The sequence below is a fragment of the Bidens hawaiensis genome, unplaced genomic scaffold (assembly GCF_021521415.1).
Source record: "Bidens hawaiensis isolate Kalapana, Puna unplaced genomic scaffold, B.hawaiensis_p1.1 tig00024527_1, whole genome shotgun sequence".
Lineage (NCBI taxonomy): Eukaryota > Viridiplantae > Streptophyta > Magnoliopsida > Asterales > Asteraceae > Bidens > Bidens hawaiensis.
In genome coordinates, this window is record NW_027493879.1 from 137,106 (window position 1) to 201,758 (window position 64,653).

The 64,653-nt window shown below is 34.7% G+C and overlaps 7 protein-coding genes across 7 annotated transcripts; 5 read left to right on the forward strand and 2 right to left on the reverse strand.

Annotated features, from left to right (window-relative positions):
• Window positions 1–6,503: 6,503 nt before the first annotated feature.
• LOC143569521 (protein PLASTID MOVEMENT IMPAIRED 2-like) lies at window positions 6,504–8,396 on the forward strand. Its single transcript, XM_077055406.1, has one exon. It carries the CDS (start codon window positions 7,540–7,542, stop codon window positions 8,380–8,382), a length of 843 nt encoding a protein of 280 aa, XP_076911521.1. The 5' UTR covers window positions 6,504–7,539; the 3' UTR covers window positions 8,383–8,396.
• Window positions 8,397–20,340: 11,944 nt separating this feature from the next.
• LOC143569524 (cystathionine gamma-synthase 1, chloroplastic-like) lies at window positions 20,341–25,330 on the forward strand. The gene is made up of 11 exons (XM_077055409.1): window positions 20,341–20,831; window positions 21,271–21,374; window positions 22,465–22,538; window positions 22,616–22,784; window positions 23,600–23,659; window positions 23,749–23,952; window positions 24,038–24,124; window positions 24,205–24,312; window positions 24,663–24,758; window positions 24,839–24,957; window positions 25,037–25,330. The coding sequence occupies exons 1-11, from the start codon at window positions 20,363–20,365 to the stop codon at window positions 25,158–25,160; spliced, it is 1,614 nt and encodes a 537-aa protein (XP_076911524.1). The 5' UTR covers window positions 20,341–20,362; the 3' UTR covers window positions 25,161–25,330.
• Window positions 25,331–26,841: 1,511 nt separating this feature from the next.
• Window positions 26,842–29,059, forward strand: LOC143569530 (putative lipid phosphate phosphatase 3, chloroplastic; the record flags this gene model as incomplete). Its single annotated transcript, XM_077055413.1, has 4 exons — window positions 26,842–27,004; window positions 28,008–28,196; window positions 28,332–28,391; window positions 28,500–29,059. Coding segments are annotated over 4 exons (534 nt in total), but the record flags the coding sequence as incomplete, so codon positions are not given.
• A 4,063-nt stretch (window positions 29,060–33,122) lies between these two features.
• Window positions 33,123–37,533, reverse strand: LOC143569525 (splicing factor Cactin-like). Its single transcript, XM_077055410.1, has 11 exons — window positions 37,223–37,533; window positions 37,043–37,134; window positions 35,662–35,761; window positions 35,517–35,588; window positions 35,370–35,432; window positions 35,157–35,297; window positions 34,977–35,072; window positions 34,550–34,834; window positions 34,175–34,459; window positions 33,489–33,926; window positions 33,123–33,410 (listed from the first exon to the last, which is right to left on the reverse strand). The coding sequence occupies exons 1-11, from the start codon at window positions 37,472–37,474 to the stop codon at window positions 33,291–33,293; spliced, it is 1,944 nt and encodes a 647-aa protein (XP_076911525.1). The 5' UTR covers window positions 37,475–37,533; the 3' UTR covers window positions 33,123–33,290.
• A 5,653-nt stretch (window positions 37,534–43,186) lies between these two features.
• Window positions 43,187–45,620, forward strand: LOC143569522 (uncharacterized). Its single transcript, XM_077055407.1, has 13 exons — window positions 43,187–43,273; window positions 43,427–43,509; window positions 43,595–43,652; window positions 43,731–43,790; window positions 43,867–43,996; window positions 44,089–44,318; window positions 44,410–44,502; window positions 44,586–44,657; window positions 44,743–44,775; window positions 44,841–44,981; window positions 45,066–45,122; window positions 45,208–45,300; window positions 45,409–45,620. The coding sequence occupies exons 1-13, from the start codon at window positions 43,187–43,189 to the stop codon at window positions 45,439–45,441; spliced, it is 1,170 nt and encodes a 389-aa protein (XP_076911522.1). The 3' UTR covers window positions 45,442–45,620.
• Window positions 45,621–46,869: 1,249 nt separating this feature from the next.
• LOC143569532 (uncharacterized) lies at window positions 46,870–48,216 on the forward strand. The gene is made up of 2 exons (XM_077055414.1): window positions 46,870–47,032; window positions 47,203–48,216. Exons 1-2 carry the CDS (start codon window positions 46,870–46,872, stop codon window positions 47,994–47,996), a joined length of 957 nt encoding a protein of 318 aa, XP_076911529.1. The 3' UTR covers window positions 47,997–48,216.
• Window positions 48,217–52,425: 4,209 nt separating this feature from the next.
• On the reverse strand, window positions 52,426–56,829 carry LOC143569526 (uncharacterized). The gene is made up of 8 exons (XM_077055411.1): window positions 56,501–56,829; window positions 55,831–55,964; window positions 55,673–55,730; window positions 55,054–55,188; window positions 54,359–54,961; window positions 54,129–54,272; window positions 53,387–53,521; window positions 52,426–53,159 (listed from the first exon to the last, which is right to left on the reverse strand). The coding sequence occupies exons 1-8, from the start codon at window positions 56,555–56,557 to the stop codon at window positions 52,581–52,583; spliced, it is 1,845 nt and encodes a 614-aa protein (XP_076911526.1). The 5' UTR covers window positions 56,558–56,829; the 3' UTR covers window positions 52,426–52,580.
• Window positions 56,830–64,653: the final 7,824 nt, after the last annotated feature.

The following is a 64,653-nucleotide window of genomic DNA, read 5'->3' on the forward strand; positions in this document are numbered from 1 at the left end:
AAGTGGGAATGATTTAGTAACATAAAATCTAATATTTTATACATTTGAAAATGTTCGGGATATAAATCGGGTCGGTTTACAACATAAAAACAAATACAAGATAACCCGAAATTGACGAATGTCACAACGTCGAACAACCGATCAAGATAGTTGACCACAAGGAGAAGAAACTTTGTCACAAGGTTATACCTTTAGTGAAAGTGATATGGAAGCATCGTAAAGGTTCAGATGCTACTTAGGAAGCTAAGGATGAGATGCACAAGTTTTACCCGAAATTGTTCATGTAATAGTTAGGTTTCGGGGACGAAACCTCTTTAAGGAGGGAAAACCTCTTTAAGGAGGGAAGACTTGTAACATCCTACTTTCGTTAACAACTAATAAAATAAATTTCGTTTATTTTATAGTGTGTCGTTTATCGGTTTAAATAAATAAACTAATATGAGATGGGCTTGGACTTTAAAAGATGGAATAAGAGATGGAATGGGCCTTAGGTCCATGGACATAAGGGAGTATAAATACCCCTTAAACCCTAATCCTTTCCATTTCTATCAATCTCTACACCATAGCCTACACCATCAAAAACACACACAAACACCATCCTTTATCCCGAGCAAAGGTCCAAAGGTGAAAAACCGAGCTTGTTGGTGCTAGAACGTTGTGACGAACCAAAACCACACCAAGACCAGCTCGTGTTCATAAACCGACTCGTTTAAGGTACGTTTATAATTAGAAATCGTCCATTTAGGTTCGGATTCGTTTAGGTAATCCTAGATCTGTATGAAGGTGATGAAAACAAATCAAATGAACTAATCCACAGTGCAATTCATAAACAATAGATAGGTTAATTTAACGAATTATGAGCCGCACCTATATACATCAATCGCACCATTTAAAACGCAATATTTAGATGATTGGTTGATTAGGGTTTATAGGCGAGGTGATTCCAAGTTCAATGATACCCAATTCGTGTTGTTTCATCGCGAAACGAGGGATTAATTGCAGATTTGATGAAGGTTGACCGCGTATGTTCTTGACGATTTTGACTTTGACCCTTGAGTCAAAGATCTGGATAATAACTGTTGATAGTTCGTTATGGTTAATCATTCGATACACGTTCATATCGAATGGGACACATTCGTGTGACTTAATAACGAATGAGCCCTTAATTTGTTATCTATCCATTCGTTAAATAAGATAGCGAATTAGATTATTCATTATATGCTCATTCGCTAGAAAAAGATAGCGAATCAGGTAATTTGTTATATGCTCATTCGCTATGCTAAGGTAACGAATCAGATGATGTTCAGATAATGAATCAGACTAACGAATCAAGTCATGTTCAGATAACGAATTGGGATGACGAATCCGATGATGATACGATGACGAATCAGGATAACGAATGGGGATTTATCAAAGGCCATTAATTATAACGAATGAGTTAACAGTAAATAATAATTTAAAATCCTAATGGAAATGTGTTAAGACACTTAACGAAAATAAAAATTTTCCAAGCTGACCTGGCAGCTTAACCCCAGCCAGGGGCTATGCCCCTTGGACCCCGCTAGGGGTTGCCGCCCCTAGAACCCCGCTGCAAGGGGCGCTGCCCCCGGACCCCCCGTTCGTTGAGGGTTATAATTAGACTAGAAATGCGATATGGGTAGTGATAGTTAATTGATACATGTAATTGTTATACAATTAGTCGCGCACAGCTAAGGAAAGGAATAACTATTAACGGTGAACGTAACCGAGTTCAGGTGAGTTTCTAGCCCCACTTCCTTGTTATATTTTCGGGGCTGTGTGCATACTCAATGTGAATGTTAATACACTTACCTTAAATGGTAAGTGTATGTCTTAACGATGAATGTTATAGTTATGTTTATATTATGAATGCATGCTTGACAGTACGTGAACGATTTTCGGATATTGCACGAATCGTTAAGGAAGGAATAGTGTAGTATGTATGATATGAGCATATGAATAAGGAAGTATGTATGAACAAGGTATGAAAGGCATGTATGAATGTGATAATGAAATATAAGTAAGGTTAAAGGGTGCATACCCTAATAATATATGTGAATGTTAAAGGGTTGCATACCCTAATAATATATGCGAATGTTAAAGGGTTACATACCCTAATAATATATGCGAAGGATAAAGGGTTGCATACCCTAATAATATATGCGAAGGTTAAAGGGTTGCATACCGTAATAATATATGCGAAGGTTATAGGGCGTAATGCTCTTTAAAACGTAATGTATGAATATGAAAGAAAGAAAGAAAGTATGAAGGTAAGTATTATAAACGAAACTATGAAAGTATGAAGTATGTATGAACGTATGTAGTTACGTATGTGTTGTATGTTGTATGATTAACTAGAACTCACTCAGCTTAGCTGACTTTTAGTATGCACGTAGGTTAATAGACTGGAACAATTGGCTTGAGAGAAGGACACATGGCGGATTTGAAGAAGCTGGCATCTGCAGAAAGATTTGTCATGATGTTAAATAATATGTTTTTATGTTATGATTTTAAAGACAAGTTGAATTATTGTAATGAATGTTTGAAGTTTTATTAATTCCGCGAAAGTTTTAATTAACTCTGATATTTAGTACTGTGTTTTTGAGTAAATCCAATGTCCAATGTAGGGCACCGGTAGCGGGGCCTTACAATTCTTGTATGACAAGACACACCCAGTGGTCCTAGCAGAGGTCGCACCCGATGCGCATGGGTTCGGGCGAAGTGCGATGGGTCGCAATGTGGCGTGATGGCGTACTTTTCACTTCGCATCGTCGGGAGTCGCCTTAGTATTTTTATGAAAAAATAAAAAAAAATTTAATTATCCTTCCAAGCGATTGCATCACCGCGAGCCGCCTTAGTACTTTTGTAGTAAATAATTTTTTTAATTATCCTGCCATCGCACTACGCGACGGATTTACATAAGCCTCGTCACAATACGCAATGACGTGTAACTACCCAGAAAACTTTTGCGACTGTCGCGCTACGCAACAAACCCTTAAGTAACCCATCGTGATATGCGACGTGAAAGTTACGCTAACGAGACACGTTGCCTGCCACGTGGCCTAGCTAGGGTTGACTCGACAACCCTAAAGGTCTCATCGCGCTACGCGATACCCTTATTATAAGGCCGTTGAGATACACGACCGGTTCGAAAATCAACTATAAAAGGGGAGGAAATCAAACCTTCACTTATCGTCCAAAATCACATCTCTCTCTATCTCTCTCTCATTTTCTTATACTTAGGAGTATTGATATAATATCTCCAATAGTTGTAACTAATTCGATCGAAAGAAGCTTCGTACACGAATCTAAAAGCTCTGCCTGTACAAGGTAAGGCTTTGTGCAATCGTGTAAAGTTTCTAATCTCATGATTATCGGTTTATACTAATCTTGATATGCGACATTGTTCAACCTAGGTGCTTAATACCAGGAAACTCTTTATTTGCAAACATGTTAGGTGAGACATTCGAATTCTTGTACAACTCACATTTATGTGAGGCAACTGGTTTTCCAAATATTGTCATGATGATTTTTAATACTTATTAAACTCATGACCGATAATTCAAATGATTTTCAAAGGGTTTTAATTACATTACAGTGATTAAGTCTCTGTATAATTACAAGATGCTTACTATTGGTATTGTGAGGCTTTGTATAAAAGGCTTGCCTAATAGGCTATTAAACGTTACTTATTGGACAACTGTTAGCCAATAAGTAATATGACCATAGTCACATATACGATCGATTGACAAGTACCTTTCGGTAATTTGTAAGCAGACATGTGTAAAAACATCTTAAAGTTGTAATTGTAAAATGTGTCATTTACAAATGAATGTACTCTGTGTATTTCCTGCTGATCAAATATTTTAAACATAGTTCAGGTGACTTGTTAGAGACACAGGAATGATGCATGCGGGCATTCAGCTTAAATAAGTGGTTTGCCGCCAGAATAAATAAATATGTTTTGTAAATCATGGTTTATCCCTATAAAACTTATGTTTGTATAAAAATGAGTTTTATTCCTAGTTTATGAAATAAGAATCATGGTATTTTTATAACTCTGATAATTTTCCTAACTACGCTCCTGATAAATTTTCCGATGCTAAATATTTTAATAATAAACACTGATACCAGCGCTCAATGTTCACAGTTCTCTTCCCGGGATACATGGATTAGGGGTTGTGACAATTAATAACCAAAATGATGAACTTTCAATTTTTATTCCATTAAAAAAATGTTTCTATACCTTATCCTTTTTATGAACATGTATATTTATACTAAAAATAAATGTATAACTTGAATATGAATTTGAGTCGAATCGAATTTAAAATCATAAATTCGTATCGATTCGAAATAAAGCGAATTCAAATAACTGAAAGCCGAATTCGAACCTTCAAAGTGGAATGCGAGTCAAATCAAATCTCAAGTTCCTCGAGTCTGATTTTAAATACCAAACACCTCTAATAAAATTAATGGAGCGACTCCTACTTAGAGAATCATGAAGAAAACGTAAAATGAATTACTTAACATCAACTTGAAATTCTCTATAATTCGTTTTTGTTATCCAATCTCCAGGGCCATCTCGTGGGTAAGCTAAATGAGGCAATGGCTTTAGGCCTCCAGATTTATAGGGTCTCTATCTTAAATAAAAGTTATGCATCATGAAATTTTGAAAGTAGAGTTCTTTTAAAATTATCAACTCAATGATAAGCCACAAGCTAAGGATGATTGCTTCATATCCATTATCACGGCATATCATCCATATTCTATAATTCTTGTATACTCTCTAACGATATACACATAAATTAAAGAAAATAAAAAAACCTCAACATTTTAGTTAGTTTTAGACCTTCGAGGATGTTTAGACATGTTTGTCAATCCCTTAAAACACTTACATTTTGAAAAGACACCTGGTACAAGGCTCTTTCTAATCTTCAGTACACATCTGTATTTTATAGTTAAAAACAAAAATAAAAAGGTAAAAGTATGATGGGTACTCTGAAACTAGCAACTAGGTAAGCAGTCAAGTGAGTGGGCCCCAAAAGACATAAGAAATCAGAGGCTGTCGATACTAACAATACCCACCAGTCAGGCAGTCATCAACTTAATTTACCATTCCCACCCCTAAAGCCTAAACTAAACTAAAGTAACCAAGGAAGGAACTACCTCTCAAAACAACACATTTTATTCAGGTATGTATGTATGTATGCAACATCCCAAACTCTTATATCAGTTTCTAACAATGTCTTTCATTTCATTATGGATGCTGTGCAAGATTGTACCTTTTGCCTTAGTTCCAGTACCAGTGTTTCTTGGTTAATTCTACCAGGGTTTCTTATTTCTATCAATCTTGAATATTCCAAGCAAATTTCATTTAAATTGAAGTTCAAATCTTGACTTACAACTGAAAATTCAAAACGGGTATGTTGAATTAAAAGATGAAGAATTTATAAAAATTGGCATAGATTAGTTCTTAGTTTTACAATTCATTTGACTCTTAAAAGTCAAAGGTTGACTCTAATCAGAAGAGTTTTGTGAGTATTTGTCTAGTTACTTTAGCTCAATATAATTTATATTACAGAAGTTCTAATACACATTAATTAAGTTATTAATCAGTTCGTTATGTCCAGATGATTATTATTAACTTTGACATCAATAGGCTTATCATTTCTAGATTCTACTAGACATGTAAACGAACCGAAATGAATATTGCAATAAACGTGTCTTTGTTTGCTTAGTTAAACGAACGGACATGAACATATGTCTCGTTTGTTTCATTTTTGTTTTTGTTTTCACTTGCCATTAAACCCGACCCAACTAACCTTGTTAACTCTAGTCGTTAAACCCATCAGCGTGTCTCTCACGTGAGGGCAGTTTTGTCCTTTTTTCTCACCAAATAACCCCGACCCTAATTTCCAAATCCCATTTTCATCGTCGTCGTTCTTTCTTTCGTCTTCCACAAACCCTACACGAATAAACGAGGATTATGATTCATCTCCGGTGGCTTCGATCACGACACTTTGGTAGATTAATGGGCCAAACGATTATACAACCAATTAAGGACAAAATTGCCCCTCACGCGAGGGACAGGCAGATGGGTTTAACGATCAGAGTTAGTTGGGCCAGGTTTAATTGCAAGTGAAAACAAAACTATTGGACGAAAACAGCAAATTTGAACTATTGGACTAAAACCGCATATTTGGTCAAACCACAAGGACGAAAACTGCAGATTTGGTTCGTGTACGTCCAGTGATTATTGTTAACTTTGAAATCCAAAGGCTTATCATTTCTAATTTCTACTAGACATGTAAATGAATCGTGCGCTCAGTTCGGCAGGAAGTTCATTTATTTAATAAATGAATGCACATGAACAAAAAAATTTGTTCATGTAGTTAAACGAACGAACATGAACATATGTTTCAATGACTATGTTGTAAAAGCCCTTTGGGTGCACGACTAGGCTCAAGGCTCACCCTTTGCGCCTTGAGTGCGCCTCTCGCCTTTGACAACTGTGTGCATTCGTTCATTTATGCACGAGATTGTTCATTTATTTAAATCCGTTAATGTTCATTCGTTTACATTCATTTATGTTTAATAGTGTACGTTTAATTAAGTTCGTTCGTTTACGGTTATTAAAATATTAATTAAAGTTTTGTAGACCCATTACAATTTAGTAAACTTTACTAGCATTTTTACACGTGTACTTTTGATTGTTTTAGCTCGGGTATGTTCGTTCATCCATTTTTAGCTATGTTCATTCGTTTACGTTTGTGAACCGCTCGTTTAGACTGCTAATGAACGAGTATAAATGAACACGAACACGTTAATTTTCTTAACGAACGAGAAAAACCTGGTTTATTTAATTGTTTGTGTTCAATGATTCTTTTGGTTAAAGTTAAACGAACGAATACGAACATGCTCTGTTCGTGTTTGTTCACTTCGTTTCAAGCTTATTTTCTACACTTTTTTGACCTGACTATGGATAAATTTTTTGAAGGTAAGAACATGGAAGTTTCCTTGATGAACAAAGAAGATTATCGGTATGCACAAGTGGTGCAAGAAATCCAACAAATCACACGCGAATTAAGCAAGCTAAAGCTCGATATGACACGCATTTTGAAGGAGAAAAGACACGCAGAGAACACGCTCAAAGCCTCAAGTTCTAAGAAAACCACGCTTTTAAACGCGGTTCAAAGAATCAAAAAAGAGATCCAGGAAATAGACAAAGAACACATTCTTGTTGAACTAGCACGAATCGAAGCGGTTAAGGAACATGAGTCCATTGAAGCTCAGAGGAAACAAGAAACAAATAGCTACCAAACAAAAGTCAAAGAGATTAACCAGCATCACAAGCTTTAACAAGACCTCCAACTAACGCTTTACAACGTAACTTTGTTGCAAAACGAACTCGCGCGAGCTAAAGCACCAAAAGTGGGTCCCAGTTTATTACAAGCAGTTACAACGGAACTAGAAACCGCAAAAACCGAACTAGCCAACATTAAAGGGGAAGGGTTTAACTTCATGACATCCATGGATGTAATCCGAAACGAGCTTAAACGCATTCGAGACGAAAAATCACCTTTCGAGAAAGAAGAAGCGAAACGTGACTTAATGATTGAAACTCTAAACACGAAGATATTAAAAGAACAGGCCAAATTAGAATCGATCACGGCAACCACAGAAAAAGCCAACTCGGTGGCATCAAATCTATCAGTCACAGTCGAAAACTTAAGAAGGGAAGCCGAGACAATAAAGAAACAAAAGGAACTTATTATTAAAGAAACTGAAAATATCAAGTTGGAGATTCCCAAAACCGAGACGGAAATAGAATTAACCGAAGAAAGATTAGAAGCTGTGATGGAAGAACTCAAAACCACCAAGTCAACTGAATTTACCGCGCTAGAGAATTTAAAAACTGTGATTGATTCAACTGTACGAGCTCGAGAACAGACTTCTCTAAACAGTCCAACAATAATAATAACTACTTTTGAATACGAGTACTTAACGGGAAAGGCGAGCGGTGCAGAAGAGATTGCTGATAAAAAGGTGGTTGCAGCTCAAGCATGGGTGGAAGCATTAAAAGCAAATGAAAAGGAAATAATAATGAAAATAGAAATGTCTAAAAAAGAAATAAGAGAGTTGGATGCAAAATGGGGGCAAAATGAGGAAAAAGTATTGGCCTCGCTTCGGAGGTCGATGTATAAAATTGGAAGCATGACACCCGGGAGGCGGACTAGATCACAGAAGTTATTATCTCCTGCAACACGTCACGCGATTAGATCGGCCTCTTTCGGTAAGAGAAAGGAAAAGGGGCCGCGGAATATGGCTAAGTCGTTGGATGAGAATGATGAAATGGGTGAATGAATTTGTTGGATATAAATAGTTTTTTGATGGTGAACAACATATTTTTATGTTGAATAAAGAGTTTTTTTTGTGTATGGAATATAGATTTACACTCATTTATTATACTGATACACAAGTGAAATCTTAACTTGTGTGGTCCTGTTGGGTATTGAATGTAATGTGGTGATGCGGTTTGAATATATTGCGCTGGCTGCTGTCTTTGATCAGGGACGTGTGGTATCTAACAACCCGAAAGTTGAAGGTGTCGTTGCATCTGAGCCGTAGATGAACCATTGTAGATGATACTATTTGCCTCCAATATTGTTATTACTGTATTCTGCAATATGCAATTTTATTGATTTTATGAAGTGATGTGAATCATATGATTATGCAGTAGAAAGCAACCCAACAACTTGATAATCCTTTTTATTGTTTTTAAAAATAATTTGTGAGTCCAACTTGTTGATTCATTAAGCAATATGATTATGTATCTCAGGCTCATCATATATGGGATACTGGAATCTTGTCTTCACAGGCTTCACACAAACAAGTGGTTTAACTTTGCTTACCTTTCTCCTCTTTTTGAAAGCAACATAGTGACCACATTGATTGATTGATAATTAATAATCAAATCAATATGTGGGACTCTTATCTTTGGCCACTTGCATTTTGTTATTCTAATCATTATTATTAGACTTGATTTATTCTAAAGTTTGTTTAACTAATTCGAGTATAACCAACTGGATAAGCGAATCAATCTTGTTTCATTTATACACATATGCTTAAACACACATTCATATGAACACACGTATCCGTATAAAATATATGCATACATCAACACACTTAAGAAACTCAGGTGACCAGTCATTACCATGCTAACCAATGGAATCTAATTGCATCTTGTACAAGGCAGATAACGATGTTACGGTAAGAAACCGGTATAAGAAAGATTTTAACCTGTGATATCTACTAGGCAGAATGCAGTCGCTTATCATTTCACCATCGATTGATCATTATATGTAAGGATTAGATATGTTGCTCAGACATCAAGATTTAAACAAAAAGACTTTTGGTGCGAAAGCTATGGTGGACGCGAGAACTGAAGTTTATGCAAAGCTTTCTTCATTGATATTCAGTGGTTATGATTAATAGCTATTAGATTTTTTTTTAAACAACTCGTAATATACTCTTAGATCCACTTAACGTGTCTACGGCATGATTTGAACCCTCGAACTATGAGGGAGGAAACACTTTTTACACCCCAAAATATCATTGGATATTAGTCTTGATGGTTTAACGCAACTTTAGTTTGTACTCGAATAAATGTTACGTTCTAGTCGGATTTTTTGTAAACAAACTTTATTCTCATATATGTAAACGATGCACACATTGTCCATTCGGTCCAAGCTCATTAAACCATATATGTTGGGTAACCTTGATGAAGTGCGAGTTTTAAAACTTATAAAACATAATCAGTATTAATTACGTCCGGCTTATTGTTCATTTGTATTTTATTCGCTCTTGAAATGACATGTTTAAAGCATAAACATGTTCAAGACTTAAAATTTAGTGGTTATCGAGTTCAATTTTAAGCTGAACAATTGGGTGTCTAGGAAAGTGGGTATTATCGTTTGGTGGGAAGAATTAGTAAGGCTTCCAACACGGTTCATCGCTCGAGGCAAGGAATGTTGGTATTGTATCGGTTCCTAGCCCGACGTTTGATGAATTTAAGGAAACCATGTAACACATGTTCTTGTGATGTTGCTCAATCCCTTTGGCAGACGGCCTTCATGTGGTGCAAAATTCCCTCCATTTATGCGTTCAAGTTCTGGGAAATTTTAGAATCTTATAAGGTTCCGAGGGTTTCAAATAAAGTGGCTAAGGTGGTTCATGCAATAATTCATACCGCTTTAGTGGTTTTTTTTTTTTTTTTTTTTTGGAAAGTTCACAATGCATTGTTGTTTGAAAGCAAGCCTGTCTCGGTTAATGATTTGATAGGTGATGTTAAAGCGACGGGCTATCTTTGGATTAAGAATCACACGAAGGGTAATAGCTTAACTTGGATGGATTGGAGTAGGTTCATATTAGTTAGTCTTGACTGGTAGTTTATGGTGTTGGTTTTTACTTGTTTGGCTTAGCTTCTTGCTATCCGGTAGGGCTGTTCACGAGCCGAACCGAGCGAAGGCTTGCTCGTTGCTTGTCCCGCTTACAACCGAACCGAACCGAACCGAACGGCTGAAATTTGAACCGAGCGAAAAGCGAAACGAGCCAAAATCGAATCAAACATTTTTCGATCGAACATCAAGCGATTTCGAGCATTATTTATTTCCTTTTCACTTTAAAATTTTCAATAAAAAACAAATTTGAAGATTGTAAATAATATATTTTATAAATAAATTAGTAGTTTTAGACAAACGTGTTATAGATTGTAATTTTTTATTAAAAATTAGTTTGAAGTGAGATATAATGATCATGTAAACAAACTTCTAGTATTCTAAAAACTTGAAACGAACAAATAAAGCTATAAAATTGATGGACTATGAAAAACTTTAAGGAGTAAAAATAATTGTAAGCTTATATATGTGTTTTGTCTATATATTTATATATTTGTTAATATATAATTATATATAAAATAACTTAAAAATATTCGAGCCGAACCGAACCGAGCAGACCTTTGCTCGTTTATATATTTGTTAATATATAAAAATATTACGAACCGAACCAAGCAGAGCGGCTCGTTTTCAATCGAGCGAGCATTTTCCAAGAAAGCAGCAAGTGAGTTCGAGCGACGAGCGGTTTGGACGGCCTACTATCCGGGTGTTTTTTATAAAATTTAATATAAGTTGATCGTTAAAAAAAACATTCATACAATTAATATACTATATCTAATTTATTTTTTGGGTATCCTTCGTTTGTCTCAACCATCCACGATGTAGGGTACGCATACAAGTTGTATATTTATGTCAAACACATTAAAGTTCATAAAATCATACAAACACTCATCACATCCCCACATAAATGACAAGTACAATCTAGTGATAGCCAAGAGCTTCCGACCAAACTTTACACTAGAAAGCTTGCAGTCGCATCAACCTTTATGTCAATATATTTTTCATTACTTTTTAATAAAACAGTTTTCCTTGTAAACTTTAAAATATATATTTAGCATACCTTTAATCATATATTAAAAATAAAATAATTCATATTTACATGACTTTTGTTTTTTTGAAAGGACAAAAATTTATTAAAAGCGAAAAGACGATTGCTCGCAAGGAGCAAGAAATTGTTACAGAAATGAAGAAAACAACATGACAGTAAATCAAGCTACACCCTATAATGGAAGGTTAACAAAGCTAAACTTGCATCGTTTCTCCCAATCTAGTGTTGCTCTTTTGCTCCAATGCTTTACCCACAAGAAGGAAGTAGATTTAATTTTGTTTATTACCTTGATCATTTGGAAGGGTATATATTCATTGTTTTTCAAATCATCCAACAAGTTACTACCGAGATAGCCTTAACCACCATGCATTCCTCCTTATATTTCATGATTCTACTAGTGAGATCAAACCCGTGCGTTGCGGCAACATAATTTTTTCCAGTTTCGATGCATTCGTTACAGAAAACGAAAGAGAAACCCAAAAAATATAGATTTAGTATAAGAAAAAGGATGTCAAAACATGTTCATTTTGTTGTTTTCTAATCATGCAATGCCCAACCTCACGCTACCAAACTCCCAAGTAGAGATGTTCAAAACGGTTCCGGACTAGGAATCGGAACCGGTTCCTAACCGGTTCCAATATTCAAAACCACCTTTTAAACCGGTTCCAGGCTCGAACCGGTTAGGGAACCGAACCGGTTCTCCCACCCTCGGACCCCTAACCTATCTAACCGGTTCTTACCGGTTCCTAACCCGGTTCTTGTATCGTAACCGGTCAAAAAACGGCAATTTTTGACCCCAACGGTAAAAAAACGGCCAAAAAAAACGGTTAGGAACCGGTTCCGGTTCCTACCCGCCCCCACTCAGAAATGCAAGAACCGGTCACGGATCATCGGGTTGAATCAGATAGGGTCCGGTTCCTACAAAAAACGGGTAGGAACCGGTTCGGTTCCGGTTCGGTTCCACCGGTTCGGTTCCAGGAACCGGTTTTTTTGATCATCTCTACTCCCAAGTTGTGGTGGTTACCAAATGAAAAATAAACTCAAATGTTCGGTTAATTGGTTTGTTAAATATGTTAGTTAATTATAAAAAAAGAAAAAACAATGCAAATAAATTTAAATTAAAAGTAAAAAAGAAAATACCAAAATATGAGAGTAAAATGCTTTTTTTACCTCTTTACAATTAAATTTGTTTGCGGTTTTATTCTATTAGGCAAACTTCATCCACTATCTTAAAGAGAGATTATAAATGGAGTTAGTATAAAGAGCTAAAATTGTAACCAAATCAAATGTCACGGTTTAAATCATTATAAGTTTGTATTTTTAAACCAAATGAGCAAAAATAAGTCATTTTTTTAATGTTGAATTTCTGTCATCAAAGAAACTTGAACCCAATGCCTCTTAACAGTGGCGGACCCATGATTTTTTGCCAATGGGGTCCCATATTTTCGGTGTTCAAATTTTTCGGGTCGGTCGTTGTTCAGGTCGGGTCGAGGCGAAGAACATAATAAAAAACAATATCATAATAAAACTTTCTTTTCAATCATCACTACCTGAACGGGTCAAAATGGGTCGGGTTGACACATAAACACTTTGTTTTCCCTTTCTTAAACATTTTTGAGATAGAACCTAGATCCACCCTTTCATAAGCATGTGTTGAAAACCATTAACTTAAACTAGTGAAAAATAAAACTGATATTTTAAAGTGTTTGAATGTTTCTAAAGAAAACCATGCATAAAGTTGAAAACAATGATATTTATTTTAGAGGTGTTTGAATGTTTCCAAAGTTATCATTGCAACATTAGCAATCAAATGATTGATTAACACTAAAAATTAACACAAAAAACCAAAAACTGAGCCTTGTAAGACTTGAACCCATGACCTTTCAAAGATAAAACAAGGGACTTTCCACCAGACCACATCAACATTAATAGTATGGGTTCCAAGTATTAAATCTTATGGGGTCCTAAAAAAATTTAATATACCGCTTCTAATAAATTTTTAAAAAACATTGGTGTCCCGGGACCCCGATCCACACTATGTGGGTCCGCCCCTGCCTCTTAATCTTTTGACGTTCTAAAGGTTTTGTCTTTTTCAGTGATCGTCAGTGAGATACCAACCCCATTACTCGAAAACAAGTGATATAAACCAAAATAGCAGTTTCTCTAAAAATGAAAACATACGATGTCGACATAAAATGATTAAAATCTCAAAGTTGCAGGATGCGATACAAGCAGGACCACATTGATTGGAGAAAATTTAATTTGTGGGTGTGACGCGGATCCAACTTTGATAGGTCCACAACCCCAACTTGTAATTGGTACATTTTCTTGGATCCTTTCTTCCTTAGGCATAAATATTGGCAAGATGCAAATTTAATATTTCATAAAAAATTAAAATGAATTTTATATAAATCTATATTTTATGTATTATACAAAACAGAAGTATAATTTTATTTATTATTACGACAAAAATAACTTATGTATTATGAATCAAGAGAGGAAAGGTTAACAAAAATAAGAAAATATAGGAAAATTGAATTTTAATAATTTAAATTATTATCAAGTGATCAATAAGAATTAACACTGATAATTTGATAAATAACTATTTTAACTTTCATTTTTCATACTAAAGATAGTCCAAATAGCATAATAATTAATAAAGTTATAATTGATTTGTATTTGATTTCCACTTAGTTTTCGCTTGTATGTTTCCCCATTTAGTTCATAATTATCATTGTGAGGAAAAGTCAATCAAATGATAATCAACATCGATTGTGTTATTGTGATTGTCCTTAACAATGAAAGTAAAAGTTGTGAATGCTAGTAATCAAATTGATAGTTGATATGACTTATTTATAAATGTATGTTTATTTTATGTACATACGTTTAGTTTTCATCAAATGAATGAATAAATTTTAGATGAAAATCTATTATGATAGCTAACATGACTTATTAAATTCCATGAGACATATCTAATATCTAATGGCTATATAAACTTTAAGAAAAGCAAAACCTTTTTTTAATCATCCAATAATACAAAATGTTATGTCAGAGGACACTCACTCATCACTTAGTACCCCCCACCATCCCATGCCGACCCTTAGGATTTACCAATATTATTATTTAAGCAAAAGACATATTTTTATTGGATTTTTGGTGGATAAGGATGCTTATTGTTATCATAATATAATACAACGATATAGCCCGTGAAATATACGGATGGTTAAAAAAATACAAAAAAACATTTTTAATTTAATAATATACGTAATAGCAGGTCTTATGGATTCATAAGATATAAATAATAATAAATAAAATTTTATAATTCATAAATATCTAAAAACCTCAGCTGATAAAACATTTAAAGTTATATCTGTAACTTTGTAGTAATTTTATAAATGGTAATAGTATTAGTTGACATCCTAGTCGGATACTCTGGTTAAATAAAATGTGGAATAATAGTTTAGTTTTAATAGTATAAATAGATGTATAAATGATAAAAGAGTTAACTACAGAAGTAGTCCTTTTATTTTATAAAAAATAACTATACATGTACTAATGTTTAAAATTAATAATTTAGGGTTTTGTGCTTTATATCAACATTGGGTGCTAAGGCTATCGACTATTAGTATTAACGAACTACCTCGTCAGGTGTCAAAAACGTGACGAGCGTTAATATTAATGGACCATCTAAACATAGTGTGCATCAATTTATTACAGAACTGATAGCACCCGAACTTCGATAATGGAATCCGCATATTTTCACTACTAGTACTGGGTCAGTTCCATACTACAACGTAACTTTATACCTCATAACTTCATTTTATGTTTTATGCAACAGATAGAAGTATAAAAAATAACCTTGTTCATTGTAAATAGGTAGATTCGTTTTTTGAATAAAATAGATCCCAATAAAAGTTAATTTATTTGAATGAAGAGCAAGTGTAGGCAAAATCCCCGTAAGAGAAGTGTTAGAAAGGTGGATGTGAAGATGGCGGACAAGAAGTTCGTTAACTATGGTATTCATTAAGAAGCGACATGTCAACTTCTTGGATCGTGTAGCTTTGCAGAAGTGCAAGATATGCTAAATCTGCTCCCCATGATGACGAAATTAAGGGAAAATAAGTTTTCTTGAAGAACTTTATACAATGTATTGTTTTAGCAATAATTTGGTTCATTTAGAAAATAAGTAACAAGAATTAAATAACGTTTTTAGTAGTACACAAAAGGTCCCTTGTGATAGCAAGGCGAACACTTTTGTAACACGCTAGACGATTCCCACCTTGTTCATGGACATGAATTCTTGGTATTGGAACGATAGTTTGAGAGATTCAGGCATTCCTAAATGCCCATGCTTAAGTTGTGAATGAGACCAGAAACATGAATGCCAATATGGGTAGCTGCAAGCCAAGAGGTAAGGGTTTTAAAATTTGCATGTCATGAAACAATGAGTCTTCGTTTATTACTTATCAATCTTGTGAGTTGTGACAGGAGATGTTTAGGATATGTGAAGTAAACAACAAATTACACTTTATCAACATTTTTAGCAATTTGTAGTTACTTGCGTACCGTATTCTGATTATAGCATGGGATGATCATATGAGTATTTTATCTCGTAAGTATGTCTTATTTAATGTTATGCTTGAACGTCAAATAGACTAACTAATTATGAAGTTACACATATCATTGAGCTACGTGAAAGTCAGACGTAAAAATTTGTTTTGCCAAAGTTATGTGGGGTAGGATGTTATAAAAAATATCAACGCCAATTCTGTGCAGTTTGGAATAGCGGGGTAAATCTCATCAAGGACAGTGAGTCTCCAAGGGTGTCAGAGGGACTATCTAGGCAAATTCCACAATCAAAGTGGGATGTCTGGGCAAACCTTATCGAGGAAAATGAGTCCAAAGTGGGATTGGGGGGGGGGGGGGGGGTGTTAACAACCTGGGCAAATCTCACATCCGTCGTGATAGAAGAGATTCTTGGTTCATAAAGAATGCATTGTCTCTTGAATCATTAAATTGGTTCAAAGTTCAAAATGACTACGGGATGAAAGGATAACTCCATAGTTAAGCGTGTTTATGATGAGAGTAGTATAAAAATAAGTCACTTGCGTGACCATGCTCTTATAGGTGAAGTTAAACATGACACTACTAAAAGACATCAAAGGACAATAAGTTTTGTTTCAAGCTAGCAAACAAAAATAACATTTAAAAATATTATTTTATAACTTCTAAATCTTAATTAATTATCATAATTTTCTTTCTTGATATAACAAAGCGCTTATTCTATGATAAAAAAATAAGAAGTCTATGAAAATTTTATTTAAAATAAAATCGTCATACGTTTAGAACTTCATAATTCCTTTGTATCTTACAAATGAATTTGTTGAAATAGGGTGGAATTTAAAAGATGCCATTCAAGAATGCCCGTAACCTATTAAACATAACTGAATCTCATTCATACCTCATGACTTATGAATAATATATATATTTTTTCATGTTTGATAAAAGGTAGTTAAACAAACTCGACTGCTTTTTGTAACCAACCGACTCATTGACTCGCTCTTAGGCAGGGACGGACCTAGTGAGTAACTAGGGGTAGCCTCCGCCTCCGCTACCCCTCAACTTTTCATCAGTAGTGCAAATTTTTTTTTTGTCGGTTTTCATATTTCGCTGCATATGGAAAAATATAATGTTACCCCTATTTGTTTAAAGTCCACCCAAAGTTTAAAACCATACCAAATTAAAGCCAAAACCAAATAAAATCATTGTTCATTGTTCCTCTGGTCGAAACTCCACGCTGCAACTGAGTAGCTGACGGTTAATGTTCCCTCGATCCCTCTTCAACGATTTGACTTCTACTTGTTCAATTTATGTATTCTTCTACTTTTACCTAAAGTTGTACTCCCTCCGTCCCATTATAAGTGTCCTAGTTTGATTTTTCAAGTCTTTCTTTTTAACTTTGACCGACAATATTTTTGTTTGTGTTATATAATACTTGATGTAAAATATATGAATGGATTGAGTTTTAAATGTATTTTACATTGATATAATTTTCATCAAGTATTATATGACACGAACAAAAATATTTATGGTCAAGGTTGCAAAAGAAAGACTTGAAAAGTCAAACTACGACACTTATAATGGGACGGAGGAAGTAATTGTTAATTTGTTTATATGTATTAGGAAAATTGGATTTAAATAATCCCACCTTTAATGGGTTGGCCAATAATAATCCCACCTCCGGTATTTCCCGCTGGCAGTCCCACCTTTTCAATGTTTTTTGTTTTATAAACCAGCGTTAAAAAAACTTAACGGGGTTAAGTTTTTGCTGATGTGGCTGGTGAGTTGGCAGTGTCATAATCCTACATGGCTTTTCCCTTTTAATCATAAAATGCAATTACAATATTAATCCTACAAAAACGGGCCGCAGGGGGTTCGAACCTGCGCCTCCAGCCCCGCAGTCAACACCCACATGCATAAGCCAACTGATCTGAGTGATCCTTTGATAAAAATCCAGAAACAGAACCTATATAACCAGACATTCGCAACCCATAAAGTATTATGAACCCTAGATCATCAATCGGCCAGGTCGTTATGTGATTGGCCGATTGAAATTAGGGCTACTAAAGAGTGAATGACGACGAACACAAAGGTATAATTAGTTACCTATAAAGATGATTGGAAGAGGGTTAATTTGATCCCGGCAGTGACAACGGAAGGGGCTCAAGAACACGCATCAAAACATCAATGATAATATAATTCATTATAGGGTAACTGTAGGCGATGTATGTGAGGTTCTTTCTGAAAGTTTAATTGAATTATTATGAACAATATAAAGTATATTGATTAAAAGGTTACGTCAGTTCGTTCAAACGAGTAATACGAATCAATAATTGATCTCATTCCATGTTTATGGTGTCGGTGGGCTCGTTATGGTATGCATAAGGATATGCAAGATTCAATTTCTAAGTTTAGGACGAGAATTATAGTGCAAGCTAGTGATTTGGGTATCCGGGTTCGCTAATCGGGTCGCGGGTTTGGGTCAGATCCAAATTAATAAATCTGGATAATAGGATTTAATATAATAAAATATAGTAATTGCATTTTAAACCAAAGGGAAAAGCCATGTAGGATTATGACACTGCCAACTCACCAGCCACATCAGCAAAAACTTAACCCCGTTAAGTTTTTTTAACGCTGGTTTATAAAACAAAAAACATTGAAAATGTGGGACTGCCAGCGGGAAATACAGGAGGTGGGATTATTATTGGCCAATCCATTAAAGGTGGGAATATTTAAATCCAATTTTCCTATATATTATTAATTTGGAATTGTTTATGGGCAATTGAATATTTGAATGACTGATTATGGTTTATTGGATACTAGCTTTAGAAACTCGTGTATTACACGGGATAAATTAATGTATATATTACAATGAATAAATTAATACAAATAAAAAAAGATAATTAAGTCTCTTTATATTATGTAAAAAATGTATTACAAATATAGTCGTTTTATATAATCATATATATATATATATATATATATATTTGAATTTTAAATCGAGAATGAGTTGTTTTACAATCGGTATATAATAATGAAGCAATGCCATTGAAAGTAACATTTAAAATAATGAGGCCTTTCGATGTGAAATATGTAGCTAAAGTCTTTCACAAAAATTTTTACATTCCATACCCGACCACAGAAAAAAAAACACTAGATTTTTCTTTTTGAACGACTTTCATGTTGTCCTTATAAACACACTCTTGTTTAACTATCACAATAGCCTTATAATATATATAAAAAATAGAAAATTTGTCTATGATTTTTAAGACTGAATATTTATAATTTTTTTTTAATTATTATAGTTCTCTTCAACATGAAGATGTCTCAAATATTGAATGCTAATGTACTTTTTAAACATACACTCTTTTATATATACATTTCAATTTTAAAGAAACTATATTTATGACATGTAATTATTATATTAATGTTTTTTTATATTAAGTATATTTAGAATATAATTTATGGCATTAATAATTCAATCAATGAAAATTGACCAATTAATACGATATGTTGAATTTATAATCAATACTATATTCAGAACCTGTTTTTTTTTTCTTTTCCATCAATAGAAGAGAAGTGATTTTGACGGGAATTTGATAGTGAGAATTAACCTCAGAATGTCATGTGTCCAGAATTATTTTCTTTTATTAGTATATGTAGATTTAGATAATGTAAATTGGAAATTATAATTAAGGATTATGTCTAAATTGAAATTGATTATGAATTTAGGGTTTATGTGTAAATTTGAATTGATTATGGGTTTATGGTTTAAATTTTGTTTTTCTAAAATTAGAAAACTTGGAAGATGAAACGACAAAGTCATATCAGCAATCTTTTTAAAGGAAAATTTTTAGAAAATGATGATATCGATCCAACATCAAGTTCAAACAAAAAAAAATAGTTTGGTTATCGTATGAAATACAACAATTTTTTGGTTTATATTAGAGTCGTTTAATTTCAAACTCGACATCAAACTAAGTCAAGCTGTCTCGTTTATATTTGATCTCAAGCTCAAATCTGCAGTGGCTCGACTTAACTCGACTCGTTTAATAGAAAATGAATGTTGATAAAAAAATAAAAAGAGAGAAAAGTTACTTGCCTCTTGACCCAATAGCAATAATGGTCCTTTCGGCGTCGATCCATGGAATCTTTCATTATTAGTATTATTGCCTATATAAACAACCACCCCACCTCCTAAATATAATTCATTTCATTTCATTTCAGATCATCATCCCTGAGATTTGATTCCAAATTCATTGCAGCAGTTTAACCTAACATGGCCATGTCCAGCTTTACACCTAGGGTTTCTCTTCCTTTCGAATGCCGTTCAGATTCCGGCATCTCCGGCGCCATTCCCCGCCCTGATGACGCGCGCTTCACCCGCAAACTCAACACCGCTTCCTCCGTCAAACAGCCGTTCGGCGTGTCCTCTCTGATCCTCAGGTTCCCGCCGAATTTCGTCCGACAGCTCAGCAATAAGGCCAGAAGGAACTGCAGCAACATCGGTGTTGCTCAGATTGTCGCCGCCTCATGGTCCAACAACCAGCCGCCTTTTGCGGCGGCGGCGGCTAAGGCCGCCGTCTCCGTCCCGATCACTGCGGGTGAAGACGTTGTTGTGGATAACAATAATAATAATAATAATAATATTATTATTAATGATGATAAGGATTTAGGTAATGATAGCAAATTTGTACAGTTTGAGGCTTCTTTTTTGAACGGTGATGGTAGCGTTGCAATTCATGCCGGTATGTATTCTTCTTTATTTCAAAGCTTAGATCTGTTTATTTTTGTGTATTTATATCGGTGTATTTATATCGGATCAGATTGTGATGGGATATTGGTGATTTTAATATCATGCAGAATTTATATATATAGCAGTTTAATACTAACAGTTATGTATACTTTCCTACCATTAACAAATTAATCTTTTGCAACTTACAAAACGCTAACAATTGTAGCAGGTAGGAATTAATTAAGACTTAAAACAATGACATTAAACACTAACAATTGACAATTAAGACTTAAAAAACTGATATTGGGAAAATACCCGATATTTTGACCGATATTCTGCCAGAGGTCCGATAACCGCTATAGCACCGATATCGACTGCATAGTATGTGATCTGCTAATTCAATTGCAATTTGTGTTTATGATACTGAATAAAACATGATCTGATATTGTTAGGTGAAAGATTGGGTAGGGGCATTGTTACTGATGCAATAACTACACCTGTGGTTAATACATCTGCATATTTTTTCAAGAAGACTATTGACCTCATTGATTTCAAGGTATACACCATATTTATTTATTTTTTAATAATATGTATAATTCTCATTTCAAGATTTTTACTTGTCAAGCTTCAATTTTTATGTTGTATGCTAATTTTGTGAGTGAGTTTTGGTTAAGCTGGATTAAAATAACCTTATTGTTCTTGAAATCTGAATTTGATTTTATGCATTTGATTATTCATGTCACAATACTTATATTATTTTAGGAGTTCTTTTTCCCAAGAAGGTGTAATTACAACAAAATATTCTCCATTTTGGTGTACTTTGAAAAGTATTTACCTAAATGGTGTAGTTTAAGATATTTATTAATATTTTTCATCAATCCGTGTCTCCCTTTGTTAATGAACAATCCACTGTTTTCATGGCGGCATCCATGGATTTTGGTTATTTCTCACTTTCACAGAAAGTCCATCAACAAATGGTTGATTGACAATCATCCATGGTTGATAATCTAAATTCTGATAGCATTTCTGGTACCTTAGAATGCTTTGATTTGGGTTTAAACGCTGGTCACTCATATATTCTTAATTCTTAAGTTTTGGAATTAGTTTATTTATAGTAAATTAATAATTGTTAGGTTTTAAAAAGTTAGCAGAAATTTTAGAATTGGAAATAAAGTATAATAGCTGAAGATGAAAGGGACCGATGAAGTTAGCAAAAATTTGAGAATAAGAATAGATGAGTGAGCGGCGTTTAAACCCACAAAGCATTATCCAGTGCTGGAAATGCTATCTGAGTTGAAGTTATCAACCATGGACGACTGTGAATCAACCATTTGTTGCTGGCCTTGTGGTGAGAGTGAGAACTTAACCAGTTATTCAAAGATGCTGACGTGAGAACAGTAAAAAAAGATGTGTGTTTTTTTTGGTTAACCTTTCAGGTAATTAATAGGGGATTGTTCATTAACTAAGGGAGACATTGACTGATGAAAAATATTAATAAAGTATATAAATATCTTAAACCACACCATTTTTGTAAATACTTTTCAAAGTACACTAAAATGGTAAATTTTTTTGTAACTTCACCTTTCTTGGAAAAAAAACTCATTAGTTTAGTAAGTTAATGTTTTGACTCATTGATCTTTGACCAGGAAAAACGTAGCATCAGCTTTGAGTATGGGCGATATGGGAATCCTACTACTGAGGTTTTGGAGAACAAGATAAGGTATTATTATCATCATTCCATTGATCAAATTATATGCTATTGAGCAAAAAGTATAACCATGATTTGTGAAAAAACAGTCAGCTTGAGGGAGCTGAGTCAACCTTGATACTGGCTTCTGGAATGTGTGCAAGCACTGTTATGATGCTAGCCCTAGTTCCTGCTGGTGGCCACATTGTCACTACCACTGATTGTTACAGAAAAACCAGGATTTTCATTGAGACGTTTCTTCCTAAGATGGGGATCACGGTATGACACGTGATCCATGTTTTTTCTTAGACAAATTACAGAAAACGTTCTTTACATTTATATAAAGTTGCACTTTTTCATTCGTCATCTTCAGTTACCTTTTTAAAATGACAATTCTACCCTTACCTTTTAAAAAACCAAAGCTGTAATTTTTATCATTGTTTTCATTTTTTTTATCTTTTTCTTTCTTTTACATAAATGAATAGAACATTTATGAGAATTACAGATTTGGTCCTTTAAGGGTAGGGGAAAATTTGTCATTTTCAAAAAGTAACTAAAGTTTTAACAACAGTAAGACCATCCGTAGCGGGCGCCATGCCCACCCCATAGTGCCCCCATAAAGCCCTGCACACCGCACCCTGGGGCTGCATGGCTCTTTTTTGGGCATGGGCGCTTCCCACAAAGCGTCGGATGGGGGAAGAATGGCAATGATGATTGGTGGTTGCTTTATTTGTTTTTTTTAAATAAAAAATAATAATGAAATAATAATAAAATAATGAGGTAATGACTGGAAGGGGCTCCATCCACTACACCACTTTGTTGTAAAACGCTCCTATGGTGATGTGGCGCCACCTGATGCAAAACGCCCCCATAGGGGCTCCATCCACTACACATGGTCTAAGTGTCAATGACGTACTTTGTCACACAAGGTTAACATAACTGATGTTCAGCGTGATATTTATGATAACAGAAGAAACCTGCAATTTAATATAAACGTAAAGGACGTTTTTTGTAATTGTCTTTTTCTTTTTATAATACATGTCTATACTATAGCTGTAAATTGTTGAGTGGAACTCTTTTTGCTTGAAATACAGGCTTCGGTTATTGACCCTGCAGACATTGCTGGACTTGAACATGCACTCAATAACCACAAAGTTAGCATTAATACAACTTTGATTCAATCTTTGTTTCTTCTGTGTTTAATTAAAAAAGCGTTAATGTATAATATGGTTTAATATTTTAGGTTAGTCTTTTCTTCACTGAGTCACCAACGAACCCGTTTCTAAGATGTGTTGACATCGAGTTAGTTTCAAAGATGTGCCATGCTAAAGGAGCTGTGGTTTGCATTGATGGAACATTTGCTACACCTTTAAACCAGAAGGCTCTTGCACTCGGTGCTGACATCATTCTACACTCTGCAACTAAATATCTCGGTGGTCACAATGATGTAAGTGTTTGTCTTTTAACTAATCAAATTTTCACTAGCATCAAGAAGACAATATTAATCTAGCATTTGCTTTTTGGTTTTTTAGGTGCTTGCTGGCTGCATTAGTGGTTCTACTGAAATAGTATCACAAGTTCGTAACGTGCATCATGTGTTAGGCGGCACTCTTAATCCTGTAAGTATCATGCTTATCTGGTTTTTTGTTACTAATAACATCTTGTTTAATGTTATTAAGGTTGTTTTTTTTAATGTCAGAATGCGGCGTATCTAATCATTCGAGGCATGAAAACGCTGAAGCTACGTGTACAGCAGCAGAATTCTACTGCGCAGAGGATGGCCGAACTTTTAGAGGCACATCCTAAGGTACTTAAGTTGCAATTCAAAAAATGATCAATTTACCCTTGCTCTTCTAAAACTTTGATGTTTCATATTCACCCATGTTTACCCTTAAAAGTTTTATATATTTACTTAGCAGTGTTCTTCTCAAAATATGAGATAAATAAGTCACAAGTTACAAAATAAGACGTTTCAGAGGCTTTTTGTGTATTAGTAATACATTTTAAGAAAACTTTGATACATTCAGTCAGTTTGACTTTAACCCGATATTTGATTACCTAATTTATCGGTTAGAGTTAAAGCACGAATCAAGTTATTTATAAATAAACGGATGTAACATGATCTAATGGTGAGAATTATTTTTGATAATTTTACAGGTGAGACGTGTCTATTATCCAGGCTTAAAAAGTCACCCCGAGCATGAACTTGCAAAGAAACAGATGACTGGTTTTGGTGGTGTTGTCAGTTTTGAGGTCAACTCTAGTCTTTACTGCTTTCTTTTTAACCTTGCTACTTTCTGAAGTTAGTTAACCGTTTTTTGTGTTAATTATAGGTTGACGGTGACTTAGAGACCACCATTAAGTTTGTTGATTCTCTAAAGATTCCATATATTGCACCTTCTTTTGGTGGCTGCGAAAGCATTGTGGACCAGCCAGCCATTATGTCTTACTGGTCAGTTTTTTGGCTCTTTGCATATTCTATTGAATTTGTGTAACTGTATGTTTAGTTTGGATATTGTTCTTGTGAACAGGGATCTTAGCCAGTCAGAGAGGGCTAAATACGGGATATTGGATAATCTGGTTCGCTTCAGCTTCGGTGTGGAAGACTATGAGGATCTGGAAGCTGATGTTCTTCAGGCTTTGGAGAAGATATGATTCACCTGCGTGTTTTTTCTTGTTTTATTGTTTGGTGTTAAATTTGGTTTATTGAATCATGATCATGATTGTTTGTAGTTTAACACTTCTTAGTGATCCTGCTACCATTCTGTTTTTGGCATTGGAATAAGTTATTTAAAGCAATTCAAAAGCAAGATTCTACTCGTTTGTCACTTTTATTTTGCGATTTCGATTCGTTCCATACATGTTCACTACACTGAAAGTTGCATTTTGAAAACCATCAAAGTCTGACCGTTCTTTAGGATAAAAGTGTCTTTACGAAAACAACAAAATGGTATTGAGATTTTGAGTTTCTTCATCCGCAATTGTGAAACCTGTTAACTCGTCATTCCTAAGAAAAGCTTTAAGAATGTATGGAGTAAAACAAGATAACAAATTTGGTTTACTTTTTTTTTTAAACGACCGATTATATTAATGGTACAAAAAGGCTTACCAAGAAACTAAACTTAAAACAACAATTACACCTGTTACATATACATAACACAATCATTACCCAAACGGAAATGAACACCAACTATTCCAATCAATCTCCGCTAGCTTCCCTTTATGCCTCACCCAAAGAAAGCTCGAACTCTCGATGTCTTCCTTGATTCTGTTAATGGTTACCTTTTAATTGTCAAATAGTACTTCCTTCCTTGTCTTTCAAAGACATCAACATATTATGATGATCACCGATTGAATAACTTTACTTTTGACCTTATCATATCCAGAGGTGGAGTATGAAAAAAAAATCACGAATCGCGACCCCATACACCGGGGGATACCACAGCAACTAGGCAACTACTAACATATTGCCATATCACCGAGGCAACATAGCATATCAATTAGAATGTGATCCGCCTATTCCTTTTCACTTTCGCATAACGGACCCAAATTTATTTCATCTACAACCTTCCTTATGTAAAGTGCATCCTATGTATCAATTCTCCTTATTTCCGCTTTCCAATCGAAGATGTTAACTTTTAGGACCCAACTATTCCAATCCTAGAAAAATTCCGAATACATCTTCTCTTGTTTTACTCCAGCATTTACGTGCATGACCTAGTGGAAAAGAGCCAATCAGAGTCTGAAACCCAAGTCCAATTAACTTAGGGCGTGTTTGTTTTGCTGGAATAGAATGAATTTTGGATAGAATTGGAATTGATTTCCATTTATTAAGGTGTTTGTTTCATTGGAATTGGAATTCAATTCCTTCCAATTCCTTTAAATAAAGGAATTCCAAATCCTTCCAAATGTGGAGAAATTCAAGTAAATTCGTTGGAATCTTCGATCGGTCGACTAACATGGCCGTGTTCGCATTTGGGTTGACGCTCTGGGTTGGTTCGACGCTTTTTCTTTGGTTTAACACTACGGGTCAGTTTGGTTCAACGCTCCGCGTCAAAGTGCGTTCGGCTCGATGATCTGGATCAGTTCGGTTCGATGCCCCGGTTTGGTTCACGTTCGGTTCAATTGTTGACCCGAATTCAACCCGTGCCGTTGACGCGAACACGGCCCAACGCGTTACTGACCATCGACTCGAACGTGATCCGGATCACCGACCCAAACGCAACCCAGAACGTCGAACCGGAAAGCCTTCCAGAGCGTCGCCTGAATGTGACATAGAGCGTCGCCTGAATGTGTCATCATCCCCTTCCAGAGCGTCGCCTGAATGTTGCTTTAAATTGCTGTTTTGTTTCGTTTCTTTGAAATACTTGAATGTTTTTTTTTACTAGGATCATGTTGTTTTCTTCAGGTTTATGATCAAGTGGGAAATGTTATATGTCATGGTGATAGCAAGGTTGTAAGTGAAGGCCATAAAAGTTTCCCGAGTGGGCATGCTTCATGTGAGTAACACATTCTATGTGATTCTTTATTTCTGTCAAAATGCTTATGGTATAATTAGAAGTGGTAACATGGGCGGGTCGGTTAACTAGCCAAATGCGGTTGCTTTTTTGTTTTGATCAAAACGGGTCAAGTTTGGTTGAGCTATACCATTTTATCTAAATTTATGTTCTTTTTCTTTGAATGATTAATAAGTTTGTCAACTATGATTAAAAGTCATATTATTTAAAAAAGTACTAATTACTATAAGGTTTATGCATTAGATACAAACTAAATGGGTCGAAACTGTCACCTTTGTTACAAATTAAACATGACCGGAATTTAATCACTAAACAGGTCAAGTTGGGTTGACCCGTAAAACTTTTATCCAAATTTTAGTTCTTTTTTAAGTAATTATTTAACAGGTCAAATATGATTAAAGGTTATATTATTTTATAAAAGCTTTAGTTTTTTTTAATAAAATTATATATGAGGTTTTACGCATTAAATATACACTAAACGGGTCAAAATTGTCATTCTAGTATTATATACTTCAAGATTCATATATCAGCCAAATCAAGAAAAATAGTCAACAATTAAGTTACTAAAGAGATCATTAGAAGTAAAATGGGCGAGTTGGGTAAAGGGGTCAAATACAGTTGCTTTTATTTTCTAGTCAATCGGGTCAAGTTGGATTGACCCATACCACTTTTATCCAAATTTCATTTTTTTTCTTTGAATAATTAGCATGTTAAATACAATAAAAATGTTATTTTATTTAAAATACTCTAATTTATTACTGTAATAAAGTTTTTTGTATTTTTAAAAGTACTATAATTTTCGAATAAAGTTATTAAAAGAATACTCTAGTTCTTTTGAATAAAATTGAAGTTGTATGCATTAAATATACAGTTATACGTCAAATTTGTCGTCTGTTTTACCGACTAAACATAATCCAAATCGACCATTTACATAACTAAATGGGTCTAAACTGTCAATTTACTAATTTTTGTGAATTTATTGCAGGGTCTTTCTCAGGCCTTGGATTCTTGTCCCTCTATCTATCAGGAAAAGTAAGAGTGTTTGAACGTAAAGGCCATGTGGCAAAGCTATGCATAGTCTTTTTGCCTCTACTGGTTGCATCACTTGTTGGCATTTCTCGTGTAGACGACTATTGGCACCATTGGCAAGATGTATTTGCAGGAGGTCTAATAGGTAAATTCACACTCGTTTGGAGAACTTTTTTCTTAACTCTGCTAATCGATTGAGACCTCTGTGAGAGGGGGGGGGGGGGTCAGGCATTTAGTACATCGTTTGGAGAACTTAGCATTTGCGTATTATTCTTTGTAGGTATGACCGTGGCCACATTTTGCTATTTGCAATTTTTCGCACCGCCCTATCATGCCAAAGGTATACCTTAATCGCAACTCATTGAATGTTCAAATTATTATTATTATTATTATTATTTTACACATTTTTGTTACAAGTTTTATGTATGCAATTTTAATACATGTGAAGGTTGGGGACCGTACGCATTTTTTCGGGCTCTAGAAGATTCCGTTGCCCAAACCGACGTGGTCGAGTCTTCATCTAACAATTCTCGTTTGACAATCGATGATCCAGAATCTGTTAATTGGTAGTTATATCTGTATTTAGAACGTTAGGTTGTTTGGTCATTGTTGCTAACAATATTTGTTTGGTTTGAAAAGATATATAGTACAAACTTGCAACATGCAAGCATATGGTTAGTTTTTATGTTACTAGAGTAAAGAGCAAGGGTATAACTGTCATTTAGCATCAAACCGCCATTCTCCCCTTTTATATTAGAGTTCAATCTTCATCCCCAACATTAACAAAGTCTAAAACATAAAATGTGAAGAACACCAATAAAAACAAAAGTGAAAAAGGTTGTTACATAACAGTATAGCACGTTAGCTGGGTGTTATGACTGTTATCGTTCCTTGTAAGGTAGGATTCAGTCTACGTGCTCAATAAAAGGAAACGAGTTAATTTTTCTTAAATCATTCAGATATGAATTAGATACAACAAGACATGAAACCCCACATTTAACTCATAGTTGAATGCTTCAAGAGAAGTTACCTTATTTCCTTTCCCGGAGCGCTTATGAGCATCGATAACATGCTAGCTCATCGATAACATCCAGCTAGCATGTTTTATGGCAGTTTTTTTTTTTTTGTTCTTTCATTTTTTATTGGTAGTCTTCATTTTTATGTTTTTGTTGGGGACGGAGATTGAACCCAGATATAAAAGAGAGTGAGGGCTTGGTGTTAAATGACGACTATACCCTTGTTTACTCTATTCACACAAAAAAAAAATGCTTGCAAGTTGCAAATTTTGTATTATATGAAAACTGCACAGATATTCCAGAATTGCATTTATGAAAATTGCATCAATTATGTATAATAATTATTACAAAGTTCAGTGAGTTCCGGTGACCTTACCTTCGGCCGGTGACTAAACCCTAATCTATACAAAGAAACACTAGACCCGTTTAAGATGGAACATAACTTTGAAGTTGTGATTAGTGCTCTTGATATAGATTATGGTTTAGTCATCGGTTTCATTGGTTGGTTTGTTCTGAGTTATGAGTTTTATGATTAGTGTTCTTATAGATTAGGATTTATTCCGCAAAATCCTTTCCATGATCTTATTTGTGGGGTGTGCATATAATATCTTTTATTTGGCATCATAATCTCCTATACTTTTCCCAGTATATTCATCAATGCAAACTCACTTTTCCATCTAAACATTGAAAACTTGGAATTGATTTCTTAAGTCCACCAACATATATATAAGAAAAGAATTTAAAATATAGTTTAAAAACTTTATTAAGTCCACCAACATATGTATACTAACAATACAAGTTTTCTTATGAAAACTGAAAACATCTTGTTACATGAAGCAATAGGTGATCTAACCATGATTGCCTCTAAATTTCAAACAACATCATGTTGTTTCATAAAACAAAACGGAAAACACCATCCTTCAATAATTAAGTGACGGATCGAACAACTGTACATTGTTTACATAGAACCTAGTTCATGAGACGCCGAAGTGTTCTTATGAATTTCAAGAAGCAGTCGGCTCTGAAAGCCGCTGCTAACCTTCTTGGCCGGCTCATCCGAACCCATGTTAAACAGCTTCTTAATCTTTGATAACCGGCTGCGACTCTCTCCAAACCTAGCCGTCTTCATATTCCTACGCCTATCGTTACTGCCTTCAACCGTACTAACTTCATACGTTTTTCTTCTCCAAACCTTGTTAACATCAACAGAAGTTGTTAAAAACTTTTCCATTGTTGTCTTGTTGAATCTTGATCTCAAAACTTTATATGTTTTTGTGTTTGTGTTTGTGTTTGTGTGTGTGACGGGTTTAAAGTCTAAAAATGTGCATATATTTATAGGAGTATATTGTGTAATGAGGTACATGTGATGTACATGTACCATGTCTTGTAATAATAATTAAAGATGCATGCATATATTACGCCGGTGGGAAATGTTGGATCGGATACAACATGTAGGGCCTATTTTTGGATCTGGTTTGTAGTTCAACAGATTCCTTTATTTCATACACACTCATACACATGCATTTTCAAAAATTTATGTCTTGATATGCACGGAAAAAATGTTTTTTTAATCATTCATGATTAAATTATTATACACCACTTAACACCAGGTTATGCTCGTCACATAAAAAAATGATTATTACTGACAACATATGCTTGACAGTAAAATTTCGTTGGTAATGATCGAAGGAAACCTCATTGGCTCAATTCAAAAGTTTGTCAGTTTGGTAGGAAAGCATCACCTAGGACCTTTCCATCGGCAGTCCGTCCGTCCGTCGGTGACATAGAATTGGATTTCTGATAAGATTCTGCCATTTGTATGCATCGTCTTGTATGATGTTTACTTAGACACAGAGAAATGTAATATTTTTTACGGTATTAGAGTCAAATATACTAGCTTGATATCTACTTTTCTTGTTAAATATAATTGTGTTCCGACTACTTCTCTAAACCACCTATATATAACTTCTTGTGATAATTCTTTTTTTCCTTTTTTTGGTTGTGTTCATATTGATGTCTGAACTTCATTCAAACCTCTTTTTCTGTGTGTAACTTGGGGTAGAGAATAAAAACAAGTATAGGAATTATGAACACAAATAGTTGAATACATGATAGCATTGATAAAATAAATATATTTTTTTAAAATTAGAGGGACCATGTCCCACGGCCACGGGTCGATGAATTTTACAAATATTCTAGTTTCAAATGTATTAATGTGTTTTGTGTATAAAATATGGTTTTTAGCTAATTAACAGTGATTGTAAAACAAGGGCACTTTGCGCACTTGATAGGGGTTTGTTTGTCTTCGCTCTCAACTTCGGTGACCATGTCACCTCAAAACGCGTCTCATTACACAATTAACTTGAAATCTGTTCAACCAACTAATTCAATATGTGATCGAGGTTCAATTAATTTAATTACTTTTTGTTTAATATTCAGTTTATGAATTCTATTACGTTACTTGATGGTTTTGATTAGTTAGACTTGTGCTTTAAGACTAAAAAAAAAACTAGCTTTATGATACTCGCACTCATTATTACATCTTTTTTTAGTAGGACTAGGATATATGTATTACCTAGGTTGTATATCACAGCATTCACAGCCTATTCTTTACCATATATCCTATATACTATATAATTATACTAAAAATCATTGTATTTTCTCTTTCTTGTTCAGTTTGATAGTAGTATACTTTTTATGCATTTATCATTATCTTTTCACTCTCATTCACTTGCAACCACTTTCAAAAAATATTAAAAAAAATTATACGGTGTGAATAATGAAACCCCAAATTTAACTTTCTCATATAACATATTATCTCTCATCTACTCACAACCACTCATAATCATACCATATAATTTACAAAACTCTCTCACACAAATATAGGGAATAGGCTGAGAATGCTCTTAGACCATGAGTAGTCATAAAGTCTCACCTCCAGGCATTATGCGACACGTGGCGTCTAGTCAGAGTTATGGTTTTATACAAAAATAAAGTGTAGTCATAAAGCCTCCATAATGCCTCAAACTCCATTATTTTATTATTATTTTTTTGCCTTACAGCCACGTTATGTACAAAACGCCCAAAAAAAAAGAAGCTATAATGCTGGGGGGCGGTGTGCCCCCGGCGTTTTAGGCCATAACGCCTCCCATAACTTGCCACTACGGGTGGTCTTAGTAGTTGATTACCTAGGTTTTAATATAATATTACTCGACATGCTGCCTGTACCATATGCACGTTATTGTGACTTCAAAGATGTGACACCAACTTTAACGGTAAGTTATAATCAAAGCGTCTCCATTTAATACTCGAGAAGTGTGTTGGCCTAGAGGTGCAAAAAAAACCCGGAACCGGACCTGAAAAAATACCCGGAACTGGTTTTTCTATACCCGAAACCAAAACCGACCATACTCGTAGGGTATGGATAGGGTATGCTTTTTAAGCTCAATACCCGTGCCCGGAACCATACCCGATTTATACCCGTAAATACCCGGAACCGGTCATCCCGGATACCAATTTTGTAATACTCGAAATAATACATCAGCTTTTATAGTTTATCTCAATTGTCTTATTATCATACCAATTCTAGCAAAAACGTTAGGAATGAAATTAAGATCTCCGTTACATTAGATTTCAATAACCAAACGTCACTTGATCGGTCTCCACTGTTGAATCACCTATCTATCTGCATCTTAAACAGAAAGCACTATATGGAGTATAATGTGCAAAGTTGTGCAAGGCGTTTATATGAAGGTAGCGCCCAAATTTGATAACGTTGGAGGTCAAAAGCGGAAAGAAAAACCATGTTAATGTGTTATGTGAACAAGCTATCGACTTTTTTTTATCATATGATATTCGGTATCCAAGTACTTACGTTTGATTTTTACAATCTTGTATGATATTTAGTGACGTACAGTGAACTTGTACATATCCGACAAATTTACATCCTCAATGGCAAAGTATTGTTTATGTTTGTTTAGCGAACTCTAAACATAAAATAACCGATCATTTTCATAAGTTAATTCAGACATAAGCATAAAATAAAAGTTATAAAAATGAGACTATGAATTAACTAGTTCTGACTAAAATGTAACAATATAAAGAAACAAAGGTGTAAAGAATAGTAAGCATCCTGCATGTTATGTCTTATTCTTATGAACATAGATAAGAGGTACAATTTGTCCAGACTCAAGTTACAAGCCAAAGAAGACCATTGACCACACTCATCTGCGATACCTGTATCGTTTGAAGTTGAAATAAACATGCAAGATCCCACGTTCAAACGTGCACTTGAATCCCTTCTTGTGCGAATACTCCCATTCCTTGTTAACTATGCGAAAAGCCTGTTACAAAATCAATCGTCAAAATATGGTCTGCTAAAAAAAGTGTCCGGTCGTCAAAATAGGGTCCAGAATACTTACAATATCCTCATAAGGTGGACCCGCATGAAACCGAATGATGCATGTTTCAGCACTGTCTCCATCCTTCTCGATTGTATAAACCGGAGCCCTCGTTTTGTCAACAAGATCGGGATAGAATATATTGAATTTGTACCCTTGCACAATTTTTGGAGGCGGATTGTCATGATCATAATGTGTTTGGTTGTATTTGTTCCACTCGTATCCGGTGTGCACGCGGTTGAAATATTTTGGTTTTCTAGGTCGGTATTTGTCATGCCACCAGTATACCTGTGAGTCAACGTTGACTTCATCCGAGTTTCCAAATACTTCATCATCGTTATCCATTGCTCCCATGGCCTTCATGGCCCGGCTCTCCAAATTATCCTCGGGTGGTGGCAAAGTCATTGCTTCTTGAAGCTTTTTCTGTTGTTGTTCAACTACTTGTACACGCCTCATTTCCTGTTTCAGTACAAAAAAATTAGCAAACTTTACCTACCTTCATTAACCACCTAGGATTGTTCAAAAAGCCCATGGCTATTGTGTATAAAAATTGACTGAGCCGAGCTTGAGCTCAATTTTTCAGCTTATTAATACAAATGAGCTGAGCCAATGACTAGTTTAAATTTAAGCCCAAGCCCAACCTGGCTCGGCTCGTCTAGTTTACAGCCCAATAGCCAATGAAAGTGTGGAAGGGGAATATTAATTACCAAAATAGCCCTGTCCTCTTCAGGGTCTATGGCATCTTCGTCTTCATCACCATGCAACAGTTCTGGTGAAAACGAACCCGGTTCTTCCTCCTCTGTTACTTGATACTCGCCTCTTGGTATTTCTTCACGAACTTCATCATCTTCTAGAACATGGTCAAATTCTTGGTCAACTTTAGGTGAAGCAGTTTTTTCTCTTTCCATGTTAAAGTTGTGACTCCCATCTGGTTGCTCAAGACGTTCTAAATGCTTACGCAACATCTTATTATGAATTTCCTTTAAGCAAGCCTGCATGCACACACCGCCAAAAAATTTAATCCAATTTTGCATTAAAAACAATAAACGATGTGTAAACTGGAAATAGTATAATAACAATACCTTAGCTTTATAGATGTGAATGCGTTTAAGAACAGCTTCCCAGTACTCAACAACCTTAGCTTTCCCCGAACGCATCTCGGACTCGATTTGGGCGTGAAGGTTTTCAAGTTCAGCAAATGATTTTCCTTCTAAAAGTTTCTTCACGTCTGTCTCGATACTTGAATGCAAACCACGTTCTTCAGCAACTATCTCTGCAGGTGGTGCTTCACCCCTCACTTTAGCCCGGTCCAGTGTGTCCTTTTTGCGGGCCGCCGCTAATTCCCAATCACAGACCACCTCAAGAGCCTATGTACGCGAAAGCAATATGATTACAAACATTATATTATTTATAAAAAAAATCAATTTTATGATACAAGAAAAAAAAACTATGATTACAAACAAGATATTTAAAAAATCAATTTTATTATATAAGAAAAAAAATATGTACCTCCCAATATTGAATATGCATCGGTGTGCCTCTATCCAAATCAATATGCATTTTTATGTCTTCTTGAAGCTCTTCCATCTCCTTAACAGTCAAACCCTAAATTATTCCAGAATAGATTTGTGAGAAACCATGAACATGATCTTTGATTTAAAACAGGAAGCGACGAAAAAATGGAGATACCTTAAACACCATGTATGGCTCCTCAATCTCTACATCAAATTCATCAGAAGGCTCAAGATGTTTAGATAGTACATCGATTGGCTTAATACGCCCTTCACGTAACCGTATTCCAGATCGAACTTTGCTTTGATCAAAATGGAACTGTTGAAACACCATATGTTAGTTAACACTTACAACATCAAAATCAAAAATACAACAAGAAAGCCCTATTACCTCTTCTTCTTTCTTTTCCCAGTCTTGAAACTCAGCTCGAGCACGTTCTCTTGCCAGCAAGGCCTGCAAAACAATGAGGATCAGAATATTATCAATTGATACTATGGATTTTCTAATTGTAATTATAGTTACACAAATCAAACTTACCATCTCCTCTTCATGTTGTGCTTTTTCAATGGCTCTTTCTTCCCTTCTCTTTTTAACCTTTTCAATTTCAGCCTACAGTATTATGTGAAGATATGAATTAATATTAAGTGTTGTGTAGATGATTCAGTTTGAAACTTTTACATACCATTCTCTCTCTTTGCCGTTTCTTTTCGGCTTTAACAGAAAAGGCATCAAGTGGAACTCCTTGAGTAACATCTTTCTCTATCTTCTTTCTCCACACAAACCTGAAAAATATAAGTATTTGAGTATAATGACTTAAAGTTTAAAGACTGTCTTCAAAAAAGATCTTACAATGGTGCGACACGTATAATTAAATAGTTCACTAACAGATCAGACCAAGAGGAAACATTACAATATATGCCATCAAATTGTGTCCTAGATTTCAGAGAAGCCTAAACTGTGACAAAGAATCACAGCAAAAAAGGAAAGTATAACAATTTGCATAAACTGATAAGATTTTGATTTCAAATGCTACTATGAAAAGATAACACTAACCAAAAAATTTAGAACAGTGAGCTCCAATTACAAAAATACAAAAAAAATTATTTAAAATATAACTACTAGATTTTAACTCATGTTTGTATTTTGTATTAACAGATGTTAAGTAACAATGGATTCATCCGGAAAAAAAAAAGTTGGAATGTGTTTAGTTTAAAGGGTTTGAGAGTATGACTAAAAAAGTATTAAAGTGTTATGGTTTTCTAAAGGCCAACTGGATGAAGGTTTGTAAAAACCCTTTCTACTTCTTTCATCACAAACGCATACTCAAAATGATTAAATGTTATTGTTATTGCAAGAAAAAAGACTCAAAAAAATAACAAATTTCCAATAAGTATAAATTTCACAAAACGAGCATATCATCTAAGTTTTTCTCACAATTTGAGATATCTAATTAAGTAGTTGATTACCCAAAACTTCTGTCCAAAACGTACAAAAGCCTATCATCACTATGTTGTATAAATAAGCATAAGAGCCGCCTTTTAAACTGCCTAGGTGTTAAGTGCCCTCAATAACTATAGATCACACCTAATTATCAGATTAACCCATTCAAAACCTAAGCAAATATTACAACTTTTATCAACTTGAACAGAGTGTTTTCAAACTTTGTTGGGAGTAATCCTATCAATCAAACAACACAGCTACTAATTTAGAAAAGTCAAGGGCTTGAATAAATGTTGTCCTCATACGTCGACAAAACCTTAAAATATATCTTTTATACGAGAAACTAAGTACAAAAAAGGTCACTAAACCACCTAAATCCAATTAACAATTTTAAAACCACCGGTTAGAATAGTTGGTAGCGTAAAAGACCTACGAGAATAGTTCTAAGAAAGAGGCCTAACGTACTAGTGGTTTCTATTATCATTCGTGTTGAGCCATATTAAAAAGCCCTTATGTAAGCTTTTCATTATTAATCCATCTATCCTATTTATTGCATATGAATAAAAGGCAACATAAATATATATATATATATATATATATATATATATAAAGAAGTAACTTACTTTTCATTGAGATTAGAATCACCAAAGGGATTAGAGTCGTTGGCGTAACCATAAGCATTCTGAGACTTCAACTTCTTGGCTACTTTCATCGCCTAAAATATCAAAACAAAGAAAAAATTAATAAAACCTAATCAGCAGCTAATAATATCATAACATTAATTGTGTAACAATAATTGGTACCTTTTTCTGTGCTTTTTTGGCCAAATACTCCGCAATGTCCTCTTCAGTAACCTTCTTCTTCTTCTTCTTCGAAGACGACTTGTTCTTTCGCTTGCTGGATCGGTCATCAGAGTAATCGGATTCGTCGGAATCGGAGTAGCGACGGCGGCTGCGTTTGCTACTGCGGCTACCGGAACGACGTCGTTGAGGAGAAGAATCGGAATCGGTGATTCTTCTCTTGCTTCGTGTGGATTCTTCTTCTTTCTTGCCCATTGTTTCAATTGGATGGTTGAAGAACCCTAGAGTGGATATTTATTATAATAGAAGATGAACGTGAATGGTCCAACGAAGAAGAAGAAGATGATGATATAGGAATTAGGTTTAAAAGAGACGATGAATGAAATTGAAATTAATTGATTTAGGAGGCCCAACTCTATCTCGGGTTAAATCGACTAACAAACAATTCAATATGGCACATGATGTGTTTTAACTTAAGTACTAGCATTTTTCTATACTAGGATTACTAATTAATAAATAAACTTTGGTTTTAAGTTTTCAATTTTATAACGAGTTTGAGTTAGCGGTTTTTCGGGTTTCGCAGTTTTAAATTCAGACCCGAAACTCAACCTAAATCTTTCACGATTTCTTCTTGTTCAGGTAATTCGGGTTGGATTAATCAGGTTTCAAGTATCCCAGAAAAAAAAACTATATTGCTAAATTTAAATGTAATATATTCTTCTTTACTCGTAGTTTAACAAAACAAAATTTAAATTTAACAAAACACAAATAAGCCGATAAAACATTTTAAAGATAGTATAATTTACAAATTTCAACTATAATAAACAAGACTGACATAATCATATTAAGTATGTCGTGATTAGAGTGTTGAATTATAGTTCCCTTAAGTCATAACTGAAACATTAATAGACAATAAACAGTTGATTCATAATTGGTGGAATGAGAACGACTAAATTATAATAACATCAGCGGCTAAAGCTTTAGCTTATTATACCTAAATATATATGTGGTTTTAAAACTAAAAGTTTATTCGGGTTTTTCAAGTTGACCCGAAACCTATAATTTGAGCCCAAGAACCAACCCGAATTAATTCGGTTCGGGTTCGGGTTTTTCAGGTTGACCCGAAACCTAGAATTTGGGTCCAAGAACCAACCCGAATTACTTCGGTTCGGGTTCGGTTTTTCATGACCCAAAACCTAGAATTCGGACCCAAGAACCAACCCAATTACTTCGGTTCGGGTTCGGGTTTTTCAGGTTGACCTGAAACCTAGAATTTGGACCCAAGAACCAACCCAGATTACTTCGGTTTGGGTTCGGGTTTCTCGGGTTGAGTTAGTTCAGTTTCGGGATTTCTCGGGTTGGGTTTCGAGTTTGAGTAAAATGACAGCCCTAGTTTGAGTATTAACGTTAACTTCTATTAAGGTTTCGATAAATTCTAACAAAATAGCTAAAATACTCATGAATATAATGATTTATTTTTCTTCTGCCTGCTGTTTATGTAACATAAATACAGTCATCATGCAATACAGTTAAAGAGTTTTAGTTGAGGCGTCAGGTGCTTTGCTTTAGCGTGTAAATTGTGATGTGAAAGCTTCAAGTCATTGGTGTATGACCCTGCAGTATGCCATGTAAACGAATTCCATTCGAGGACCGGTGGTTGTCGTCCACCGGTCGTTTCTATGTTGGTGCCTCGGCAGCGGATCCGTGGTTTCGAATTGAGTGTATTCTGCGTTCTTTGAGGTAATAAACTAATTTTTAAGCACTACAGTTAGATTTCATTTAGTCTTCGACAAGAGGCTTTGTTATCATTAAATCCCATATTTTGATTTGGAACCTTTTACATGCTTCGCATGGTGTTGTGTTGTTTACTACAAAGGGTTTGATGATTGGTTTAAACAAACGGGACGGCACTCATTGGATGCATGTCGTGGTTATGGACTATGCAACGGTTGATTTGTAGCCAAAGCTGCTCTCTCACGTACTCGCCATTCGTCTGAATTAGCCAGTACACACACTTCACTTTCAGTCATTCAACCTTAAATTCATACTTATCTGAATTGATGCATGGAAAGTGCTGATTTGGTTCGGGACAAAACAAATCAGGTTTGAGTTAACGGTTCTGATTAAAGTGAGTTTTTCAAGTGTAGTTGATTCCGGGTCATTGTGGCTTTGCGTGAATTCAAATATCTATTGGAAATATGATGTTTCAAAATTTTTTGCCACATAAGTGTTTGTAATGTTCTCTATCCTTTTGGACTTTTTAATGATATTGAAGCCGAATATTTTTATGGTTTGTGGGTTCTTTTATTAGACTTTAAGGTTGTGTATTGGTGAAATTGATGGCGTTGGAGTAAAGGTTTTAGATATGGTTTATTGGTTCATATATTAGTTTTTGTTTTCTCTATCTGGCTATGGTTTCACAACCCCCACAACACGGGGGTCCAAATACTAGTTGAAGCTTAAAACTCAAACTTATTACTTTAAAACCTTAGTTTTCAAAGGTGTTACTTTACTCAAACCTTAGACACCATGTGTAGTTATGTCTTTGTACAATTACAATACAAAATTAGTTCAAAATATATATTATGCTATATAAATTATTTAGTAGGTATAATTTTAACTTATATAGCTCATTATTAAAAAAATTAATAATAAATAAGAAGCTCGAGCTCATGGTTGGTTGAAAACTAAAAATATTTTACAAGCGTAGTGTGGCTGCTTTGGATTGGTGGCTTGTTATTTACATGTCTAGCGAAGTTTAACCTTTGAATATAGACCTTGAACAAAGCTTTGTTAAAAGTCAAGCTCGATCTCAATTTGGCTCGCTTACATCTCTAGTTACCCCATCTTGAACTATTGTCTAAATGTTGAGATTATCAACAATCTTTAAAATTAGCTTGGTGTTGTGGGATAGTATACGACTCTACTCAAACCTGACTTGGAGCCCTTGGTCTTCATTGGATCAGGCGTTTTGTCTCACTTATTATACGAATCACGAGTTTTTTTTCGTCTTTTGGGTATATCACGAAAATGACTTCAACTTCGGACAAATAGCGTGTGGAGAGGCGTGGGCTATCGTTGGATGACCTTAATCGTTGAGACTAACTCTAAACGATATGCAATAGTGGCCAGTAAAATCACGCTACTCAACACAAACTAAGTATATGTCATCTTTAAACATTTGGCACGTCACATTCTCCCACCATCAAAACATGCACATCCTCCCACCTCTGCATTGTTTCACACTCACCGCACCCAATGGCGAATCCATTAGCCGGGGGGGGGGGGGGGGTAGGTCAACTAGTTGTGGGCCTATCAAATTTGAGACATCTAAGCCTGTGATTCTTTTAACCCTTAAAAATTCTATGTAAGGATGGTGATAGGAACCTTTTGCAAAAAGTAAAAGTTGCTTCCTATTACGACTACACTTTTGCGTTAGGTCTCGTCCCAAACTCGGACCCCCCCTCCCCAAATCATGACTGGTATTGTTGAACTACTTGAAGATATAAAACATTTAAATAAAAGAGCATGATGTTTGAATGAAACGTGAAATAAAACAAGAGGTTTAGGTCTTCAAATACATAGCTAATTTAGGTTTTGAGATGATTTATCTGGTACATGACTATGAATAGGGGAATTAGAAGAATCGAAAGCAATTTTTCACCATTTTTCTTTTTATTTTAATTTTATATAGGCATGTAGTGTTTAGGCTAGGGGTGTTTAAAGTCGGATATCCGAAGTTTTGGATATCCTAACCTTTCGGATAGTCAATTTTACTATCTGAATCCGAATCCAAAATCTCGGATATCCGTTCGGATAGTGAACCGGATATCCGAATTCTTAAAAAAAACACATTAAAATTTATACTCCTTGATATAATAATTTTTATTCAGAATATGAGATACACTGATACACCAACAAAATCTTGTCTCCACAAAGTTATCCAACCATTTAAATGGTTACCTCTTCTTCATAATAACAGATCTAGAACTGAACATCGTAACTTCTGCCATTTTTATTTTTAATCATCACTTCCATCTCTTAAGTCGTTCTCATCAACATCAAATAGTAATGGACTGATGTGTGCAGGTAGGTAGGGTGTCTGGATCTAGTGTTTGATAGATTGATAAGAGGAGATGAAACGATGATAGGCTGTTGCAGATCCGCGTGGCCGACGCTCGACGAGATTGGATTTGGGAACTCAGATTAGAGAAGCGGCGTGAGAACTCAGGGTATAGGTTAAGGTTTAAGCAATTATGTGGTTTAAAAACATATATATTTAAATATAATTAAGACAGAATTACAAATTTTGTCCTTTGAAATAAGACGAATTACGGTTCGTGTCCTTTTCTAAGTTTCCTTGCAGGCGGTGTACTTTAAACTTTTTTTTCCTACAAGTTTTGTCCTTTACGCTAACTGGGTTAGAAAAAGTCAGTTAAATGCCCTCACGTGAGACGCATGTGAGGGCATTTTTGTCTTTTCGTCTACCCTGCAACTTCTTCTTCCTCTTTTCTTCTTCATTTTTGCAGATCTCAATCCAAATCTAAGTAAGTGGCGGTACTTGAACCTGTCTTCGAATTTGTTTTCGGGTCACGTTCCTGCGACTTTTGTTTTTTTGAAGTCGTTGGTTGTTCTGTCGTTATCGAATAATAACGTCTCCGGCGGCATTCCACCCGAGATTGGTAATTGTTCCGCTCTTCAGGTTCTCGATTTGGGTTCGAACAGTTTGAGTTCCGAAATCCCTGCTGATGTTTCGCGTCTTTCCCATTTGACCGAACTTGATTTGAGTAATAATAATCTTTTCGGTGAAATCCCACCGCAACTTTTCGGCATTCCGTCCCTGAACTCCATTGTTCTAAACTCGAACCATCTTTCCGGAAACAAAATCCTCAACTCCGCCGGCAACCACCGTACACCGGCGCCGGAAAAAATGCCGATAACTCTTAACCTCCATTCCTTGTTCATTTTATCATCCACTTTAATCCTCATCATCTCCACACAATCAACGTCATCATTTCTCCGGCTTCCTTCAGTCTCAAACCCTAACCCTAACAATAATAACATCACCATCTCCGTCACCGCCTTCGGCGCCATCGGCGACGGCATCCACTACGACACCGTACCAATCCAGTCCGCCATCGACGCGTGCTCATCCGCCGGCGGCGGGCGCGTGGTGTTCCTGCCGGGGAAGTACTTAACAGCAACAATATGGTTGAAGTCCGGCGTGGTGTTGGAGGTGCAGAAGGAGGCGACGGTGTACGGCGGGACGAGGCTGGAGGATTACCCGGCGGAGAGTGAGCGGTGGTACGTGGTGGTGGCGATTAACATGGTCTCCGGTGGCCGTTAGTGGTGTGGTGGTGGTTTAAACAGAGAGAGAGAGTGAGAGAGAAGGGGGGGGGGGGGAGAAAGAGAGAGAGAGATCTGCAAAAATGAAGAAGAAAAGAGGAAGAAGAAGTTGCAGGGTAGACGAAAAGACAAAAATGCCCTCACATGCGTCTCACGTGAGGGCATTTAACTGACTTTTTCTAACCCAGTTAGCGTAAAGGACAAAACTTGTAGGAAAAAAAGTTTAAAGTACACCGCCTGCAAGGAAACTTAGAAAAGGACACGAACCGTAATACGTCTTATTTTAAAGGACAAAATTTGTAATTCTGTCTATAATTAATAATAAAAAAATAAAAAAAATAAAGTTTCGGATAGTTCGGATATCCGAAAATTTTCAAAATCACTGTCTGAATCCGAATCCGAAAATTCGAATATCCGAGATTCTGATACGGATTCAGATTTGTTTTTGAACACCCTAGTTTGGGCTTACTCAATAACTTATTTGGGCTAATACTCTTGAATGGGGTCAGTGTCGAATCAACCCGAATTGAATCGGTGAAGGTTCTAGCAGCAGCAGCAGCAGCAGCAAACGAACAACAATTTAAACACCAAATTCATTCACCTAAAAACAATCAAATCAGTATGGACGCTTTAGAGCTTGTAAAGAAAGGCTCAACTCTTGTCTTCCTTGGTATTCCTCAACACACTCTTTTTGGCATCGATACTCAGGTACCTACCATTTCCAATTACCTCATCATCATTGATTCACACTCACATGTTAGTTTCCCCCCAAATTTCGTCATAATTGTTTTTTATTACTGCTGGTTACAGTTTTTAAACCACAAATTATCCAATTCATGATATATGATTATAATAATGCAGATGTTTTCAGTTGGACCTAATTTTAAAGGTATTAAGATGATTCCACCTGGTATTCATTTTGTTTATTACAGCTCTTCTAACAGGTTAGCTACCTATCTTTCATGTTTCGGTATCACTTTTTTGTATGTCGGTTTATTCGTTATTATAATTTGGAATGTTTTCTTGCAGAGGTGGCAGTGAGTTTTCACCAATGATCGGTTTCTTTGTCGATTTGAATCCTTCTGAGGTTAATGTTTACACCACTTCTTCTGTTAATCAAGTATTATACTTTACTCTTGTCTAAAGTTTAATGATTATGTTACAGGTAATTGTTCGTAAGTGGGACCCACAAGAGGAGCGACTTGTCAAAGTACCCGAAGAAGAGGTACGCGCACTGTCGTTTTTATGAATATGTGTTGTCGGTTTATTTTTTAAATGTTAAAACTTTTTTTGTAATGAAGGAAGAAAGATACGCTCGAGCTGTAAAAAGTTTGGAATTCGACAAGTATCTCGGGCCGTACAATCTAAGTCAATATGGAGAGTGGAAAATGTTATCAAACTATATTACAAAGAGTGTCATTGAACGCATTGGTAATTCTTATTTATGTTTTTATGATGAAATGAATATGTGGTTGTGGGTCTAGGTTATTCAATCTAACGTGTAATGTTTGGCCCACACGCAGAACCCATTGGAGGAGATATCACGGTTATCAATGAACCAGACATTCTTGAAACCGGTCGTAAAACCGCAATGGAGGAAGCTTTGTCCGAGCAATTAAGGAATAATAATAGTAATATTCCAACATCTGATGACAAGTTTAAAAAAAGAGGATGTTATTACACGAAAATACCACGTTTAATTAAGAAAAAAGGTGCCATTAGCCACAACCTTACTTCCTTGAATCTTGACAAGGTACACGACTACACGTTACATGTTAATTCTAATTACAATTTTGCAATTGTTGATAACACTGTATATTTATTGTTATATATTTATCATGTAGACAAGTTTGTTGGAAAGCATATTGATGAAAGAGTATGGAGAAACCGAAGATTTGCTTCTTGGAGAGCTGCAGTTTGCTTTTATTGCATTTTTGGTACGAGCTTTAGTTGTATATAATTTGCATTATGTAATTTATTTAAAGGAATCTTTCAGCTTAAAATATGTTTAACGTGACAGATGGGGCAATCACTTGAAGGATTTCTTCAATGGAAAGCTATTGTTCACCTTCTATTTGGTTGTATCGAAGCTGTAAGTTATATACTTGAATCATATCGACTTTATGTAAACGTTGCCTTTTAAAGCTTTAATTATTTTTGTTTAATTTGTTTTGAAGCCTCTGCACTCAAGGAGTCGTTTATTCACCAAGGTTAGTGTCATATTATTTGTGACGTTACTTTTGATGTTCATTATTGTTGACATATTTGTTTATAGTTTATGAAGGTGCTATATAGTCAACTCAGGTATGCATTACAGAAAGGTCAAACAGGTAATACTGATGCTGCAAAGGGACCCATAACATTGTTAGATGAATCCTTTTTATCTTCTGATAGTTTTCTTCATCAGTTGTGCAAGGTATTCTCATCTTTTTGTCTTGTTTTTCTATCTTTCGATAGTTCAAGTTGGTTTGTATTTAATATTTTAATTGGGTATATGCAGGAGTACTTTTCACTCGTGCTTGAAGCTCCTGTTGTTGATGGGGACCTTTTGACTTGTGTGAGAATTTATGATGAAAGCTAACCTTTTATTTTTACTTATTATGGGGTTATAATTTTATTAAAATACATATGTATTTATGTAGACAAGGAGATTAAAAGAATTACTTGAGACGTCTCTAGGATGGGTATTTCAGCAGAACAATGGTGATGCAGTCTTTTATGATGAAGATGATGAGGTTAGTATGGTCATTTTAGTGCACACATTATTTGAAGGATGTACCAGAATAACATTATTTTTATCTTCTTTTTTTTTGTGATTGAGTGAAACAACTTTGTTTTCGTAGTTTGCTCCGGTGGTGGTGATGATGGATGAGTGAAATTACATGATATGAGATCAAGATTCTTTGCGGTTTTTTTACAAGATGAAGGGTATTATCAGGATCAAGAATCTTTGTTGCAATGTCTTTGGTATCTGCTTATTAGAGTGAATCCGGAGGAATCTGTGTATGCAATCAATATTGTCAAAAGGCTAATTTGTTATTGTAGGCTGAGAATTTTGCATGGTATGTACTTGACAGATAAGTAGTCCCAATCGAAAAAACACATGTCTATACAAATGTAATATTTCTTAACAAAGAACAAAATTTAGAAAGCAATGTTGGGTTTTCATTTTTCGGTTGTTGGAGGTTTTAGTTTTTCACCTTTTCCGGGCTTGATTTGAAGCTAAAACACCCGTTAGTCGTCCCAAATTAACGAAAACCTTTTCCGGGCTTGGTTTGAAGCTAAGACACTCATTAGTCGTCCCAAATTAGTGTCGGGTTATGATTGTGTATCATATATGTGTTACTGACTGTTCAACACTTATGAATAAAGAAGGTAATGGTTCTGAACACATGGGTAGAAGCCTAAAAGCAAGGTGCCATGAGCCCAACTGTTTAAAGTTTGTACTTGAACTTAACACTTGGATTTACTACCTAGTTTGGACTTCATCGGACACGGCCTCAAAGAGATAAAGACGTGAACATGTCTAGGTGTGCTTAACGTGCCACTGGTCAGGAGATATTGTTGCTCCCATGCAGACATGGGCAGACCTACATATGTAGATTTGTCTATAAAAAAATTTGGAGTGAATCCATATACCAAAAGGGAACAGTCTTACTAGTGGTAAGGAGTTTGAATTCCAAAATGAAGGCTATAGGATCGAGGCCGGTCAAAGGAGGAATCTATTTTTTTTCGCATGTGTGTATTGCCATCGGGTAATATTCGCTTGCCTTGGAGAAGTAAGTAGGAAATGAAGTGGTTTTTAGAAATGCTATATTGAAAATGTGTTTTGCTCAAAACTTTGCTTGGTTGCCTTAGAATTTGTAATTTTCTTTTAGTTTTATTCTTTTCGTTTGTAACTAGGGTGTCAACTTTCTGGCTAGATACATTGTAGACGACGTTATCATTTAATAGGGTGCCCATTTTGTGATTAAGACAGATCACATGAGTCTCAAATACATTTTCGAACATGCTCAATGGAGATGGCTACCCAGGTTGTTGGGTTATGATTATCGTATCAAGTACAAAAAGGGAGTTTCTAACCGTGGATCCACGTGTGCTAAGATAGTAAACAAAAGAATATATATTTTTCACTTTAGGCATTTAGAATGGTTGAGCCGCCCTTGCCCAACCCAAATATTTCTATGTCCAGTTCTATGAAATTATAGCATCGAACCAAATGAAAAAATTTCTGAACCCGTCACCACATGCATAACAAAAACCTATTTAATGAAGCACAGTTTTGAATTTGCAGACATCTACTAATGGCGCCACGCTTTTCTCTGCTACCTTCTTTCTTCAAACTCACCAGAACCCATTTTCAGAATCCAAACCCATATATCAGATCACCTGTTACCCGACCCGGATCCCTTTTCTTCACGGGCTCAATAACCCCAGCAAACGGGTCACAATTCCCATTTGCCCAAGGTCAGTACCCTTCAATTTCATCTTTAAACTTCATTCCTTTGCTATCAATAACTTCCAAAACCATTTATTCATAAATCCCAATTAAAATCTCTATGTTATATGGTACATTACTCTGTCCTGTTATCCTATGCACGCCAACCGTTTGTGAAAATGCCTGAATGAATTTGCAGCATCAATTCGATCATACGCGAAAGGAAAACCGCCTCATTACGATCTGTTTGGCAACGGGAAGCCCGGGGACAAGAAATTTAGAGAAGCGTGGGGGAAAGAACTCGATGAAGACGATTGTTTATGGACCGGAAGCGAAGGCGAAAGTGATAAGGAAACCGATAAACACAATCTTGATAAAGAAATCAATAAAATGAAACAAGAAGCAAAGGCTCACGAAGATCTCATTGATGCTGATGACAGTGATGAGTTACGAAGCGTATGGTCGGGCAGTGATGAAGAGAAGACGTTATGGACCGGCAGTGAATGTGATGATGACGATGATGTTCCTACAGAACCGTACCCTAATGAAAAAAGTGATCCGTATATTGATAAATTATTTGAATTTGATGAAAAGCCTAAGTATCGGACCATATCCGAGCTGTTAAAATCAGAGCAGGAACCGGAAGAGTTATCACCAGGAAAGAAGGCTAGAAAACTTGCGGTTGAGAATGCGTTAAAGAAGCTTAAGAAAGGAACCGATGGACGTTACATTAACGTGTGGGAGGTTATGAGTGATTTGGATATTCTTATTGGCGCGTTTGAGAATATTGTTTCCGGGCCTGAGTATGAAGAGCTTCGGAAGGATGGCCCCAAGAAGTTGAATATGGAGTTTTTTAAGGATATACAAGCGCGTATGAGAGACCCGAATTATAAGTATTCACCTGAGTTGAAGTTGAAACCGAAGAGCAAAGTAGTACCGAGAAAGAAATGGCAAAAGGCAGAGTCTAGACGGAGGAAAGCACGGAAGCGTTAAGGTTTTGTACCTTTGTTCTTTAGTTTTATGGCCTTTGTATGTGTTAAACTTTATATTACTGGGTATTCTATGATCATGTTTGTTAAATTTATTATGATATTTCATCTTACTAATTGAATTTATAGAGGGATAGAGTTTTATGAATGTTGTAATCAAGTAGCCTATAAACGAACCAAACGATTAGTGAATTTTTCAAGAATTGTTCGGCCGGAAATTCGCTTATGTTCATTAATTTAATAAACGAACAAACAAACATGAACACATGTCACGCTCTTTCATTTATGTTCGCTAACCTTTGTTCATTTATACATTTAAAATAATTATGCTCATTACAATTTAGTCTAATATTATCAAATGAAAATATCACTTCTTACAAGTTACAATCTAGTTTAATTTTAATATTTTTTAGGCCTAACAGATTGATATTCACGTTCAGTTTTAACGGCTGTTCAACAAGAACCTTGTAGGGTTTCCAATCATACCAATCGTATATGTAATCGGCAGTTATGTTTTTGTTTATTTAGCAGTTACTATTGTGCTAAATTTAATCATCTCTTTAGTTACAGGTGACCACACTGAATGGCCACATTATGACATTTCGTGTTATATGTCGGTTGTGTATCATATCATGTTGCTAAAAGAGTTTGTAGAAGGATAGATAGATTCATGAACATGATAACCAAGTAACAAAAACATGCTTGTCTAGACATATCCGATCATCTCAGTATCAATATCAATACGAGTCTGATAAAACAACTTACGAGTAACACTACAAAGTTCAGATTAAGCTAGTCATAATATATGGTATATGATTAGTAGTAGCGAGCACAATAACCATGATAAAACATAGGATGTGCATGATTAGACATCCATGTTACATGTTATCATGCACCATGGCATTTCCCATACTACCGTTCATGTTCATCATTGGTAAAGGATGATACATGGGCATTCTTGCTTGATGATCATGATAAGTTAGCATTCCACCATTAAAGCTTCCTCCGAGCTGATTTCCTTCTAGATCAACAAAACCCGACCGGTCATTCCATCCCATGTGGAGATGGTTACCCATATTCATGCTCTGTTTCATATACCTTTCAAAAGACATCTCGTCCTCAAGGTTTCTAGGATAACCAGGAGTCAACAAAGGTTGACCTTTTGGATCATTTTGACTCATGATCAGATTTTGAACCAGGTTTTGGTAGTTTCCATCATTTAGAAATGTAGAAGTTTCCCGGTCACTAGATGGCCCAAGTTCTGCGTACTTACCAGATTTCACCAGCTTCTTGATTAAGGTGTTGGGGTCAACATTTCCAGAAACGTTGACTTTTTGTTTATCCGAATCTATATCCACAGAGTAGACTCCTGCAGCCATAATCCTAACTCAGCAATCAGACACAGTAATATATTTTAAACTTTCTTCATATGAAAGACGCCAAATAATGTCTCACTTAGGCTTGTGAACGAACCAAACAAACAATCAGACATGAACAACTAAACGAACAATGTTTTCTTGTTCGTGCTCATTTTTTTAAGAAAATGAACGTCTTTGTGTTCGTGTTCGTTTATGTTTGTTTGTAAACAATATAAACGAATGGTTCACGAGCATAAACAGGCAATCAAAAATGAACATAGATGAACGAACATATCTAAGCAAAAACCAATCAAACATAGCAATGAACATAAATGAATGCAAACGAACTAATATAAACGAATTTAGATGAACGGACACAAAGGAATTTCATGACTAAAATGAATAACAAGACATGTGTTCATGAACGGTCCACTAAAAGTTGTTCGTTTACACTTTACATGCCTAGTTTCACTGTATTTTATTCCATTATCTGATTTCTAGTCCTTCTTCTTTATTGTATTTCTGCAGCAGCTAAAAAGCTAAAAAAATAATTTTTAAGCATGGTCAACATAGAATAGTCAAAATAGTTACTGTCATCATGAGCAATAAAGTCTAATTTCTCTTTTATGGTGAAAACAAACAAAATATATAAAAAATAACCGTCTTCAAAGAAATAATGGTCTAGATTTACCTTCAATTTTTTTGAGTATTTTCTTGACTTTATTCTTGCATCCATCACAGTGAATATTAACTTTGAGTGAAAGAGTCTGTTTATGCAAGAAAAAGAAGGTAGCTAATATTAAAATAACAAACCAGAGCAGCAAGAAACACATATCTTTATTAACATTTATGAAGAAAAGAAAAGAAGGTAATACAATGGTGACCTTAATCTTTAATATCTGGACATGCTGTTCATTTGTTGACATTTTTTTTGTTCTGTTCTTCAGCCTTTGTTGTTGTAACTTGTAAATGTTTTTTTTCTACTTTTAGAAAGTTTTTGAGAGTGAAAGGTTTGTACTCAAATATGTGATGATACCAAAAGAAGAAGAAAAGCACACTAAGGATATGTTGAGAGAGAAATGGAGTGTAAAGTTGTGAGATTTGACCAGGATTAGAAGGGTGTACCGCCTGCAGATTTTTGGTTAATATTCTTCTCTCTTATGATTATTTTGCATATTTTTTAATACAAAATATGAGATTTAATGGCTTTATTGGTATCTTATCTTGCTTGATGGCATGGGTAAAATACTTAAAACCAAGGTTGCAAAAGTCGCTAGGCGGACTCTAGGCGGCCGACTGGGGTGTTGGGAGTACTCGGCCTTAGTCGGTGAGTACTCGGGGATGGCTCACCGAGAACTCGACCTAGGCGGGGATTACTCGTTGAGTACTCGGAGCCTAGGCGCGATTTTTACAACCATGCTTAAAACTATTAAATTTGGTGGTTTATGACTGAAAGTAGGGTTCCAAGCAAACCGGACTGAACAAGGTCTTGTTCATATTCATTTGCTAAGCTTTTATCGGACAATTGAAAGGTTCACGAACACCCATCCGAAGAAGAATTTCTTTTTCTGCTCATTCATTAAGGAAATGAATTTATTCGTAAATGGTTCACAAACACAAAGAAAGTTTTATTTGATTTGGCTAACCGATAATGGTTAGTCTCAACGGTTCGCTCCAAAAACCAAGTGTGCGTTGGTGTGTTTTTAAATTTTTTTTATATTCATGTGATAATTTTAATTTTTACATATAAGTTAATCACATAAAACTCATATATATATATATATATATATATATTTTTGTTACATAGTTAATAATTTTGTTTAAATCTATATGACAACTGACAAGACTAGAAAGTCACTAAAAAATATTATGACCAAACAATTGGTCCAACGGTAGCCCCATGATTTTTTTATGGGAGGTCGTAGATTCGAGTTTTCCCTAAATCATTTTGTTCCTGGTTAAGCCAATGAGTTTTTTCAGTCATGGGTTTCCTCCTAGTTGGGTGGGCCGGATCATCACACTATGTTCTTTGGGCGAAAGGAAAATCCGGCCTTTGCTGTTAAAAAATAAATAAAATAATATTAAAAACTTTTAATGAACACACGTAAACGATCATTAACGAACATAAATGGGCGTAAATGAACACAATTGAACGGACATATCCTATGCTCCAAGTTTGTTCATTTAGTTAGTCGAACGAAATTCAATGTTTATGTTTATTCATTTATTATATGAATGGACATAAATGGGCTTTTCAATGAACTGTTCACGAATGTTTCACCGAAAGTTTTGTTCATTTACCTCTAGCTAAAAGTGGTGTAAGAAATTTTTATATCTGGGAAATTTGAAATTTTATACATCTTAATATCTCTTCATGTTAAATTTAGATTTTAGAGTGGGTAAATATATAGCTTCTATTTGAACTATTTCTTGTTCACCTTTCTTTCAATCAGTCACCAATCAATCAAGTCAGCCGTTCTTTGGTAAAAATGATTTTTTAATTGTTACTTTTTTTTTTCAAACATTTCATAAAAGTAACCAGATGACTTATTTAATTGGCATTTTTTTTAATCAAAATAACTCTTCTTGTATGACTTATTTCATTGGTCATTGAGAAAGGGGCTTTTCTTTGTTACAAACGGAATGGTTTCTATTTCAACGGTATAAATGTCCATATCGGTGTGTAGACGTTTTTTCTTTTTCTTAGTGGTTAAGAATTCTAGTCTCGTGATAGACAAATATAAAAAGGTTCTACTTCAAAGACCGCGCCACTCGTAAGCAAACAGTTGAGAATCAAATGTATAATATCTCAAACCTAGGACCAAAACCATAACATGAACACATTAACTTTATACTCCTTTTATGTAGCTTTTAATTATCCTTGAATAATCCTTTGGAATTGAGGAAACAATTGAGTTGCTGTTAGAGTAATGCTTGTGATTTAATCATTAAATAGAAAGAAAAAGATCTTCAATTAAATCTAAATTACACACTAAGGAAAAACAAATAGCAAGGTTTAAAAAACAAACCATATAATCAGAAATTGCAATCTTTAATATCTACATACTCAGAAAACTTCCATCACTTAAAATTATATATATGTTCTACTATAACATAAACAAAAATAAATTCAAAACTCAAAACAAATCATCATTTTCCACATAACCCTACTACATACATTTCCTAATTTCCAAGGAAAAAAAACTATAGCAAATAGTCTTTTGGTATTATTAAACTTCACCCAAATCTTCAGTGTTCCATATACAAACCTCCAAATTCAACTCCCCAGAAGAATTCAAATACGTGAAAGGCACCAAAAGAAAATCAGATTGAGTCACACCCTCAACCCGACCCGGTAAAGTCTGCGTGTACGACTTCAACTTTAACGACGCGTCTCCTCTTTCCGACACAAGACAATACAGAAACCGCTCATTATTATTGCTTGGGCCAATACACGTTACCATAACTGTATGACCAATATTTTCTGTCCCTTTATTAAGTAAAAACAAAACACCGTCTTCTTCGGCTTGTAGCACAAGAAACGCTTCGTTCATTCCTAACGACACGGGTAACGGGGAGTTATATTGAAACCGCCTCCCGGAATCCCAATGTTTTGAGCTGAAATGATATGATAATTCTTGAAACAAACCAACGAAATTGCAGTTGAGAAGTGGGCACGAGCATGTGGGTTGACCCGATTGACTTGTGTACATGTTTGTGTTTGTATATTCTAATGGATTCTTGTAGGCGTAATTGTCAATTCGCATAGGTGGCGTGTTGTCGTTTTTGTACGCGAATGGGACATTTTCCTGCAGAAATTTCAAATTATGTGTCATATTATTTCATAACAAGAATAATATACAAGTATGGTCCCTGTGGTATGTGCATATTTCAGTTTAGGTCCTCAAGTAAAAGAAAGTATAACACTGGTCCAAACTTATGCATAAACGTAACACGAATAGCCTTTGACAACCTAACCCAAAAGCTCTTTTTCGGATAAAAATTTATAAAATGACTAAACTACCCTTGTATTTACCAGGTTTTCATCCTGTCGAACGAGAGTGCCACGATTAACTCTAGCAGCCACCTCTCTTAACGGGAGTACATCAACATGTTCCCTGTCAGTTAAGGATAATAATCCTAAACCAAGACCTCTCTCCTTGCAAATCACCTGAACATAGAAAAAATATTTAAACTAACAATGATAAAGATAGTAGTTTTGCAAAAATCATCAAAAACGGATAAATGTGCCAAGTATGGATGTTCTTTTTGTATATGATTTCTGGGATTTGTCCAAAAATGAATCTTTATTAATCATTAAGTTTATTTGCAAAATATCAAAAATGGGTTGTTTGCAACAACAGGCCATGTATAATGATTTGAAAAGTAAAATATACAAATATACAGTATATATTAGAGGTGACAAGTTGGGTGGGTTTCAGTAGGGAAGCAAAATGGGTTCAGGTTGAAATGGTCACTTCTAAGAACGAGTCAAGGTCATATTGGATCGACTCAAAAACACGTTTATTACAGTAACAATATAAATCTTTATTTAGAAAACAAATTAAAAGGTTGTATCCACTTAAAATAGACTATAGGCAACTTTCAACCCGTTCACCTTTAGCTAAACACTTTAATTTGACCCGTTAGTAAATGGGTTGAAAATTGAAATCGCCACCTCTAAACTATGCACACACATTATTTGGATGTTCTGAATTATCCTCATCTTATATATATATATATAAATATAGAGAGAGAGAGAGAGATATCCGGCTTACCTCTCCACGACCGTAGCCACCAAGCTCTTTCTCATGTTTCTCTCTCTCAGAAATAGCTTCTTCTGTCCACAAAGAGACACACGGAACATCAACCAGGCCTGGTTCACACGTTCCCACTATGGCAACACTCTCATAGTAGAATAACTACAAAAGTTAACAAATCTTACATTTCCAAATCAAAACTCACAACAAAAGCAATCACCAAAACACTAATAATAATTAAATTCCACCTGAAGAAACAAAAGACAACCACCAACCGCCCGTTGTTTTCCTTGCCTATAACGCGCCACCTCCCTAACTAAGCGATCAAGCAAAAACTTTGCCCAATTGTATTCATGAATCGAATCCATATCCGTTAAGATATGAAGAAACGAAGGGCTAACGTCTAATCTTGCAGTCGGGCACAAAAGTGTCCCCAAAACATATAATAAAAACGCCCTTTTGAAGTCATCTCCCGCTTCCGGTTGACTCAATGTTTCTTCAAGAAACCGAACCGAAATCCCTCGGTTTGAAGCGTTGTATTTTTGGCGCAATTCAACAACTAACTCATCGGGACCTGAGTTGACCACTTCTTTACCGGCTGCAGGTAATCCCATCACAAGTTGAACATCACGAGGGTTTAAAGGTATTCTTTCACCACAAATCTCTAAACTTCGCCTTATGGTGTTGAATCTTTCTAACAACCATAAACATAAGCTACGCCTCAAAGTTCTACATTTGAGATCAAGAAGACTACCAAATCCCATGCTTTTCACGGCTTCTTTTTGGTCATCCGTGAAGTGCTTCAACACGTTGACTAAACGACCAGGTGAACACCGAGTGACAAGATTCGCCTGCATCATTAAAACACATAAGTAATTAGTGAAAAGCCGGCATTTTCTTTATCAAACAGAGGCGTTGTGATGAAAAACTGACATAAAGTTACCTGCTTTCTAGGCTTAGGTTGGCGCGCGGGAGCAGAACTTAAGTAGTCGTTCCATACTTCACGGGCCCGTTTTGTGTATTTTGACTTTTCTTCTAAAGTCATTACCTTCCAAGCGTCCGAGGCTGCTTTTGTTGCCTAAATGAAGATAAGCCGACATCAAAAACAACTCCAGATAGTAGGCCTGTAAACTAACCGAACGTTCAATGAACCGTTCGATGGCAAGTTCTTTATTGAATAAATGAACGAATTTTTGGTTCATTTAGTTAAACGAATAGAAATCGTTCATTCATTTATGTTCGTGAACGTTTGTTTATTTATACCCGTTAACATATTCATCTGAACCTTTTAGCACATTCTCGTTCACATTTACTCTTAATTAGTTTTCACTCAGTTTTGTTTTTCATCTAGTTCAGTTATGTCCATTCGTTTATGTTCACGGTTCACTAAAAAACATAAACAAACATGTTCATTATTTTAACGGACAAACAAAAACAAGAAAACTCCGTTTGTTTAACTGTCCGTGTTTGATCTTATGCTCAGTTAAAGTTAAACAAACGAACACGACCATGCCCCCTTCATGTTCAGTCATCACAAATAAAATCAGATCCGGGATGCTTACAACTTTCAAACCAGAAGATTCAGGATGTGAAGCACTGTATTCCTTTATAAATTCCCGACTAAAGCATCATTCACAATCACACATGTCAGTTACACATACATCAAAAGCTAACACAATCAAACACAAAACAAGAAATAAAAAAGAAATCTTGTTATTACCTAAAATGTACCCACGAGCAAGCAGGCCGAGGCGTACCACCTTGCTTCTTCTTTTTCTTCCTCCGACTCCCTTCGAGTTCATGACCCGTAATTTCTTTTCTCTTAACCACCATGGAATCGCTTTCACTCGGCACCTATTTGCAATAAACCAGTAACATCAACCAGAAAGTTAAATTTACCAACAAACAAAACAAATGTTAATGTACCATCAACAACAACCAATAAAACAAGAAACTTTAACTAAAAGCATGGTTGTAAAAATCCCGACTAATCCCCGATCAATCGCTAGTCCCTACCCCACCGATTAGCTGCCGATTAATCACTATTTGATCAAACTCGGTCAAAATTGAAAATTTTATATATATATATATATATTTGTATATTTCAAAAACTACACATAAATTCCAATCCGATTAATCACTAGTCCCTACCCTACTGTCCGACTGACTAAAAGTTAAGATCTTCAATAGCTTAAAACTCATTAGCACCCAATTCACAAGATTCATCTAGTCTTCTTCTAATAGCTGTAACAGCAGTAATTGATCAACACAAACACAATTTCACGTCAACAAAAGCATCAATTTTTCAATTCAAATCAAGAATCAAGAGCACCCACATCTCATTACTATAAACCCATCAAAAAGCATAATTGGGTTACAAGAATCGATACCATCGGAGGGAAGATTTCAGGTCCTTCATCGAAATTGGGTGAGCTATCAGTAACCATGTGTACAATTGAGGTTAATTAGGGTTTCAAAAGAGGGAAAACGGGTAAATTAAGGGTTTTTTTTATAAAATTGAGTGTTGGGATCAACAATTTGGACCGAATCGGAAGTGGGTTTGCATCCGATTGCGGTGAAATTGAAGGATGAAGAAGATGATGATGAGAGCAGATGTTAAAGATTGATCGGACGGATGCATAGCTTCAAACGGCCCCTTATTTGCGTTTTACTGATGCTGTGTATTTTACATAATTGGTCCCTGTATTATGTATCAAGTTTGTTTTTTGGAGCCTTGGAGGGTAACTTGTTGGTGTGTTTGTTTGTATTTTGTATTTTCTATAAACATATATAGACCTCACACAAACATTACCTACATTTATGTAAATCTTGATATGTTATAGATTGTTTTGTGTTTGTAATAGTAAGAAACAAGATACATTTAGTTTAGGGTTATGCCAGTGACAGAGCACGTAAACATTAGAAACTTGAAATTCATCGGTGTCGTAAAGATGCATTTAGTGGCGTATCATTTTTTGAGGGGGGAGGGGGGTTGAAAGCGGGAGAATGATGAGATTTTATTTTGATTTTAACGGTAACAAAGAAAAAGATTAAGGTATTTTGGTTAGTTTAGCGTTACACTAACTACTATATAAGGTGAATGACCCTATGTTATGCTACACTAATAGTTGTACTATTATGACGGAAAAGTATAAAAATGATTTTTTAAAGTTGATTTTGAAAAGCTAGCATTCAAATATAAGGTTACGAGTTGTGGTAAAGGTGAAAGGGATGCTAAGGCCCACCACCTCAGCAAGGAGGGTAAGGGGCGGAATGTCGTGATTATGGCGAGCGTGGGGGCTCTATTTTGTTAATCAGTTTAATTTTTTAAATAATAATCAATATATAAATCAATCCTTTTATCTCCTCATAAAAAAAATTTCTTCCATTTTTCTAATACTCACTCTCATAATATTTCGTATTCTCACAACACGCCTCGTTGCAAATGATGAAGCCACCTTCACACACGTGACAACTACGTGGTGTCGCTTTTTTTTTTACGTTTCAACTCATCACAACTCAAGCCTAATATGTAACTTAGATGTAAAATTACAATAATAAAACAGAAATTCGTGAAAGATATCCTACTATACTATTAAAACAAATTAGTTTGCCTTTTCCTATTGGACGATTCCTTATTTTCCAAATATAACTACAACTTCTCTATTTTTTTTACCAATTAAATAAATCAAAAATACTAATAATTAAGCTACTTAATTAAAATAGTTATGTAACCATAAAAGAGAAAACCCGGTTTCCTATTTTGTTTTCTTTCATCCTCAATTGAGTACACGCTCTCTTTCATACCAAACCTAAAAAACCTAATCAACCAAAGCCTTCATTCAATCGCCCATTATTGTATATCAATCGGATAAAGATTTGATTAGGTTCTTCATATAAAATCGACACCGGATATCGGATTATAAATTGGGCAATCGACGGTAAAATGAGCTGTCCGTTATTTGATAATAACGATTGCTTTGATTCGATCCTGGAATCGATTTCAGAAGATACATGACGGTTGTTAATCAGATCTTCACATCGATGGTTAGTATTTTAATTTGTTAGGTTTGTATCTTCACATCGATGGTTAGTATTACATTAACATATTAACCTAGGTTATTATTTTACATTCTTAGGTTACCATGTTTAATGTTTAATTGATATGTTTTCTATGGTTAATGGTTAATGTTTAATGTAAATTTTTTTTAACCTATATTTTAGATTATTAACCTAGGTTAGTATTTTACATTGTTATTTTATTAGGTTGAATTGTTAACTGTTTATGTAAATTTTTATGTTTCCTCTGTTTCATGTGTAATGTTTAATGTTCAATGTGTAATGTAAAAAAAATTTAAATTATGCTGTTTCTTATATTTTGAATGTGTAATTGTTAATTGATATGTTTCCTAATAAATTATGGTATTATTAGTAATTTAAATTGTTTAATGTGTAACAGTTTCTAAATTTCATTAACAATAATTGATTTTTATTAAATCATATCATTACTATAAGTTTACAACTTTTTACGGATTTCAATTTGAATTCAAATTCAACTTTGTTTAATTTTGTAAACATGAATCGGCCATTTTATTTAATTTATTCATATTGATCATATTAATAGGTTTCCTATGTTTCCTATGTTTATTTCGGGCAATTATGGTATTTGTTAAATATTCAATTTTTAATGTGTAACTGATTCTAAAATCAACTAAAAAATATTCAATATTCGTATGATATGAGTTATGACTTATTATTGTTATTATTGTTATTGTGTTATTAATTACATTCGGTTATTACTACCAAATTAAGTAAATATGAATTATCAATTACATTTTTTAAATCTCTAATTTTATTCCATAAATTTACTATATTTACACATTTCCTTTTAATTTAACAATTCAAATTTTGTAACAGAATATGTTCATCTATAAATACTACAAAACCGAATAAAGAAAATCTCACATTTCTCACTTACTTACTGAACATTCATATTTGTGTCATTCTCAAGGTTTTTTTTATTTTCTTCAAATTATAAATATCAGTTATTGAATCTTTAATCTTTGCTTTAATCTTATTTTTTCTGACACAGCAACATGAAAGCATCAAACATTATCATGTTCAAGGATTTGGATATTTCCGACACCGACTGTGTACTGAAGGTTCTTATTCTCAGACTATGGCGTTTGAAGGACAACAATAAAACCGGAGAGGATTGGTCCATTGAAATGATTTTACAAGATGAGATGGTATTATTCTATAGAAATACATTTGTTTTTAGTAAATTTTTTTCTTCCTCATTTTGTTGATTTAATAACATTGTTTGTCGTATTAATAATGTAACAGGGTTACAGGATGCAAGCATATGTAAGGAAACCTACATAACATTAGCATATTACATTTTTGATGGTGGTGCATTTCCGGATTTATCGGTTTTTAGTTTCTGTTCGTTTTCAGTTTCATTTCGTTTTTTTAAGTTCTGTTTTAGTCAAAGTAAAATAATAAGTCAATTATTGTCACCGACTGTTACAAATTTCATAATGTTTACATTTGAACGTCATATTAATTTAATTTATTAATATGTCATTGACCGTCATATTGTCATTGACTTTTCCTATAACACTGGCAGTTGGCTTCCACGACTGAAAAAGTTGATCTGAACTGAACTCTCTTGAAAGACATTTTTTGAACCTCTTAGGCAATGTTAGTTTACAAGAACTCTCTTGATTTAAGGTTTTATTTAGTTTCTTATATTAGTTATATTCATATGGCAAAGTTATATTCCTTATCATTAGGTTATTGTTTTTTGTTAGGCTTATTACTTGTCAATGCTTTGTTCGGGTTCTTTTTTTTACCCGGTTTATAATTTTTATAATCATCTTCTTATATATGGACACAAGTGCGGAAGATGGAGGTAGCAGAAATGAGAATGCTAAGTTGGATGTGTGGGCACACAAGGTTAGACCGAATAACAAACGTTGTGTTTCGGGAGAGATTAGGGGTAGCGAACATAGCAGACAAGATAAGAGAGTGGAGATAGAGATGGTTTGTACATGTGAAGAGAAGACATACGACGAATCCTGTTAGATCCGTAGAAAGCATTACTATAGAAGGGAGGAGGGGTAGAGGACGACCTAAATTGACTTGGGACGAGAGGATTAGGCATGATTTGATAGACTTAAACCTCTCCGAGGACATGGTTGAAGATAGGAATTCTTGGAGAAGTATAATTAAAGTTAAGGATTTTTAGAGAGAAATGAATATCTTAGGGCTTCTATTTTCCTTATTTTGGTCACACACCAGAATGATATTCTCTTTACATATATATAGTATTATTATTATTACTATTATAATTATTATTAGTATTATTAGTATTTTATATTACTGTTGAACTTTGATTTCCTTTGTATTGCTTTATACATATGCACTTTAGAGCTGATGGTCTCTCTGGAAGCCACCTCTTTATCCCTTTGGATAGAGGTACGGTGTGCTTACATCCAACCCTCCCCGGACCCTACTTATAGCTTTGCTGTTGGTGGAACTTCACTGGATATGATTGATTGATTGATATCTTCTTATATATCATTATTGTTTTTCTTACAATATTGCTTGCGCCGACTTCTAAATTTTGTGCAAGTTCAATTTCGCAACTAGACATGAGCACGTATGTTATCTAATGTTCTTCTAAAAAGATTAAATAAATATAATAAATTTTTGGTTATTCTTAGATGTTATGATTTATTTTCAATCTAAAGTTTGCAAAAACATGATTAACATCTTTTTTCATGCTGTCAGCTTTCCGCTAAACAAAATACTCAAAATTCATCTTCATATGTAGTCATATCATCTAATGACTTAAATATTAACATATTTTCCAACATATTTGACTTGGAGTTTGGACTGAGAATGAATATTAACATTTATCATTATGCTCAACTTTGACTTGTATATTTACAGTCTATTTATCTTCCTTTTTCTTACATATTGGTTTATTACTGAACGATGTGGTTTTTGAATTTTTGTTGTATAATAGATTTGTCTAGGGTTTTAAAAGTGTATTTAGGTAATCTTCAGAATTCATAAGTTTCAGAATTAATCGGTAACGATCCAAAAAGGCTTCAGGTCAAACATTGGATTCAAGTAACTTGAGTATTCATAGTGTGGTTTTTGCGAGCTTAACTGATGTGTTGCAAAACACATAGAGTTTTATCCCGATTTTCTGTCGTTTTGGGCGTAAACCGTTAACGAATATAACTTTTTATTGCTTGAAATTAAATGTTTGTGTATATGATAGGTCCCATGTTGAAGAGAGTGAAAAAACGAGTTAAATGGAGAAAGAATAAGCTAAAACGGAGCTCGGATGAAGCCGGTACGCGCGTACGAAGATAAACGAGCTGGAAGTCGAAAAACATCAGAAAATGGCATGGCCGAGCTACGCGACCAGGTCATACCATTCAAGCAGCATGTGGTGGATTCCAACATGTCCCAAGGCTGCCAAGAACAGCCAGAAATCATAAAAACGACTATTTTGTCTTCTAGTGGGCCTTGTGGGCTTGTTTTAACCTATCTTATATTTGGAAAGAGGTGTTTAAACACATATATAAAGGGTTTATACCCTATGAACGATTTTAGAACATATTTTCCAGCCACCATACCTGCTCTAAGGGAGAAACCAAGGAGGACAAGCTTACGGTTACATCTTTTATCCTTCGGTTGTCGGTTTTGACTATTTTAACGTTTGTGAGTTCGTTTTTGGTTTTTAAGCATTCAAACCTTTTGTAATCAGATTTATATGAACATGTTTATCATATATATCTATTTCATCTATTGTTCATTGATTATGATTGGCTAAACTTCTTTGTTCTACCTAGATTGGATGATTATTGTTAAGTTTTAGTGAGTTTTATGGATTGTTTGATCATCATGACATGATTTGTTAATGAAAAGTTTTGTTTAACATTGGATTAGGTTGTGTTTAGTGGCTGTGAATTTGTTAATTACACTCATATACCTCTTACTTTGATTGATTGAATTAGTTTTGATTGATTGTTGCTTGCTTGTTTGAACTCCTTACTTTGTGTTTAGAGATTGTTTGTGGGTGTACAACCGTAAGGTTTAAGTGGGTAAGTTAATTGATTATATTCAGCAGGTGAACGCCTTCTTAGAGACCGAGAGGTGATAAGAAGTAAACTCGTCTCATAGCTTTTACTTGTTAGGATTAGGATCGCGCGAGAGCGGGTTCGGTTCTTGTCGGGTTTGGGTTTGTGAGCGATTAGTTGATCTATTTTAAGTTAAACTAAATTGTTCCTCTATCCTTGGTTGCGTAGTATTCGTCTCCATTAGGGTATTGTGTCGGTGAGACCGAGAGGAGAGTCGACATTAGAACACTTTAACAGTTCGTTTCCCGGTTTGTTCTTAAAATCAACTAAGTGTAAGTTAGAGTTTGTTAGTAAGACTGAGAGGTGATCTAGCTTTCTTGAGTGAACCTTAGTTGTGTCATCCTTAGGAACCGGTGTCGTGAGAGTCTTCAATCCATTACCTTATTATACCTTCAATATGATTCTTACCTAAGTAGATGTTTTCTCCGATTGCAGTTAAGCTTCCAAGTTTTGTTAAGTGTTTCGTCTAGTTTCATTTAGTTAAGTTAAGTTTAGTTAATTAATTTAGTTAAAGTAAGTTAGGTTACGTAGTTAATTATATTAAAAATCATTTAAATATTGTTTGGTGAGTCTTGGTTAGGGTTAAGTATCATCAACGTTTTCAAGTGTCCTTGTGTTCGATACTCGGATTTCCTTAGTGCTATACTATTAGTGATCGGTTCACTTGCCGGTTTTGTGTGGTTTCTTTAGAATTTTCGTTTAATAAATTTAAAGCTTAGTTGTGAGAGTATCATTATACACACATCATTAACTGTATGCACATATCACAAATTAAAAAGTTTTTTTTTTTGTTTTATTATAGATTTGTTTAGGGTCTTAGCCTCTTGGGTAGTTAAGGAAGCAAATATGTTGTTAACAGATTCAAGGTGTATTTTGGGCAATTTATATGTTAATTTGCTGCTAATTTATATTGGTCAATTGAATCGGTAACAACCACATATTGCAAATTTGATATATGTATGAAAGGGTATTTTGTCTCAAAATTTAACAATTTAGGTTCATATGGCCGCAACCGAGGTTCGTATACCGACTTGTGTGCGCACTCTAAAATATATGCAGCCCCACTGTAAGGGGGATTTGAACTTGGGTAATAGGGTATGACGAGTGTTATGACCTTTTAGGAGATTCACCATTTACACTTCGACTGATATATTTCAAGTTAAAAAAAGGTGTGATGTTGACTTTTAAACAAATGTCCACCATCTAAGAAGTGTTAAAATACAATTTTTAACATGTTTTTAAAATTTCAATAACTTTTCAAAAATCTAAACAGTACAGTTCAAATTCCATAATTCAAAGTTTTAAATTATTTTCAACTTATCTATAAATAACAAATGTATATAGTAGTTACATTCATCATTTGTTCTCATATATTCAACTTTGATTTATCCCACACATTTTAAACTAAGCAGGTTAGTTTATCATGTCTTTTCATCTTAATGTTGCGTACAGTATTAATACTTTTAATCTACACATTTTTTTCGTATTTTTTAGTTACTTTTCAACTTATATTAGTTGTATACTGTATTACTATCTACACTGTTGCAGTACTGTGACTTGTAGCAAGACGATGCTTTCTTTTCTAGGTCACGAGGAATAAGATGCTCTACAGTTATCTTCTTAGGCATGATATTTGTTTCTCAAATGAACACTTGGTACTTTGACTTTTGAGGTAAAACACAAAGTTCAACTATTTCCTTTCAAATATAGCATTATTATTATTTTTTACTTCAAAACTGGTGAGTCCGGTAGTTCAGGTTAATCTGGCTATTTTTATTAGGTTGTGATTGAATAATGAAACCTTTTGCATTGAGGTCAAGTGTGGAGGCTTATGTTGTTCCCGTCTTTAAGATGTTTTGCGAGTCAATGTAGAGCCAAGTTGACTTAACATTCACTAGGAATGATGGAACACACAAGTACACAAATGCAATTCAGCAGCAAGTGGAATCCATGCATTCTTCTTTGGATTTTACTTTTGAGTGTAAGAAATCACCATCATTAAATATGTATTATTATTTGTAAAATAATTTAATATATGTTGTAATGCTTTATAGTTTTTCTTTCAGGAGAGTTCTATTCCGCATCATCTTTATGTCAAACAATGACCAATGAGCTTCTTTATGGAAGGAAACTAATGGCTCTTGTGGTTGCTGTAGCAAGTCCTATATCACTAAATATATGTAATTTTTTATATTATTAAACTTAACTTTTGTTATTGTTTTATATTTTTGGTTATTTATTGTTAAATATTTATTTATATTGTAATTTTGTATAAATAACTTCTAATTATATGATTTCTATAAATTAAAATAAATTTAAAAAAATAAAAAATATCACCCTAAACAATATGAACTGTTGTTGTTGCATTTTCATCGATCAAACCC

Bases quoted from the DNA above. Each gene is read 5' to 3' on its own strand.
- LOC143569521 (XM_077055406.1), top strand. From the start codon at position 7,540: ATGACATCCATGGATGTAATCCGAAACGAGCTTAAACGCATTCGAGAC.
- LOC143569524 (XM_077055409.1), top strand. From the start codon at position 20,363: ATGGCCATGTCCAGCTTTACACCTAGGGTTTCTCTTCCTTTCGAATGC. The intron at 20,832-21,270 runs GTATGTATTCTT...TGATATTGTTAG, and splicing joins TAGCGTTGCAATTCATGCCG to GTGAAAGATTGGGTAGGGGC. The intron at 21,375-22,464 runs GTATACACCATA...ATCTTTGACCAG, and splicing joins TTGACCTCATTGATTTCAAG to GAAAAACGTAGCATCAGCTT.
- LOC143569525 (XM_077055410.1), bottom strand. From the start codon at position 37,474: ATGGGCAAGAAAGAAGAAGAATCCACACGAAGCAAGAGAAGAATCACC. The intron at 35,433-35,516 runs GTAAGTTTGATT...ATTGTTTTGCAG, and splicing joins CACAACATGAAGAGGAGATG to GCCTTGCTGGCAAGAGAACG. The intron at 35,298-35,369 runs GTAATAGGGCTT...GTGTTTCAACAG, and splicing joins GGGAAAAGAAAGAAGAAGAG to TTCCATTTTGATCAAAGCAA.
- LOC143569522 (XM_077055407.1), top strand. From the start codon at position 43,187: ATGGACGCTTTAGAGCTTGTAAAGAAAGGCTCAACTCTTGTCTTCCTT. The intron at 44,776-44,840 runs GTTAGTGTCATA...ATTTGTTTATAG, and splicing joins GGAGTCGTTTATTCACCAAG to TTTATGAAGGTGCTATATAG. The intron at 45,123-45,207 runs GTGAGAATTTAT...GTATTTATGTAG, and splicing joins ATGGGGACCTTTTGACTTGT to ACAAGGAGATTAAAAGAATT.
- LOC143569532 (XM_077055414.1), top strand. From the start codon at position 46,870: ATGGCGCCACGCTTTTCTCTGCTACCTTCTTTCTTCAAACTCACCAGA. The intron at 47,033-47,202 runs GTCAGTACCCTT...ATGAATTTGCAG, and splicing joins ACAATTCCCATTTGCCCAAG to CATCAATTCGATCATACGCG.
- LOC143569526 (XM_077055411.1), bottom strand. From the start codon at position 56,557: ATGGTTACTGATAGCTCACCCAATTTCGATGAAGGACCTGAAATCTTC. The intron at 54,273-54,358 runs GTGGAATTTAAT...TAACTTTTGTAG, and splicing joins GTTGTCTTTTGTTTCTTCAG to TTATTCTACTATGAGAGTGT. The intron at 53,522-54,128 runs GTAAGCCGGATA...TTCTATGTTCAG, and splicing joins GTGGCTACGGTCGTGGAGAG to GTGATTTGCAAGGAGAGAGG.